General features: G+C 35.3%; 1 long non-coding RNA gene across 1 annotated transcript; it reads right to left on the bottom strand.

Moving 5' to 3' along the window:
- Window positions 1–46,146: 46,146 nt before the first annotated feature.
- On the bottom strand, window positions 46,147–60,342 carry LOC140628153 (uncharacterized). Its single transcript, XR_012026538.1, has 5 exons — window positions 60,303–60,342; window positions 49,498–49,635; window positions 48,921–49,065; window positions 48,048–48,242; window positions 46,147–46,529 (listed from the first exon to the last, which is right to left on the bottom strand). It is a non-coding gene; the product is annotated as an uncharacterized lncRNA (long non-coding RNA).
- Between the last annotated feature and the right edge of the window lie 11,747 nt (window positions 60,343–72,089).

Below are 72,089 nucleotides of genomic sequence, written 5' to 3'. Positions count from 1 at the left end.
TCAAAACTACAAGTAGCAAAAGAGAAAATAGAAAAATTATATTTCATCAAAATTAAAAGCATTTGTCTTTCAAAGAACATTTATAAATTAAAAAAAAATAACACACAGAGGGTCACCCGGGTGGCTCAGTCAGTTAAACATCTGCCTTTGGCTCAAGTCATGATTCTAGGGTTCTGAGATAGAGCCTTGCATTGGGTTCCCTTCTCAGTGGGGAGTCTGCTTCTCACTCTCCCTGCTAATGCTTTCTTTCTCATATTCTCTCTCTCTCTCTGTCTCAAATAAATAAAATTTAAAAAAAACTCACATTCTGGCAAGATTGCAGAGGAATAGGGTCCCCAAGTCACCTGTCCCCATGAACTTACCTAGATAACATTCAAATAATCCTGCAAACCTACAAATTCGACCTGAGATTTAGAGAGAGAAGAGCAGGAATGCTACAGAGAGAAGAGTTTGTGCTTCTAACAAGTATAACTCATTTGAGCCACTGTGCATTGAGCAAAATGACTAGAAAGAAGAACTCACCACAAAAAAAGAATCAGGAACAGTACTGTCTGCCACAGAGTTACAGAATTTGGATTACAATTCGATGTCAGAAAGAAAATTCAGAGCACAACTATAAAGCTACTGGTGGCTCTGGAAAAAACCTTAAAGGATTCAAGACTTCATGACTGCAGAATTTAGATCTAATCAGGCTGAAATTAAAAATCAATAGAATCAGATGCAATCCAAACTTGAGGTCCTACAATGAGGGTTAATGAGGTAGAAGAAAGAGTGAGCAACATAGAAGACACGTTGATGGCAAGGAAGGAAGCTGAGGAAAAGAGAGAAAAACAATTAAAAGACGATGAGGAAAGGTTAAGGGAAATGAATGACAGCCTCAGAAGGAAAAATCTATGTTTAACTGGGGTTCCGAGGATGTTGAGAAGGACAGAGGACCAGAAACCATATTTGAACAAATAATAGCTAGGAACTTCCCTAATTTGGGGAGGGAAACAGGCATTCAGATCCAGGAGAGATCCCTCTTCAAATGAAGAAAAACTGTTCAATACCTCGACATTTAATAGTGAAACTTGCAAATTCCAAAGATAAAAAGAAAATCCATAAAGCAGCAAGAGACAATAGATCCCTAACTTATATGGGGAGAACCATTAGATTACAGCAGACCTCTCCACAGAGACCTGGCAGGCCAGAAAGGGCTGTCAGGATATATTCAGGGTCCTAAATGAGAAGAACATGCAGCCAAGAATACTTTATCCAGCAAGGCTCTCATTCAGAATAGAAGGAGAGATAAAGAGCTTCCAAGATAGGCAGAAACTGAAAGAATATGTGGCCACCAAACCAGCTCTGCAAGAAATATTAAGGGGGACTCTGTCACAGAAACAGTACACCCAAAGAAATGATCCACAAAATCAGGGACTGAATAGGTATTATGATGACACTAAATTCAAATCTTTCAGTAGCAACTCTGAACATGAATTGTCTTAATGATCCCATCAGAAAATGCAGGGTTTCAGACTGGATAAAATAGCAAGACCCATCTATTTGCTGTTTACAAGAGACTCATAGACTCATTTTAGACCTCAGGACACCTCCAGCCTGAAAATGAAAGGTTGGAGAACCGTTTACCATTCAAATGGTCCTCAAAAGAAAGCAGAGTTAGCCATCCTCATATCAGATAAATTAAAGTTTATCCTAAAGACTGTAGTAAGAGATGAAGAGGGACACTATATCATACTTAAAGGATCTATCCAACAAGAGGACTTAACAATCTTCAATATATATGCCCCAAATGTGGGAGCTGCCAAGTATACAATTAATAACCAAAGTTAAGACATAGATAATAATACACTTATACTTGGTGACTTGAATGTAGTGCTTTGTACAATCGACAAATCTTCTAAGCACAACCTCTCCAAAGAAACAAGAGCTTTAAATGATACACTAGACCAGATGGATTTCACAAATATTTACAGGACTTTACGTCCAAACGCAACTGAATACACATTCTTCTCAAGTGCACATGGAACTTTCTCCAGAATGGACCACATACTGGGTAACAAATCAGGTCTTAGCCGATACCAAAAGATTGGGATGGTCCCCTGCATATTCTCAGACCATAATGCTTTGAAACTTGAACTCAATCACCAGAAGAGATTTGGAAGAAATTCAAACATGTGGAGGTTAAGGACCATCCTGCTAAAAGATGAGAGGGTCAACCAGGAAAATAGAGAAGAATTTAAAAGATTCATGGAAACTAATGAGAATGAAGATACAACCATTCAAAATCTTTGCGTACAGCGACATTTAATTGTGAAGCTTGCAAATTCCAAAGATAAGGAGAAGATCCTTAAAGCAGCAAGAGACAAGAAATCCCTGACTTTTATGGGGAGGAGTATTAGGGTAACAGCAGTCCTCTCCACAGAGACCTGGCAGGCCAGAAAGGGCTGGCAGGATATATTCAGGGTCCTAAATGAGAAGAACATGCAACCAAGAAGACTTTATCCAGCAAGGCTCTCATTCAAAATGGAAGGAGAGATAAAGAGCTTCCAAGACAGGCAGGAACTGAAAGAATATGTGACCTCCAAACCAGCTCTGCAAGAAATTTTAAGGGGGACTCTTAAAATTCCCCTTTAAGAAGAAATTCAGTGGAACAGTCCACAAAAACAAAGACTGAATAGATATCATGATGACACTAAACTCATCTCTCAATAGTAACTCTGAATGTGAACGGGCTTAATGACCCCATCAAAAGGCGCAGGGTTTCAGACTGGATAAAAAAGCAGGACCCATCTATTTGCTGTCTACAAGAGACTCATTTTAGACAGAAGGACACCTACAGCCTGAAAATAAAAGGTTGGAGAACCATTTACCACTCGAATGGTCCTCAAAAGAAAGCAGGGGTAGCCATCCTTATATCAGATAAACTAAAATTTACCCCAAAGACTGTAGTGAGAGATGAAGAGGGACACTATATCATACTTAAAGGATCTATTCAACAAGAGGACTTAACAATCCTCAATATATATGCTCCGAATGTGGGAGCTGCCAAATATATAAATCAATTATTAACCAAAGTGAAGAAATACTTAGATAATAATACACTTATACTTGGTGACTTCAATCTAGCTCTTTCTATACTCGATAGGTCTTCTAAGCACAACATCTCCAAAGAAACGAGAGCTTTAAATGATACACTGGACCAGATGGATTTCACAGATATCTACAGAACTTTACCTCCAAACTCAACTGAATACACATTCTTCTCAAGCGCACATGGAACTTTCTCCAGAATAGACCACATATTGGGACACAAATCGGGTCTGAACCGATACCAAAAGATTGGGATTGTCCCCTGCATATTCTCGGACCATAATGCCTTGAAATTAGAACTAAATCACAACAAGAAGTTTGGAAGGACCTCAAACACGTGGAGGTTAAGGACCATCCTGCTAAAAGATGAAAGGGTCAACAAGGAAATTAAGGAAGAATTAAAAAGATTCATGGAAACTAATGAGAATGAAGATACAACCATTCGAAATCTTTGGGATGCAGCAAAAGCAGTCCTAAGGGGGAAATACATCGCAATACAAGCTTCCATTCAGAAACTGGAAAGAACTCAAATACAAAAGCTAACCTTACACATAAAGGAGCTAGAGAAAAAACAGCAGATGGACCCTACACCCAGCAGAAGAAGAGAGTTAATTAAAATTCGAGCAGAACTCAATGAAATCGAGACCAGAAGAACTGTGGAACAGATCAACAGAACCAGGAGTTGGTTCTTTGAAAGAATTAATAAGATAGATAAACCATTGGCCAACCTTATTAAAAAGAAGAGAGAGAAGACTCAAATTCATAAAATCATGAATGAGAAAGGAGAAATCACTACCAACACCAAGGAAATACAAACGATTTTAAAAACATATTATGAACAGCTATACGCCAATAAATCAGTCCTAAGAGGGGAATACATCACAATAGAACATCCCTCAAAAATTGGAAAAAACTCAAATACACAAAGATAACAGATACAGATGCAGTGAAATGCCAAGACATCTGCACCCCGATGTTTATAGCAGCAATGTCCACAATAGCCAAACCATGGAAGGAGCCTCGGTGTCCATCGAAAGATGAATGGATAAAGATGTGGTTTATGTATACAATGGAATATTACTCAGCCATTAGAAATGACAAATACCCACCATTTGCTTCTACATGTATGGAACTGGAGGGTATTATGCTGAGTGAAATAAGTCAATTGGAGAAGGACAAACATTATATGGTCTCATTCATTTGAGGAATATAAAATATAGTGAAAGGGAAAAAAGGGGAAAGGAGAAAAAATGAGTAGGAAATATCAGAAAGGGAGACAGAACACGAAAGACTCCTAACTCTGGGAAACGAACAAGGGGTGGTGGAAAAGGAGGTGGGCGGGGGGTGGGAGTGACTGGGTGATGGGCATGGAGGGGGGCACTTGATGGGTTGAGCACTGGGTGTTATGCTATATGTTGGCAAATTGAACTCCAATAAAAAAATACACAAGCTAACTTTGCACCTAAAGGAACTGGAGAAAGAACAGCAAATAAAAAGCTACAGCAAGCAGAAGAAGAGAGTTAATAAAGATTCGAGCACAACTCAATGAAATAGAGATGAGAAGAACTGTAGAACAGATCAACAATACCAGAAGTTGGTTCTCTGAAAGAATTAATAACAGATAAACCATTAGCCAGCCTTATTAAAAAGAAAAGAGAAAAGACTCAATAAAATAAAAAATGAAAAAGGAGAGATCACAACCAATACCAAGGAAATACAAAAAAATTTAAAAACATATTATGAGCTGCTATATGCCAATAAATTAGGCAATCTAGAAGAAACGCATTTCTGGAAAACCACAAACTACCAAAACTGGAACAGGAAGAAATAGAAAACCTGAACAGGCCAATATCCCGGGAGGAAATTGAAGCAGTCCTCTAAAACCTCCCAAGACACAGAAGTCCAGGGCCAGATGGCTTCCCAAGGGAATTCTATCAAACTTTTAAAGAAGAAATACTACCTATTCTACTAAAGCTGTTCCGGAAGATAGAAAGGGACGGACTACTTCCAAACTCATTTTATGAGGCCAGCATTACCTTAATTCCAAAACCACATAAAGATCCACCAAAAAGAAGAAAGATAGACCAATATCCCTGATGAACATGGATGCAAAAATTCTCAACAAGATACTAGCCAATAGGATCCAAGAGTACATTAAGAAGATTATTCACCACGACCAAGTGGGATTTATCCGCAGGTTGCAAGGCTGGTAAACACTCATAAAGCAATCAACATGATAGATCTAATCAACAAGAAAAAAAACAAGAACCATATGATCCTCTCAATAGATGCAGAGAAAGCATTTCATAAAATACAGCATCCATTCCTGATCAAAACTCTTGAGAGTGTATGGATAGAGGGAACATTCCTCAGCATCTTAAAAGCCATCTACAAAAAGCCCACAGCAAATATGACATTCAATGGCGAAACACTGGGAGCCTTTCCCCTAAGATCAGGAACATGAAAAGGATGTCCAGTCTCACCACTGCTATTCAACATAGTAGTAGAAGTCCTAACCTCAGCAATTAGGCAACAAAGAAAAATAAAAGGAATTATAGGAGAAAAGAGAGAAAATAAGTGGGAAATATCAGTGAGGGTGACAGAACATGAGAGACAGCTAATTCTGGGAAAAGAACAATGATTAGTGGAAAGGGAGGTGGTGGGGGGATCGGGTGACTAGGTGATGGGCACTGAGGGGGGCACTTGATGGGATGAGCACTAAGTGTTATGCTGTATGTTGGCAAATCGAACTCCAGTAAAAAAATATACAATAATATATTATATTATTGTATAATAAAAATAAAAAAATAGTATAATATAGAGTATAATAAAAATAAAAAAATAAAAAAATAAATAATTAAATAATAAAAATAATAATAAATAATAAAAAAAACAACGCACAGAATGGAACATAAATGTGCTAAAGTTATATCTGATAGGGAACTTGTATTAGTATCTGTAAAGAACTTACAACTCTACGATAACAAGATGAATAGCCCATTTAAAAATGAGAAATGGATCTAAACAGACTTTTCTTCTAAGAAGATATGCATATGGTCAAGCACATGAAAAGATGTTCAGCATAATTAGTTATTAAGGACATGCAAGTCATGTCCACAGTGAAATACTACTTAACATTCATTAAAATGGCTATAATTACAAAGTTGTGATAGCTAGTGCTAGCAATTATAAGGAGAAACTGGAACCCTCATGCATTACTTCTGGGATTAGACAATAGTGCAACCACTTCCGGGGTACCTGGGAGGCTCAGGTGATTGAGCCTCCAAATCCTGATTTTGGCTCTGGTCATGATCTCAGGGTTGTGGGATCGAGCCTTGTGTTGGACTCTGCACTGAGCACAGAATCTGCTTTTCCCGCTCTCTCTGTTGTTCCCCCTGCTCACACACTCTTTCTAGCTCTTTCTAGCTCTTTCTAGCTCTAAAATAAATAAATAAAATCTTAAAAAACGAAAACAATAGTACAACCACTTCAGAAAACATTGTGGGAATTTCTTTTTTATTTATTAATTTATTTATTTATTTTGGGGGGGAATTTCTCATAATGTTAGAACAGGAATGTACTTTATAACCCCTCAAATCCTCTCCTAATTATTTGCCCCAAATAATTGAATACATGCTAACATAAAAACTTGTGCATGAATATTTATAACAGCATTATTCATAATAGTAAAAAGTGGAAACTACCTAAATGTCCAGTAATTGATGAGTAGATAAATATAATGTAGTGTATCTACACAAAAGAGTATTATTCAGCGATTAGAAGAAATGAAGTACTGATGCTGCAATATGGATAGACTTTGAAAACATCAAGGGAAGTAGAAAAAGTCAGTCAAAAAAGGCCACCTATTGTATAACTCCTTTTAAATGAGATGTTCAGGATAGGCAAACCTATAGAAACAGCAGATTAATACTTGCGGACAGGGGCAATGGGGAGTGACTATAATATGTATGGGGTTTCTTTATAAGTAATGAAAATGTTCTAAATTTAGACAGCGATGAGGTTATACAACTCTGTGAATATACTAAGAACATTGAATTATATAGTTTAAAACAGTGAACTTTTTATTATGTAAACTGTATTTCAATAAAGATATTACAAAATAATAAAGTGAATATTCAGTGTTTTTTTAATCAAACCGATTATATATAAACAGACATTAGTAAAAGTAAGGAAGGGGCTATGTATAATTCTCTTTTAAGGTTGATATCTAAGCAAATTAATGATGCAGTTTCAACCAGATCAATCCCTCAGGGCTGATAAAATTTTATGAATTACTAGTATGGTACCAAATTATACTAAGAAGAAGTTTGTTTATGAACAGGATATAATCACTGGAAAATAAATGTTATAAAGTAACAATATGTATTAAAAAAAATCACAGCATTATCCATTTATACATATATATCTTCACTTACATGCAAGCACATTCTACTCTGCAATTACAAATCAACGGATTTTACAATGCATCCATTATACCATTCAGGGGATAATTGAGGGATGTAACACATACCACATGATTACTCAGAACCATCCAAAACATTAATTAAAGCATTAGTAATATGTTTTTGAGATACAGGCTTCAAATAAAGTTATTGCAGAGATAATGTGGAAATATAGAACTCAGATCAAAATTACTGCTAAATGAATGCTTTGGTGGAACAGATAATCACCAAGGTGAAGTTATGGGAAACATTAAGAACATAATGAAAGTTGATTCATAAATAAAATGTCACTAGAGGAAAAAAATCTCATGTGGTAAACATACAAAACATGTTCTATTTTGCTACTTCTCTTAATTTGGTACCACAATACTAAATCTTCATTTTGTTACCAAGTCATAGCTCAACATCAAAAGCTCTGTTTAAAAAATGCCAATTCCTGTTATTATAAATCATTAATCTTCTTCCTTGCATTTTGCCTTAACCAGATGTACTTTCTCTACTTAATTGGAAATAATATTTAGAAACCAAGATCTGGGGACTAGGTGTGCTCATTGTAATTGGTGTCATTGCTTGTAGGCCTTCAGGGAAGCAGACTAGGAAATATATTAATTGCAGCAATAAATAAAGTCGTGAGTCCTCATGTATATGCTTAATTAGAATTAAACTAAATCAATTTTTCTTAAAATGTTTTTATTTTATGTCTTTTCTCTTTGTTTCTTTAAAAGGTCAACCCATAAACATTTATTTATTTGATTTATACTACAGTATCCACAATAGCTTCAAAATTATAGTGCCAATATTGTTACTTAGAATAAAATTAAGTGGATTTGAATTTTTTTGGCCTTTTTTTCTTTGTCATTAAAATGTTTCCTATTAAAGATGTACAGTCTCAACTGTGCACTTTCTGTACACTTTAAGTGACAAATGTCACTTGAAACAATTATTTTCATACGTACCTATTTTACCAATTTGACATGTAGTAAGGTTTGTTTATTTAGGCTTGTTTTCAATTTTAGAGTTCACTGTTTACCCTTTTCATTTTATTATTATAATTATTTAAAATATTTATTTATTAGACAGAGAGCAAACACACATGCAGGGGGAAGGGGCAGAGGGAGAAGGAGGGAGAGTCCCAAACAGACTCCATGCTGAGTGTGAAGCCAGATGTGGGGCTGAATCTCACAAGGTCATGACCTGGCTTGAAACCAGGAGTCAGATGCTTAACCAACTGTGCCACACAGATGTCCCACATTTTAATTGTGTTTTTTGAATGTATACGATATTTATATGGCTCAAAAGAAAAAAGTCAAAAAAATGTTCCTCCAGCCAAAGCATAGGAAGTATCATCTATGGCAAGTTGAAGTATAATGTTGAAGTAAGCTGAAGTAGCCTAGGCAGATAAATAAGGACCAACATTAAATCAGTTAGTGCAGACACAGCGGAAACAATCATATATGCCAAAATAGGCTGGAGGAAATTGAGATCAATCCACTCATATCATATAAATTCCAGGTGATATATTACAGACTAAGATGGGTTTCATGTTTTGTACTAGTTGTTTTGAGTTGTTTATTAACGTTTTAGAGTGAAAATGCATAAGCAAGCACATGTTGACATCATTATAGTAAAGCAAAATCTAGTCATTTTCTTTCTGTTGGTTTTGAGTGTAAATAGATCTGGGCCTATAAATGTTTGTTGCTAGAGAAATCTGAGATCCATGGGGAAATTTTTCTGGATACGTAGAAGAGACACTAGATATATTGAATATTATTTTTTTGAATAAGCAATGGAGATGAACATTGACAAATACTGAGCATATGAAATAAGAAAAAAATATCCTGTGGTTTTGGAAATATATGATAATCTAAAGAAAAGAGAATGATAATGTAAGAGGTAGGAGAGGAAAAAAGGACTTTATATTGTTAAGAAGTGGTAAAAGTACTAATTCATATCATATTCTAATAAGGGTACAAGAAAAATTATCAGAGTGAATTTTCAAAAGAAAAAAAACTATGTTACTTTGTTTTTACATTTTTTAAATTTAAATTCAATTTGCCAACATATAGTATAACACCCAATGCTCATCCCATCAAGTGCCCTCCTCAGTGCCCATCACCCAGTTACCTCATTCCCCATCCACCTCCTCTTCCGCAACTCTGTTTCCCAGAGTTAGGAGTCTGTCGTGGTTTGTCTCCCTCTCTAATTTTTTCCACTCAATTCCCCTCCTTTCCCTTATAATCCTTTTCACTATTTCTTATATTGCACGTATGAGTGAAACCCTATGATGGTTGTCCTTTTAAAAGACACACCTTAAGTATAAAAAGAGAAGTGTTGCAAGCAGGAAGGTTCAGAACAGTATACCATGCAAACACTAATCAAAACAAATATGATGAAGTTTTGCTTTATAAATATAATATAAATATAAATACCAGACAAAATAGATCTTAAGCTTAGAAGCATTATGAAATATGAAGTAGGATATTTTATAATGGTAAAAAGGTCAACCCACAAGAATGATATAGCAATTATAAATTTGTATTTACTTGATAACATACCATCAAAATATATAATGTATATATGGACAGAATTAAAATGAGAGACAACTTCATAATGATAATAGGAGATATTAACAACACATGTTTTTTTTTAAGATTTTATTTATTTATTCATGAGAGAGAGAGAGAGAGAGGCAGAGACACAGGCAGAGGGAGAAGCAGGCTCCATGCAGGGAGCCTGATGCAGGACTTGATCCCGGGACTCCAGGATCATGCCCTAAGCCAATGGCAGGCACTAAACCACTGAGCCACCCAGGGATACCCAAAAACACGTGTTTGTAATGGTAGTAAAGCATACAAAAAACAGGATGGATATTGAAGATTTGAATGACACTTTAACAAATTTGACCTAACAAATTTGTATGTATTGAAAGTGGAGATAAGCAATCAAAGAATACACATTATTTTCATTATTTTCATATTATTATTGCCATAGTTAGATAATAAAGCATGTATCAACACCTTTAAAAGATTGAAACCATATATAGTGTATATTTTCTGACCACAAGGAAATTAAACTAGAATAAAGAAGGGTAAGTATAAAAGACTCATATGTTTGCAAATTAGGAAATATATTTCACTTCTAAGTAACTCATAGCTAAAATAACACATTTCAATGGAAAATAAAATGTATGTTCTTAAATTAATGATAATAACAACAAAATATATCAAAACATGTAGGCCACAGTTAAAGCCATACTTAGATGGTCATATATATACTTAAATTCTTATATAAGAATAAAAAGAAGGATAAAAATCAAATTTTTAAGTGTCTATTTTAAGACAGCAAAAGAAGAGAAAATGAAACCCCAAAAAAGTAGAAGGAAAGAAATATAAGAGAAAAAATGGATGAAATAATCATAAATGGAATCAACACAGGTAAAGTTGGTTAACAGACTAAATATAATTAATATTCTGGCAAGAATGATCAGAAACAAAATAGAAAACATACCAATTACCAACATCTGGAAGGAAGAATAGGATGCTACTACCGATGTTGCATTAACATTTTTTAAAGAACACTAGGAAAAACTATAAGCCAATGTATTTGAATATGTGGAGAGATTGCTTGCATAGTATAACACACCAAAACTGATACAAGAATAAATGTCGAGTGAATGGGTGACGGGCACTGGGTGTTATTCTGTATGTTAGTAAATTGAACACCAATAAAAAAAAAAAAAATAAAAAAAATAAAAACTATAACCTTTAAAAAAAAAAAAAAAAAAAAAAAAAAAAAAGAATAAATGTCAATGTGAACAGTCCTATACCAATTAAGGAACTCAATCTATAATTTCAAACTTTCCCACAAAGAAAATTCTAGAACCATATGGCCTAATCAGTAATTAACCCAAACTTTCAGAAGATATAATGCCAATCTTATGGAAAACTTTCTAAAGGATAGAAAATCATTGGAAAAATCCATACTTATTTTATGATGTCTGAATAACATCAATACTAAAAACTGATGTGGACACTGGAAGAATGGAAAGTTATAGACCAAACTCTCAAACATAAATGCAAAATTCCTAAAAAAAAATTAATGAAACAAATCCTGGGGTATATGAAAGGGATAATCATTACAATCAATTTGACTTTATTTGAGAATATGAAATTGTTCAACATTTTAAAAATAATGTAATTTACTATCATAACAAAACAATGGAGAAAACATGATCCTTTCAATAGATGTGCAAAAAACATTTGGTAAAATTTATGATAAAAGTTTTAGGAAACTAGAGATATTAGAGAACTCCTTAATCTAATCAAAATATAAGAATAAAACAGTTAACAAAAATAAATGCTCAATAATTAAAAGGTCTCTCTTTAGTCTCAGAAACAATACAAAAATAACATTGTCATTTCTATTCAAATTATACTGGAGTGGTTCTAGTTCTAGGGAAGATAGAGTAAGTACACTTCTTTCTCACTGAATGAACCTATAAAACATGGGCATATGCATAACACAGTTATTTGAAAACTGTGAAAAGTTAATAGCAGCAGGCAAATAGGGGAAGATGGTCAGAATTTGAAGTACCACCAAATTAGCAGTGAATTTATTATTGTTTCTCTCTGGTTTCCTTCAACCTAACTTCACCACAGCAAGACACTTAGTAGTGAGCACTACAGCACCGACAAAGATAGCTCCAGAGCAATATTTCTTATCCAGAGCTCTAGCTCATTTGAGGTCCAGGAAAGTAAATCTCTAATACTCAGTGCATCATTCACCCATTTTCCCCCATCTATTCTTTTGTGCACCAGCAAATAGGAAATCCCATGATGACAGAAGTATTAGCTAATAATAAGAGACTGTAGGAGTCAAACTCCGAGGAAGAGTAACCTTCCTCTTCATTTTGTGGAGCAGTGGTTCTAAGAGGGAGCTCTCTGTTCTTGTGTCACCTGAACCCAGGAAGTACTGGGGTACTGGGGAAATCATGGTTAGGGAGAAGCTTTGGAAAGTGATCCAATAAAGTTTATAAAATCACATTTATCAATCAACTTTATAAAGTTTATAAAAGCATACGTGTGTGGAACTAATCCAAATTAGCATACAAAAGTCATTGAGAACCAAACCAATAATACACTACCATCTAGGTCACAGACTGTAAACCAAAGACTGATTTGAAGAGCACTATAAAGAAATACCAAACTGATATGGAAACTGTAAGCCATAGAAGGAAGTCTGGAACTTGCAGCCTGACCCTAACCAGGACTAAACAACAACAACAACAACAACAACAACAACAACAAAACCCCACAAAAATCAACATGCTGTGTAGAATCTAAATAAGATACACAATTTCATAAGCTAATAAAATGCTCAGGGTAAAAATTCAAAATCACATGTCATTAAGAATTATAAAAATTTAGAACATATGGGAAAAGCCAAGTAACAGGTACCAAAGGCCAGAATGACACTGATTTGGAATTATATGACAAAAATTCTAAAGTAACTATTATATAAAGGAAACAATTTCATTCACAATAGCATGAAAGAATAAAATATGTAGGAATAAATTTAACCAAGGGGAAAGATCTGTACACTGAAAACTACAAGACTGATGAAAAGAATTGAAGACACAAACAAGTGGAAATATACTCTGTGTTCACGGATCAGAAGAATGAATATTGCAAAAATGTTCATACTATCCAAGACCATCTACAGATTCAATGTAATACCTATCCAATGGTATTTTCACAGAATTAGAAAAAAATGATCCCCAAATTTTTATGGAATCACAAAAGATTCTGAATAGCCAAAGCAATCCTGAGAAAGAAAAAGCTGGAGGCATCAAGATGCTTCCTGATTTCCAACTAAATAGATGTAGTTATCAAAAGAGTATGAAATTGACATAAAAATAGACACACAGACCAATGGAACAGATTTTAAAAACCCAGAAATAAACCTCTGCATATATGGTCAATTAATATTTGTGAAGAAAGACAAGAATGTTCAATTAGGAAATGATAGTCTTTTCAATAAATGGTGCTGGAAAAATTGGACAGACGCATGAAAAAGAATAAAACTAGACCCCTATCTTATGCCATATATAAAAATCAACTCAAAATGGAGTAAAGACTTTAAAATAAGACCTAAAACTGTTAAGATCCTTGACATGGGTCTTGTCAATGACTTTTTGAATATGACACCAAAAGGACAAGTGACAAAGGCAAAAATCAGTAAGTTGGATTACATTGGACTAGAAAGCTTCCACATAGTAAAAGAAACAACCAACAAAATGAGAACTCATCCTACAGAATGGGAGAAACTACTTGCAAACCAACCATTTAATAACAGATTAATATCCAAAAGATATAAGAGACTCATCCAACTTATTAACAAGAACAAAAACAACAATCTGATCTTAAAAAATGTATGTAGGAAATGAATAGACATTTTTTTTCCAAAGAAGACATCCAAATGGCCAACAGACACATGAAAAAATGCCCAGCATCACTAATAATTCACTAATAATAATTAGGGAAATACAAATCAAAACCACAATGAGATAACACCTTATACAAGTTAGAATGGCTATCATAAAAAAGATGAGATAACAAGTATTGGTGAGGATTGGAAAAAAGGGAACTCTTATGACCTGTTGGGGGGAATGTAAATTGGTACGGCCACTATGGAAAAACAGTACAGACATTCATCAAAAAATTAAATATAAAAATACCATATGATACTGCAATCTCAGTTCTAGGTATTAATCCAAAGGAAACGAAAATAAAATATTGAAGAGATATCTGCACTTCCATGGTTGTTGTAGCATAATTTGCAATAGGCAGGAAATGGCAACAACCAAAGTGTTTTCAACAAATGAATGGATAAAGGACATTTTATATATATAAAATATATACTATATATTTATTATATATATTATATATAAATATATATAACATATACATATATAATAATATATATAATAAAAATAAAAATAAAATAAATATATTTATAATAATTCTTATATTATATATAATATATAATAATAATATATAATAATAATAATAATTCATGAGGAAAAAGGAAATATTGTTATTTGTGACAACATAGATGGACCCTGAGGGCATTTTGCTAAGTAAAATAAGTCAGAGAAAGACAAATATTGTATGATCTCACTTATATTTAGAATCTGTGGAAGCCAAAATCAAAGCAACAGAGAGTAAGATGGTTTCCAGAGGCTGGGATTGGGAGAAATAGGGAGATGTGGGTCAGAGAGTACAGACTTAGAGTCAGAAGATAAATTATGCAGATCTAAGGCATTGCATTGTGATTATAGCTAACAATATATTTTTTAAGGTTTTACTTATTTATTTGAGAGAGAAAGAGAGCATGAGCAGGGGGATGGGCAGAGAGAGAGGGAGGAGCAGACTCCCTGCTGTGCAGAGAACCCAACAAGGGGCTCCATCCCAGGGTCCTAGGATCATGACTTGAACCAAAGGCAGATGTTTAACTGATTGAGGCAAATAGGCAGCCCCCCTAACAATACCTTATCATGTACTTGAAAGTTGTTAAGAGATTAGATTTTAAATGTTCTAAACACACCAAAAAATGGTGTGATGGAGGTGTTAGCTAATATTACAGTGGTAATCATATTGTAATATATTAGCGTATCAAATGAACACTTTTACACCTTAAACTTGCTCAATGTCATATGTCAATTATATGTAAGTAAAGCTGGAAGAAAACAAAAAAATATAGTGAGTATTGTAAAAATCCTTAAGCAAAATATTTTGGGCCCTTTTAGAAGTGTCAAAATAGAAAGTCTCATCAAAGAAAAAGAAGATGTAATGTAGAAAAAATGAAAAATTTAGAACTGAAATGTTCATTAATAGAAATTTGTAAGAAATTCAATGGATAGACTCAATAACAGAATAGACACGACAGTGAACATGAAAATAGATCTATATAAATAACCAAACTTGAGCAATAGGAAGAAAATTGTTAAGAATTAAAATGAACAGAACCCTCAGATACTTGTAGAATAATAGCAAAATGTCTAGAATTCATGTAATCAGGACCTGTAAAGTAGAGGAGAAAGCATGTATGCTGAAAAATATTTGAAGGAATAAAACCTGGTAAATTCCCAAAGTTTAGTAAAGAATTGAACCTACAGATTTCAGAAGCTTTGTAAACTACCAAATAGGATAAACCCAAAGAAGTTCAGGCCCAGACACATCATAATCGAATGCTGAAAACTGAGGTGCCTCGGTGGTACAGTTGGTTAAGTGCCCAACTCTTGGTTGCTGCTCAGGGTCATAATCTCATGGTCATGAGATTGAGCCATGTGGGCTTTACACTGAGCAGGGAGTCTGCCTAGGACTCTTTCTCCCTCTGCCCTTCCCTGTGAGCTCACGGCGTGCATGTGTTTCCTCTCCCTAAAATAAATTAATAAATCTTTTTATTTAAGATTTATTTATTTATTCATGAGATACACAGACTGAGAGAGAGAGGCAGAGACAGGCAGAGGGAGAAGCAGGCTCCCGCAGGGAGCTCAAAGCAGGACTTGATCCCAGATCCTGGGATCCCGACCTGAACCGAAGGCAGGTGCCCAACTACTGAGCCACCTAGGTGTCCCAAATGAATAAATCTTTGAAAAATGCTGAAACTAGAGAAAATAAAGTTAAATGCTGCCAGAGAACAATGAAGTATTACTGATGAGCTACAACAATTCCAATGATTGCTGATGTTTCATAAGAAAAGATGAAGGCTGAAAGAATTTAGATAACAAAAAAAAGTGTTGTCAAGGGATCCCTGGGTGGCTCAGCAGTTGAGCATCTGCCTTTGGCTCAGGGCCTGATCCTGGAGTCCTGGGATCGAGTCCCACATTGGGCTCCCTGCATGGAGCCTGCTTTTCCCTCTGCCTATGTCTCTGCCTCTCTCTATCTCTCTGTCTCTCATGAATAAATAAATAAATAAAATCTTTTTTAAAAAAATAAAAGTGTTGTGAAGTTAGTTATACATCCAAGAGAGTATCAGGAATGGAAGTGTAATAAAGACATAAACATTGGTGCATAAAGGTACCCATAAAAGTATAACATTTCTATATTCCAATATGATGTGGTAAAATATTTATGCTAAGTAGATTGTGAAAAGATAAATATATGTTTTTTATTTTTTACTTTTATTATTTTTAGGTTTTTATTTTATTTTTTTTATTTTTTTATTTTTTTTAGGTTTTTATTTTAATTCCACTTTGTTAACATATAGTATTATATTAGATTCTGGTGTACAATACAGTGATTTAACAATTCCATACATCATCTAGTGCTCATCACAACAAATGCACTCCTTAATCCTCATCACCCACCTCCATTCTGTTAGCCATCAGTTTGTTCTCTGTAATTAAGAGTCTGTTTCTTGGTTTGTCTCTCTTTTTTTTCCCCTTTGTTCATTTGTTTTGTTTCTTAAATTCCACGTATAAGTGAAATCATAAGGTATTTGTCTTTCTCTGACTTATTTTGCTCAGCATTATACTCTCTAGCTCCATCCATCTTATTACAAGTGGCAAGAGTTCATTCCTTTTTAAGCTGAGTAATATTCTATTGTCTATATATTATCACCTCTTCTTATCCATTTAGTCAATCCATGGACACGTGGGCTGCTATCATAATTTGGCTATTATAAAAAATGCTGCTATAAACATAACATGTATTTTTTTTTGATTTAGTGTTTTTGTATTCTTTGGCCAAATATCCACTAGTGCGGTTGCTGGATTGTAGGGTAGTTCTATTTTTAATTTTTTGAGCAACCTCCGTACTCTTTTACACAGTGGCTGCATCAGTTCGCATTATGACCAACAGTGCAAGAGGGTTCCTTATTCTCTACATTCATTGTCAATACCTGTTTCTTGTTTTTGATTTTAGCCATTCTGACAGGTATGAGGTGATATTTCAGTGTAGTTTTGATTTGTATTTCCTTGATAATGAGTGACGTTGAGCATCTTGTCATGTGTCTGCTAGCCATTTGTAAGTCTCCTTTGGAAAAAAATGTTCATACCCTCTGGTCAATTTAATTGGATTATTTGTTTTTTGGGTGTTGAGATGTATCAGTGTGTTATTATAATTCCAGATACTCTTTATCAGATATATCATTTCTAAATATCTTCTCCCATTCTATAGGATGCCTTTTAGTTTTATTGGTTGTTTCCTTTGCTTGGCAGAAGCTTTTTATTTTATTATATTTTACAATTTTATTTATTTATTCATGAGAGACACACAGAGAGAAGTTAAGACATAGGCAGAGGGAGAAGAAGGCTCCCTGCAGGGAGCCTGATGTGGGACTCAATTCCAGGACCCTGGTATCATGACCTGAGCGAAAGGCAGATGCTCAACCATTGAGTGACCCAGATGCCCAGAAGCTTTTTATTTTAATGTAGTCCCAAGATTTTATTTTTGCTTTTGTTTCCCTTGCCTCAGGAGATATATTTTTAAAAAGTAGCTATGGCCAATGTCAGAGAAACCTTTGTTTCTGACTGTGTTCTCCTCTAGGATTTTGATGGATTCCTGTCTCATATTTAGGTCTCTTGTCACTTTTGAACTTATTTTTGTGTATAGTTTAAGAAAGTAGTCCAGTTTCATTCCTTTGTATGTTGCTGTCCAGTTTTCCCAAAGCTATTTGTTGAAGAGATTTTTTCCATTGAGTATTCTTTCCTTTTTGTTGAAGATTAACTGACCATTTAATTATGGATTTATTTCTGGGATTTCTGTTCTGTTCTCTTGATCTATGTGTCTATTTTTGTGCCAGGACCATACTGTTTTTGATTACTACAACTTTGTAATATAACTTGAAATCCAGAGTTACCATGTTTCAACTTTGCTTTTCTTTTTCAAGATTGCTCTGGTTATTTTGGGTCTTTTATAGTTCCATAAAAATTTTAGGATTGGTGTTCTAGTTCTGTAAAAAATGCTGTTGTTATTTTGATAGGAATTGTATTACATGTGCAGATTGCTTTGGGTGGTATAGACATTTTAACAATATTTGTTTTTCCCATCTATGAAGATGGAATGTTTTTCCATTTCTTTCTGTAGTTTTCGATTTCTTTCATCAATGTTTTAAAGTTTTCAGAGTACAGATCTTTTACCTCTTTGGTTAGGTTTATTCTTAGGTATCTTACAGATTTTGGTGCAATTATAAATGAGATTAATTTCTTGATTTCTCTTTCTGATACTTCATTATTGATATATAGAAATACAACAGATTTATGTATGTTGATTTTGTATCCTGTGACCTTACTGAATTCATTTATAAGTCTAGTAATTTTTTGGTGGATTCTTTCAGGTTTTCTATATAATGTATAAAGTCATCTGCCAATTGAAAGACATATAAATTGAAATTTATCCATTTATCTTTATATACAAAGACATATAAATTGAAATTTATCCATCATCCATTGAGGATGATGTTTACTGTGGGTTTTTCATACATGGCCTTTATTATGTTGAGGTATGTTCCCTCTGAACTTACTTTGCAGAGGGTTTTTATGATGAATGGGTGTCGTACTTTGTCAAATGCTTTTTTGCATCTATTGAAATGATTATACAGATGTTATCCTTTCTCTTATTGATGTGACATATCACATTGGTTTTGTGAATATCGAACTACCTTGGCAATCTGGGAATAAGTCCCACTTGTTCATGATGAATGATTTTTTTAAAGGTATTGTTAAATTTAGTTTCCTGGTATCCTGTTGGGAGATGTTGTATCTATGTTCATCAGGGATATTGGCCTGTAGTTCTTGTTTTTATAGTGGGATCTTTATCTGGTTTTGGTATCAGGGTAATACTGGCCTCATAGAATGGATTTAGAAGTTTTCCTGCCTTTTCTATTCTTTAGAGTAGTTTGAGAAGACAGTTATTAACTGTTCTTTAAAGGTTGGGTAGAATTCACCTGTGAAGCTGTCTGGTTCTGGACTTTTGTTTGGTGGGAGGTTTCTGATTAATGATTCAATTTCCTTGCTGATTAGTTTTTTCAAGTTTTCTACTTCTTCCTGTTTCAGTTTTGATAATTTATATGTTTTTAGGAATTTATACATTTCTTCCAGGTTGTCCAATTTGAGTTTTTCTTCATATTTTCTTATGATTTCATTGTTTTTGGTTTTGGTTGTGATTTATCCTATCTCATTTGTGATTTTATTTATTTGAGTTCTTTTTTTTTCTTGATACATCTGGCTAGAGATTTATCAATTCTATTGACCTTAAAGAAGCAGCTAATGATTTCACTGATTTTTTTAAGATTTCTTTATTATTTATTTCTGCTATAATCTTTATTATTTCCGTCCTCTGCTGGCTTTAGATTTTGTTTGTTGTTCTTTTTCTAGCTCCTTTAGATGTAAATTTAGATTGTTTACTTGAGATTTTTCTTGCTTCTTGAGGTAGGCTTGTATTGCTATATACTTCCCTCCTGGGACTGTTTTTACTGCATCCCAAAAGTTTTGGACTGTGTGTTTTCAATTTAATTTGTTTCTATATACTTTTTAATTTATTTTATTCTTCATTGTACCATTCATTGGTTAGTAGTACATTATTTAACCTCTGTTTGTGGTCTTTCTGGATTTTCTTTTATTTGATTTCTAGTTTCATAGCATTGTGATCAGAAATGATGCATAGTATGACTTTGATCTTGAATTTGTTGAGGTTTATTTTGTGGGGTAATATGTGAGAATGGAGAATGTTTCATGTGCAATTGATAAGAATATTTGTTCTACTGTTTTAGGATGGTGTATTTTTTTATTTATAAATTTATTTTTTATTGGTGTTCAATTTGCCAACATATAGAATAACACCCAGTGCTCAACCCATCAAGTGCCCCCCTCAGTGCCAGTCACCCAGTCACCCCCACCCCCCACCCACCTCCCCTTCCACCACCCCTAGTTCGTTTCCCAGAGTTAGGAGTCTCTCATGTTCTGTCTCCCTTTCTGATATCTCCCACTCATTTTTCTCCTTTCCCCTTTATTCCTTTTCACTATTTTTTATATTCTCGAAATGAATGAGACCATATAATGTTTGTTCTTCTCTGATTGACTTATTTCACTCAGCATAATACCCTCCAGTTCCATCCACGTCGAAGCAAATGGTGAGTATTTGTAGTTTCTAATGGCTGAGTAATATTCCATTGTATACATAAACCACATCTTCTTTATTCATTCATCTTTCGAGGGACACTGAGGCTCCTTCCTCTATATCTGTCAAACCCATTGTTTCTGTGATTATTTCAAAGGCATTATTTCCTCCCCGATTTTCTATTTAGATGATATGTCCATTGATGTGGTGGGGGACTGGTCTTGGCATAAACAAGTTAGGTAGTAAGTGTCCATGCTGGGCTAGATCAGCAGGTGGCCATGTGCTTATGCTGAGGGGCAGAGGGGAGTAAATGGCACCTGCTAGTTTTTTGTTGTTGTTGTTGTTCCTGGAGGGGTCTCCTCGTGAAGGTTGCCTCTCCCAAGCATGGACCAAGATGAGCAAGTAACTTCCCTTCTGTGTGCGCCAGGTGCTCTTCGGATTGCTGTTTCCATGCTGTATGTTGAAGGGCTGTTTACCCTGCCTTCTCTCCACGATGTGCCCCAATGCCCTCTAAGCTCTATGTGAGCCTGATGATCTTTAAAACTTCAGGCACTACCAACACCAAGGAAATACAAACCATTTTAAAAACATACTATGAACAGCTATACGCCAATAAATTAGGCAATATAGAAGAAATGGACGCATTCCTGGAAAGCCACTAACTACCAAAACTGGAACAGGAAGAAATAGAAAACCTTAACAGGCCAATAACCAGGGAGGAAATTGAAGCAGTCATCAAAAACCTCCCAAGACACAAGAGTCCAGGACCAGATGGCTTCCCAGGGGAATTCTATCAAACGTTTAAAGAAGAAATCATACCTATTCTCCTAAAGCTGTTTGGAAAGATAGAAAGAGATGGAGTACTTCCAAATTCGTTCTATGAGACCAGCATCACCTTAATTCCAAAACCAGACAAAGACCCCACCAAAAAGGAGAATTACAGACCAATATCCCTGATGAACATGGATGCAAAAATTCTCAACAAGATACTGTCCAATAGGATCCAACAGTACATTAAGAAAATTATTCACCATGACCAAGTAGGATTTATCCCTGGGACACAAGGCTGGTTCAACACTCGTAAAACAATCAATGTGATTCATCATATCAGCAAGAGAAAAACCAAGAACCATATGATCCTCTCATTAGATGCAGAGAAAGCATTTGACAAAATACAGCATCCATTTCTGAACAAAACCCTTGAGAGTGTAGGGATAGAGGGAACATTCCTCAACATCTTAAAAGCCATCTACGAAAAGCCCACAGCAAATATCATTCTCAATGGGGAAGCACTGGGAGCCTTTCCCCTAAGATCAGGAACAACACAGGGATGTCCACTCTCACACTGCTATTCAACATAGTACTGGAAGTCCTAGCCTCAGCAATCAGACAACAAAAAGACATTAAAGGCATTCAAATTGGCAAAGAAGAAGTCAAACTCTCCCTCTTCACCGATGACATGATACTCTACATAGAAAACCCAAAAGTCTCCACCCCAAGATTGCTAGAACTCTTACAGCAATTTGGTAGCGTGGCAGGATACAAAATCAATGCCCAGAAATCAGTGGCACTTCTATACACTCACAATGAGACTGAAGAAAGAGAAATTAAGGAGTCAATCCTATTTAAAATTGCACGCAAAAGCATAAGATACCTAGGAATAAACCTAACCAAAGAGGTAAAGGATCTATACCCTAAAAACTATAGAACACTTCTGAAAGAAATTGAGGAAGACACAAAGAGATGGAAAAATATTCCATGCTCATGGATTGGCAGAATTAATATTGTGAAAATGTCAATGTTACCCAGCGCAATATACACGTTTAATGCAATCCCTATCAAAATACCATGGAGTTTCTTCAGAGAGTTAGAACAAATTATTTTAAGATTTGTGTGGAATCAGAAAAGACCCCGAATAGTCAGGGGAATTTTAAAAAAGAAAACCATATCTGGGGGCATCACAATGCCAGATTTCAGGTTGTACTACAAAGCTGTGGTCATCAAGACAGTGTGGTACTGGCACAAAAACAGACACATAGATCAATGGAACAGAACAGAGAACCCAGAAGTGGACCCTGAACTTTATGGCCAACTAATATTCGATAAAGGAGGAAAGACTATCCATTGGAAGAAAGACAGTCTCTTCAATAAATGGTGCTGGGAAAATTGGACATCCACATGCAGAAGAACTAGACCACTCCCTTGCACCGTACACAAAGATAAACTCAAAATGGATGAAAGATCTAAATGTGAGACAAGACTCCATCAAAATCCTAGACAAGAACAAAGGCAGCACCCTTTTTGAACTCAGCCACAGTAACTTCTTGCAAGATACATCCACGATGGCAAAAGAAACAAAAGCAAAAATGAACTATTGGGACTTCATCAAGATAAGAAGCTTTTGCACAGCAAAGGATACAGTCAACAAAACTAAAAGACAACCTACAGAATGGGAGAAGATATTTGCAAATGATGTATCAGATAAAGGGCTAGTTTCCAAGATCTATAAAGAACTTATTAAACTCAACACCAAAGAACAAACAATCCAATCATGAAATGGGCAAAAGACATGAAGAGAAATCTCACAGAGGAAGACATAGACATGGCCAACATGCATATGAGAAAATGCTCTGCATCACTTGCCATCAGGGAAATACAAATCAAAACCACAATGAGATACCACCTCACACCAGTGAGAATGGGGCAAATTAACAAGGCAGGAAACCACAAATGTTGGAGAGGATGCGGAGAAAAGGGAACCCTCTTACACTGTTGGTGGGAATGTGAACTGGTGCAGCCACTCTGGAAAACTGTGTGGAGGTTCCTCAAAGAGTTAAAAATATACCTGCCCTACGACCCAGCAATTGCACTGTTGGGGATTTACCCCAAAGATACAGATGCAATGAAACGCCGGGACACCTGCACCCTGATGTTTATAGCAGCAATGTCCACAATAGCCAAACTGTGGAAGGAGCCTCGGTGTCCATCGAAAGATGAATGGATAAAGAAGCTGTGGTTTATGTATACAATGGAATATTACTCAGCCATTATAAATGACAAATACCCACCATTTGCTTCAACGTGGATGGAACTGGAGGGTATTATGCTGAGTGAAGTAAGTCAGTCGGAGAAGGACTAACATTATATGTTCTCATTCATTTGGGGAATATAAATAATAGTGAAAGGGAATATAAGGGAAGGGAGAAGAAATGTGTGGGAAATATTAGAAAGGGAAACAGAACGTAAAGACTGCTAACTCTGGGAAACGATCTAGGGGTGGTAGAAGGGGAGGAGGGCGGGGGGTGGGAGTGAATGGTTGACGGGCACTGGGGGTTATTCTGTATGTTGGTAAATTGAACACCAATAAAAAATAAATTAAAAAAAAACTTCAGGCTTTAAGCCCCTCTGGTTGTGAAAACTCATGAAACTCAGCCCCTCTTGCTTTCCAAGACAATTGCTTTGGGGATTTATTTTCCCCACATACTCCTCTGTGTGCTAGTCTGTCTCTTGTCTTTCTTCTTGATGTGGCTCCCTCCCCACTGTAGCAGCCACAATCCATCTGTTTACCCAACTGTGTCTCTGCACTTCCTACCTTCTTCAATGTAATCTCTTCCATGACTTTTTTTTTCTGGAATTTGTTCTTCTAGTCTTCAGGTCAGTTTCTGGGGTATTTAGGATGATTTGTTAGTTATCTAGCTGTATTTGTGTGGCAAGGCTAGTCTAGGGTCCTCTTCCTCTGCCAACACTTTTCATAAGTACACAAACTAGACAATTCTTAGACAAACTACTAAAAAGTCATGTAACATTATATAATCAAAATCACAATAGATAAATTAGAATGGAGTAATATAAAGGCAGTAAACAACACAAATAATAATGTCTACATCTCCAAACACTTGGAAATTAAGCAACACATAACTAAATACTACATGGGAGGAGGAGGAAACTACAGGAAAATTAGAAAATATTTTAATTAAGCAAAAATAAAAATACACCATATAAAAATTGTTATGCAGTCAAAGCTATTGTTGGAGAGAAATTTATAGAACTAAGCACTTACATTTAAAAAAGAAGAAAAGATTGGAGCATCTGACTCTTAATTTTGACTCAGGTCATGATCTCAGGGTCATGACATTGAGCCTTGCATCAGGTTCCATGCTCAGTGAGGACTGCTTGTCTCCCTCTGCCTTTAACCCCACCCCTCTCTATCTATAAAATAAATAAATATTTTGAAAATAAATACATATTAAAAAGAGGAAAATATCCAATTCAATAGTGGAAGATCCACTTTAAGAAACTACAAAAATATGGATAAAAAACACATAACAAACACAATTAAGGAGAAAATAAAAATAACAGTATTAATGCAATGGAAAGCAGAAAAATAGAGATTAAAATTAATGAAACCAAAAGCTGTTTCTTTGTGACAATCAAAAATCAGTACACTCCTAGAAAGACAAAGAGAGATAACAAAAATGACCAATATTAGAAAAGATAGAGGAGATATAATGACAGACTCTGCAGACATTAAAATGATATAAAGGAAATTCTAGAAACAATTCACCTGTATACAATAAACTAAATGAAATGGACCAATCCTTGAAAACCAGTGTTTAACTTTACCCCTCCCAAACGTTTTGCACATCCTAATCATAGTAACTTGTGAATGTTACCTTACATAGCTAAATGGGACTTCACAAATAAAGCCAAGACTCTTAATTTAAGGAGATTACTCTGAATTACTCAGTTATGCCCAATGTAATATTAAGGGTCCTTTTTTAAAAAATAAGATTTTGTTTATTTATTTGAGAGAGAGAGAGACAGAGAGAATGAGCAGGGGGAGACTCCTTGCTGAGTAGGGAGCCTGATGTGGGGCTCTATCCCAGGACCCTGGGATCATGAACTGAGCCAAAGGCAGATGCTTAACCAACTGACCCACGTAGGAGCCCCCAGAAGGGTCCTTATATGAGAGAAGGCAATGAAAAGACAGAGGCAGTGAGACATTTGAAGTTTTTATTCTCCAGGCTTTAAAGATCAGAAATAATGCAAGGATGTTCCTTCTCAGCCTTAATCGTGGAACTTTTAGTCAATGCAATAAGGCAAATATAAGAACGGAAGGCATCACATAATGGAAAGGAATAAATAAAACTGTCCCTATTTTCTGACAATGTGATGGTCCATGTAGAAAATCCTGAGTATTGTACTCAAAAACACTTTGAATTAGAGAGTTTAACAAGGTAGTAGGGTTTAAAGTCAGCACTGAAAAATTAATTGTATTTTTAAATGTTTTTTAAACATATTATTTATTTGAGAGAGAGAGAGAGAGAGAGAGAGAGAGAGAGAGAAAGAGCACAAGCAAGGAGAGACACAGAGGAAAAGGATGAAGGAGGCTCCCTTCTAAACAGGGAGACTGATGGAGGGCTCAATCCCAGGATCATGACATGAGCTGAAACCAACTAAGCCACCCGCGTGCCCTAAAAATTATATTTTAATACACAAGTTATATTGGCTTATTTTCACCAAAAGACATGCACTAGAATGTTTACAGCAACATTACTCATAACAACTAAAACTGAAAACAACCATCAGTCATCAGTATTAGAAAAGATAAATGCATTATGGTATATTCATATAGTAGAATAGTATTCAGCAATGAAAATGAATGAATTACTGCTACATGGAACAACACATAACATAATGTTGAACAAAATAAGTTAGACAAAAGAAAAGATTTTATAAATTTAATTTATAAAGTTATATACAATATATACATATACATTATATACTATAACAAGCAGACTGATAAATGGTAAAGAAATAAGAGAGTGATTATATCTGGGAAGCAGGCAGGGTATTTACTGTAAGGAGGCATGTGGTGGGCTTCGGGAGTGTTGGTACTGTTCTGTTTCTCAATTCAGGGTATGTTACCTAGGTGTGTTCACTTTGTGAATATTACTCAAGCTGTTGAATATTTATAATGCAAATGTTTTTCTGTATCTGTATCTGATATATGTGTGGTGTATGTGTAATGCATATAAACACACAGGTGGACAGATAGATATAAAAGGTAAATATATATCAATCAGATAAAGAGCATATTTTTAAACAAAAACCAGTGAGGAGATAAAGAGTAAATATTCATAATGATAAAAAGGAGAATAATAATAATACAGGGTATTAATATATACTTGCCAAATACTTAACATAGTAAAAATAAATATAAGCAAAAAATGAATGTGGTTTGAGAATAAAATTGGCATTACTATCCCACTATCCAAAAGAGATAATAAAAAAATGTGAAAAATACTGTTAAGATAGAGGTAAGATGTGGATATCTATGGTAGGTTGTATAATGGCCCCAAAAAGATATCTTCAGGTCCTAATCCCTAGTACCTGTGAATATGATCTTACTTAGAAATATGGTCTTTACAGAGAAATTAAGGATCTCAAGATGAGATAATCCTGGAGCTAAAGTGAGTCCTATATCCAATGGCAGAGTTGCTACATGAAACAGAAGACAGAACACACAGTGGGGAAAGGTCATGGAAAGACAGAGGCAAAGCAAGGAATGCCAAAGATTGTCAGTGTCCACCAGAAACTGGAAGAAGTAAGGAATGAATTGGCTCCAAGAGGCTTCAAACGGAGCATAGATTTACCAACATCTTGCTTTCAGGCTTTTAGCCTCCACAACTAGGATAAAATAAACTTCTGTTGTTCTAAGCCACCCAGTTTGTGGAGTTGCTTTGTTACAGCACCTCTAGGAAACTAATACAGATTTTGGTAGTGGGATGTGGGGTGCTGCAGTAATAAGTACTTAAAAATGGGTAGTGGCTAAAGGAATTTTGATGCACATGATAAAAAATGCCTACATTTCTTTGAAGAGATTGTTGTATTAATATGCATATTAAGGATTATTCTGGTGAGGGCTCAGAAGGAAGTGAGGAGCACTGTAAATAAAGTGTCCTCTTAAAGAATACATCTGTCATGGATCAAATGTTTGTAGAAATATGAATGTTAACAGTGATTCTGGTGAAGTCTCAAATTAAAATGAAGAACATATTGGAAACTTTAAGGAAGATGATCTTTGTTCTAAAGTGAGAGAAAACTTGACTGAATTGTGGTCTATTTTTGGGTGGAAAACAGATATTTTAACTGATGAACCTGGATATTTTTTTTAATTTTTATTTATTTATGATAGTCACACAGAGAGAGAGAGAGAGAGAGGCAGAGACACAGGCAGAGGGAGAAGCAGGCTCCATGCACCGGAAGCCTGACGTGGGATTCGATCCCCGGTCTCCAGGATCGCGCCCCCGGCCAAAGGCAGGCGCTAAACCGCTGCGCCACCCAGGGATCCCTGAACCTGGATATTTAGATGAGATTTCTAAGCAAAGTGTTTGCTTTTGTTGTTTCTTTTTTTATTTATCTTATTTTTTTTATTGGAGTTCAATTTGCCAACATTTAGCATAACACCCAGCACTCATCCCGCCAAATGCCCCCCTCAGTGCCCATCACCCAGTCACCTCAACCCTCTGCCCACCTCCCTTTCCACTACCCCTTGTTCATTTCCCAGTTAGGTGTCTCTCATGTTTTGTCACCCTCACTGATATTTTCACTCATTTTGTTGTTTCTTGTAAAATGCGAGAGGAAAAAAAATATTTTGAGAAATGAATAGTTAAGAAAAAGGAAACCAGTCTTAGTGATTTGGGAAATTCTCAGGCTACCCAGATTGCAAAAGATGCCAGTGTTGGAAGATTCATTGTTCAGAAAGTGTGCTTTAGAAAGAAGGCCAAGGGCAGCCCCGGTGGCTCAGCGGTTTAGCGCCGCCTTCGGTCCAGGGCCTGACCCTGGAGACCCGGAATCGAGTCCCACGTTGGGCTCTCTGCATGGAGCCTGCTTCTTCCTCTGCCTGTGTCTGTGCTTCTCTCTCTCTGTCTCTCATGAATAAAGTCAAAAAAAAATTTTTTTAAAGAAAGAAGGCCAAGAGAGAGGCTGGGAAATCTTTGCTAACTGAAGAGATTAGGCATATGACTCCTAGATCTAGTCATCTATCTCGGCAGAGGCCAGGAATAGAGAAGGGGTTATCCAAGAAGGATCTATGAGAAACTTCTTGTCTAATGGAGTGGACTCCTTTCACATACAGAGGAGACTGATGAGGTTTTTCAGAATGTTGTTTTAGCAGAATCATTGCTAGATTGTACTGAAGGGAATAGAGACAGAACCAAGTGAAAGAGAGCAGTAGGACTTTCAAAATCCCTCATTGAATAAGTGAGCTGATATAGCTAGTTGACAGCAAATATATTCCTTCCTCATACATGATTTAGAAGATTCAGAATATGAGATTTGGAACTTTTTGAACTGATTATATTTAATATAATGTAGACTTAAAGTTGAAGCTGTAAAGATTTGAGACTTTGGATGATGTTGGGATGGAGAGAAGGTTTTGTGTATATGGGATAGATGGGAGTTTTAGGGGACAGAAGGTAGACTTTTGTGGGTTAAATCATGGTCACCAAAAGACATGTTTCCCAGTGCCTGTGAAAGTAACCTCATATGGAAATAAGGACTTTGTAGAAGTGATAAGTTAAGAACTTCAAGATGAGATCATCTTGGATTTAGGATGGGTCCTACATACAATGACAGTGTCTGTATAAGAGATAGAAAAGATACCGGGAGACACGGTGGGAGAAGGCCATGTAAAGATAGAAGCAAACACTGGAATGATGCATCTTGGACTTCTAGCCTCCAGAACTATAAGAGAATAAGATTCTCTTGTTGTGAGCCATCTATTTTGTGATAATTTGTTATGTTGGTCCTGGGAAATAATACAATATCTAACTAGTGGTTTTATTGTGAGAATTAAATGAGATAATATACATGAAGACCTTATAGAGTGAACATACAATTAATAGTAGCTATTGTCATTAGCACTGGGAAATCTATTAATAATCCATATTATTTATTTATATAAGAAAAGCAATGTGTAATCATAGTAGATACTGAAAGCATCAGATAAAATTTAATACTTGCTGTTAATACAAGTCAATAATACATTAATAATACAAGAAACTTCCTTAAAATGATAAAGAGGAACTGTTTTCAAAGAAAAGTAGTGATATACTTGCTTATTTGCTATATAAACCCCGGAGACATTGGTAAAAAGGGAGAAAATATTGTTGCCATTAAAAAAACCATAATGCTATTTTTCTGAAATTACCTGAAATGCCTATTTTAGCAAGCCATGTTATTCTCTATATAAATAACCATACACTGGAATCATGGAATTCAAATATTAACTCAGTGATTGGGTTATGTTAATGATAGTGTTATGGAGATGCCGTGTCCTAATGCTTCTACCTGTATTGTAACAAATAGATCTGCCAAAGGTTATTGTGATTTTTTCAAGTTACTTTTCTCTAGATGGGTATTTTTTAATAACGTTATTTTAGAATTCTGACCAATGCAGTGATATTTGAAAAAATAAATACATGGAAAAGTATTGATAGAAGAAATTAATATGTTCTGACTTTTTGATAACTTCAATGAATTCTAGATTATCTAAAAGAATTATCTACAAAATCATGTCACTCTGTCTTGTGTTAATTTATATACACATACAATATCAATAAAATTCCAACAAAATTTGTTCTAAAACACAATAATACTTTTCTTGAAATTAATTTTTAAAATAAGCATGTTGGACTTAAAAAATCAGAAAATACTAGCACAACAATGGTAGTCTACTGTAGAAGATGTTAGACTGTGGTTATTATATTAATATTTTCAGTGAAAAAGACCTATCATGTCATCCTAAAAATCAACCTAACTATTTAAGAAATTTAAATATATAATAAAATCAAACACTCAAAGATACCACACAAATCAGGAACTATTTGATAATTAGTGTTAGGAGAACTGGTTGGTCTTTGGGAGAATAAAACGTTTGGTGGGGAGGGGTGTAGGGAGGGAAAGAGAGAGACTCTTAAGCTGACTCCATGCCCAACGTGGAGCTGGACCATGGGGCTCAAAATCACGAGTCAGATCCCTAACTGACTGAGCCACCCAGGCATCCTCTGGGAGAAATTTTTGATTAAAAAATCTGTTTATATACATATTTAATATAAACTTCAAATAAACTTCAGAATAATTAAGGATCACACATTATACCATGCCACAGAAAAGCTAGTAAATAATAGAACAAGATCTTTTTATTGATGTTAACTATTCACATTTTGAAGTAAAAAGAAAAGTTTAAAAGGGAAGATGGACAGGTTCAATTAAATAAAATGCAAAACATCTATTCAACAGAACATGAAAATAAAAGAGAAAACTATACACTGGTATCAGGTATGACAGATGAATTAACATCAATAATGAACAAAAAGAGAATTCTAATTCATAAGAATATAATTAAGATGCCAATGAGTAAGGGGAATGAATAGTCAGTAAAATAGAAAAGAAAGAAAACAACAAGGGGTCATAAGAAAAATGTTCAGCCTCACTAGTAAGTAAGTAAAACAATTTGAAACTAATTTTGTACCTATTAAGATAGAAAAATTGGGTCCACTTAAATGAGACAAGTCCATGATTAAATTAGTGTTCTCTAGCCTTATTGGTGGCAACATAAACTACTATAACATGTAAAGCAATTTGGCAATACATCTCAAGACCCATAAAATTTTGACCATTTATTTTACTCTTGAGAAGTGAAGCTAAGGAAATATTTGTTTGAGAATTATCTATAATAGCAAAGAACCCAGAAAATAGGTACAAAAATAGTTAAAAAGTAAATTACAATTTAGAAAGCATTAAATTATAATGATAAATGTGTAACAACATGGGAAATATGTAAGAGACATTATTAAGTAAAAAGGATATTATTTAGAGGACAATAAAGATACACATAAAAATATAAAAGTGCAGATGTGAATTTAACAAGTATTTTTTTAAAGATTTATTTATTTATTTATTTATTTATTTATTCATGAGAGACACACAGAGAGAGAGAGAGAGAAGCAGAGACACAGGCAGAGAGAGAAGCAGGCTCCATGCAGGGAGCCCGATGCGGGACTCAATCCCGGGACTCCAGGATCATGCCCTGGGCTGAAGGCAGGCACTAAACCACTGAGCCACCCAGGGATCCCCTAACAAGTATTTAACAACTTAAATTTCACACTTAGGAGTTGTGCTTAGTATTTATAGATATATTATCACTTCCGATCAAGATACAAACTATGAACAGTCCACATTTAGTTTTTTTAAATAATTACATTACAGAGAAGGATAACAGGAATGCCTGGGTAGCACAGTCGTTTAAGCATCTGACTCTTGATGTCAGCTCCGGTCATGATCTCATGGTCCTGGGGTCAAGCCCCACATCAGGTTCTGCCCTTAGTACAGAGTCTGCTTGAGATTCTCTCTCCCTCTTCCTCTCCTGCTCATTCTCTCTCTCTCTCTCTCTCTCTCAAATAAATAAATAAATAAAAATATTTTTAAAAACCCAGAAAGATAACATTCTCTAACATATCTTTCTTGATGTAAGCCACTATTAGCTGTATGCCTAGCTTTCATTATGTTTAAGTGCCTCAACACTTTGTTTACTTTGGTGTTATTAATTAAAACACCATTGTTGTGACTTGAGTGGAAAATAATTGTGTGATCATTGCCTGTTGATTTTACCAATAGCTTAACAAAGGAGTTGCAAACTATGCAACTATGATTCACTCCTGAATCAGAAATTTAGGTAAATACCTAGTAGTGCAATTTCTGGGTCATAAGGTAGTTCTATTTTTAACTTTTTGAGGAAGCTCCACATTGTTCTCCAGAGTGGCTGCACCAGTCTGCATTCCCACCAACAGTGCAAGACAGTTCCTCTGTCTGTACATCCTCACCAACAACTGTTTTTTCCTGTCTTGTTAATTTTAGCCATTCTGACAGGTATGAGGTGATGTCTCATTGTAGTTTTGTATTTCCCTGATGATCAGTGATGTTGAGTATCTTTTCATGTGTTTGTTAGCCATCTGGATGTCTTCTTTGGAAAAATATCTATTCACATCTTCTCCCATTTCTTAACTGTATTATTTGTTTTTTAGATGCTGCCTTTGATAAATTCTTTGTAGATTTTGGATACCAACCCTTTATCAGATATGTCATTTGCAAATATCATCTCCCATTCCATAGGTTGCCTTTTAGTTCTGTTGATTGCTTCATTCACTATGCAGAAATTTTTTTCTTGATGAAGTCCTAATAGTTCATTTTTGCTTTTGTTTCCCTTCCTTTTGGAGATGTGTCAAGTAAGATGTTGCTATGGCTGATTTCAAAGAGGTTACTGCCTGTGTTCTCCTTTAGGATTTTGGTGACTGCTTGTCTCACATGCAAGTCTTTCATCCATTTTCAATTTATTTTGTGTATGCTGTAATGAAATGATTCAGTTCCATTTTTTTTTTTGCAATTTGCTGTCCAGTTTTCCCAACAGCATTTGTTGAAGAGACTGTCTTTGTTCCATTGGATATTCTTTCCTGCTTTGTGGAAAATTAATTGACCAAAGAGTTGAGGGTCCATTTCTGGGTTTTCTATTCTGTTCCATTGATCTATGCGTCTGGTTTTGTGCCAGTTAAATCTCCTATATGTGAATTTCTGCCTAAGAGTCAGCTTCCTAAAGAAATTTACATAGGACACCGCTGAATAAAATCTTGGGCAATCCCTCAGCCTTTTCAGACATTCTCATTCAGAACAAGAAGTGTGATTCCAGGAATTAAGTTTTGTAGTGGATAGTACTCCAAGTTTAATTTAAATATTGCCTCCCCTGGAATGCCTGAGTGGCTCAGTGTTGAGCATCTGTCTTCTGCTCAAGGTGTGATCCCGGGGTTCAGGATCGAGTCCCACATCAGGCTTCTTGCGAGGATCCTGCTTCTCCCTCTGCCTATGTCTCTGCCTCTCTATCTGTGTCTCACATGAATAAATAAATAAAATATTTTAATTTTTTTTAAATAAATATTTCCTTCCCCATCTTGAACCAGCTTCAGACTTAGAATGCCACTGGGGGACACAAGGTCATTTGGTTGCTCTCTTTTTCTCAGTCCTGCCTTTCTCTTCATCCTCATGGTTTCTTAGCACTATAGAAAGGGGCCCCACAGGGAAAGTGGGATTAGGAGAAAAAAAGAATAGTCTTACATAGAAACAAGTGCCCACTGATGAGTGAATGGACAGAGAAAATATGATATGTATACTTTAATGGAATAATATTCAGCCATAAAATGAAGAAAATCTTGCCATTTGTGACACCATGGATGGACACTGAGGGCATAATGCTAAATGAAATAAATCAAAGGCAAATATTGTTTGATATCACTTATACGTAGTGTACTGAAAACCAAAAAAAAACAAAAAAAACAAAAAAACAAAAAACCTCAGGAGAACTCATGGATACAGAGAACAGATTGGTGGTTCCTGGAGGTGGGGGTGGAGAGATGGGAGATGAATAGGAAATGAATAAAGTAGGTCAAAGTGGTCAGATGGTAAAAACTTCCAGTTATAAGACAAGTCTTGGAGATGTACTGTACAGCATGGTGACTATACTCATGGTACTGTATCATATATTTGAAAGTTGCTAAGACAGTAGATCTTAAAAGTTCTCATCACAAAAAAAATGAAAACTATCTGTGGTGATGGATATTAACCAGTTACTATAGTAATTATTTTGTGATATATACATGTATTAAATAATTATGTTGCACACTAAAACAGTGTAATATGTCAATTATTTAATAATTATGTTAATTATTTAACTTCAGTTAAAAATCATGAAATAAATATTGAAAAAAGAGAATAGTGTTAAATAGTTGGGATGTTTGCTATCTGGCATCAGCACCCTATGTGTGCAAATATATTGCTGACTCCTCTTATAGGACATTTAAAAGATATTTTTATTATGGGTATTTTCAAACAGAGAAAAATAAACAAAATATTGAATGCACTCTTCTTGTTTTGACAATTGTCAACATTTTGCCAATATCATTTCATCTACATTCTATGACATTTACTATTTGTTTGCTTGCTTCCTTCTTTGTTTCCAATGTATTTTCAAGCAATCTCTGACTAATCACATCAATCTTGAATATTTTAGTGTTTATTGTTTTTAAAATATGCTATCTATTGGCAAAGTATGACACCATTAAACATCTAAGAAAATTAATTGTATTTTCTCAACATTATCCAATAGAGGGTCATATTCACAAATGTCCCAAAATTTTTAAAATTTTTCAAGAATAGGATCTAGACAAGATTTTGCATTTGGTTGATATGCCTCTTATTGTTTCATTTCCTCCAATCTTTTATTTTTTCATGACATCTATTTGTTAAATAAACAGGGTAATTTGTTCCATAGAGTTTCAACATTCTGGATTTGATTGAGTACAAATGAGTACTTTATAGTTTTTCTCTGTCCTTTATTTCTTTTTATAAAATAGGAGTTATATCTAAAGACAGATTAGATTTTGTTTCAGGTTGTTGGTAAGAATATATCATAGGGAATGCTATACATTTCTTGTTCTATCACCTCAGGAAGTAGGATGTGTAGTTGTCCAACTTTAGTGATGTTAAGATTGATCAATGATTGGACACCTGGGTGACTTAGTGGTTGAGCATCTGCCTTCAGCTCAGGGCATGATTCCAGGGTCCTGGGATAGAGTCCTGCATCAGGCTCCACAAGGAGCCTACTTCTCCCTCAGCCTATGTCTGCCTCTGCCTCCGTCTTTGTGTCTCTCATGAATAAATGAATAAAATCTTTAAAAAATTGATCAATGAGCCCAGGTATTATCAGCTCTTTCTATCCAATATAAAGATCCCCCATCAAATTTTACAAAATATTTTTAGCATCCATTGATGATCCATTTTCTAGACCCATTATTTTATTAGAGAGTACACATAAGACATATTTAAATTCTATGACTCCTGCATTAATTAGGATACCCCTATAAAGAGGAAATTTCTCTTATGGATAATAATAATGGAAATATAATTTATACATTAAATGAAGAAAAATCAGTTATCTTTTCTGTTTACTAATTTTCAGGATAATGAGTTGGTGTCCTAACAACCTACAAAGATGATTGCATTACTTTCCTGGGGATTCCATAATAAATTTCCACAAACTGGGTGGCTTAAAACTATAAACAAGCATTTATTTTCTCAGAGTTCTAGAGGCTAGAAATAAAAAAATCTAGGTGTTGGCAGAGACATGCTTCCTCAGAAGGTTCTAGAAAAGTGTATTTCCTTGCCTTTTCCTAGCTGTTGTTGGGTGCTGACAATTCTTAGTATTCTCTGACTTGAGCTGTGTTGCTCAAACTTCTGCATCTGTCTTTTTTTAAAGATTTTATTTATTTATTCATGAGAGATACAGAGAGAGAGAGGCAGAGACATAGGCAAAGGGAGAAGGAGTCTTCATGCAGGGAGCCCAACAAGGGACTCGATCCTGGGTCTCCAGGATCACACCCTGGGCTGAAGGCAGTGCTAAACCACTGAGCCACCTGGGCTGCCCTGCATCTGTCTTCACATTACTGTCTCCTCTCTATGTGTATATGCGTCTGAGTGTCTCTTTCCTTATAAAGACAATAGCCTTTGCATTTATAGCCCACCCTAATCAGGTATGACCTCATCTCAACTTGATTCCATCTGCAAAGACCCTATTTTCCAAGTAAGGTCATACTCACAAGTACTGGGGGTTAGGACCTCAACATATCTTTTGCGGGGGAGGACATATCTTTTGGGGTGGAGAGGACATAATTCAACCCACAACAATGACAAGTGAGGCTTTTTTTCATATATATATACATGAAAATGAAAAATCATTTCATTCCCAATTACATTTAGGATCACAAGACTTTTAAGTCCTCTAATTTTAATTTCTTTCTTCCTTACTCCTATCCTGGAGCTATCTAGGGGCTTCCAGCTACCAGTCATCTCATTAACATAAACTCAGGTATGTTTAAAAGAAACTTGTTCTATATAACAAAAGAGGATTCTATCACCTCAATCACTTAGAATATTCCAAGTGTTTTTGAAGCTCTGTGCAAAGCACTGAGGATAAAGACAATATATGTATTTCTTATTACATCACATCACATGTGCCAAAATATAAAAAACAATAAATAACTTCAGAAAAGTCTACTTTCTGGCCCTTACCTGTATTTATCTATGTATGTATACGTGTAGCCAAATCTATCTATCATCATGTTACACACTTCTTCTTAAAAGGTAGTATAATAAAAACATTACTCAGTATTTGGCCTTTTTAATTTTTTAAAGTATTCTAGAGTTCATTCCATACCATTATATAGAGAACCCCCTCATTCATTCTTACACCTGCATTGTACTCCATAGTGGGGCATGTATGAATATTTATTGGAGGTCCTTCATTAGGGTCCTATCTTGGAGGTTCCCCTGGCATAGACAATGCCTCTCCTCATGGTTTATGATCCCTTTTCAGTCTATCTGATGGAAGCTCTTCAATACTATACATTGTCCAAAGCCCAGAGAACATGCCATGTTGGAGAAAGCGTAGTTTGCTCCAGATGCATCTGTCTTTTAGTTTCATCATTTTGACTGACCTAAGCTCAGCCTCTTGGCATGTTTGCTTTTCTAAGGTGTGATTCTGAAACCAGGCCCTGCACTCTCCTGATATGAAAAGATTCAGGGCCACCTTTCTGAGTAGCTATCTTGAAGTTCCCTCTCTCATTTGGCTTAAGTGAGGGTAAACACCAATTTCTCTTCTTTCATAAAACGTTGACAATCCGCTCCAAATGTTTTCTCCTATTATCTATGTTTCTCAATCCTTAACCATTTATGTAGCATTTAAGCATGTCCTGTAAACATACATGGTCCAACACCTTGCTTTGGGAGGTGGAGATATTTCTTGCCTCTCTCTGTATTGGTCATAGTTTTTGTGGTCTCCGACAAATATCTGAGACTATAGAAGAAAGATGCTCATTTATTTTTTTCATCCAATGCTAAGAATCAGAGGCTGTGTTGGGTAGTTTGAAATGGATATACAATAATCCTTTAAAAGTAGTATATAATGATTAAGGGCACTCATTCTAGAGTAGGATTTAAATCTAAGCTCCTCTACTTATTAGTTATATGAAATTTGGCAATTTTCTTATAACCTCTGTGCCTATAGAGATTAGTACTTATAAGGTTATTATGAAGACTAACTGGATTAATATTTGTAAAGTAGTTAAAATAGTGCCTGGCATATGAGAAGGATTCTATATGGGATAAATCTAAAATACTAAATAAATGAAGAAGTGTGTTACTTTGGCCTTTGAACATTTTGGCTGTTCCAAAGACCTGAAAATTAATTACTCATTGGTTTTGGGTCTGAAAAACTGAGCTTTTGACTCCTTAATTAATTTTAATTTCCAATAGTTTTATTACACTTAGCTACTGGCTGAGCTAGTGCCCTACCTATGACACATGCCACCAAATGCTTGCCATCTCTTCAACTTGCCTTGGCATGTTATGCCATATTTTTTCAAAATTTTAATTATTTGTTACCTTTGTCTTAGATAAAGGCCATATTCAGCACCATACTCCTAATTGGGTGAAATGTTTTCAAAATAAGGTACTTGGGATTATGTCCAATTTCGATTTAAGATTAATTATTGAGATATGCAGGAAATGGAAGATATAAAGTGAACCTGAGACATAAAGTGAGGAAATAATGAGACAACCTATTATATGCTATACTTATTCTTTTTAGATTTTTAAAATCTGTATGTATGCATCTGTTATAGTTGGAATATAAAATCTAGTTTGAGTACATTTAACTGTAGATATACAATAAATATTTGCAATATCATTAAATCCAATATAACCCAAGCTCCTTTAAAGTGCCAATATCTCTCTAGAGCTAGCTACTGAGCATGTCTTTTCTACATATTCATCTTTAGATATATATTTGTTTTAGTGTTAAAATTAACTGGCTAATATTGGCACACAATGTTAGAACTTTGGCTTCAATGTATAAGTGAAGTTACATCATTCTGTTTCTGAAATGACATTCCATCTGAACATCAGATATAGGCAGTGAATGTAAATTAGCAAAACTCATCAAGAAATAACAGAATAACAGTAGCCCTCATGATCTCAAAATCCATATTCTATGAAGGCAAAAATATTAGAACACGGTATCATTGGAGTGGATCATGAAGACCAGCATGAAGCAAAGATCTTTCTGATGAGACATAACTTCTCTAAGAACATTTGCAGGTTGAATTTAGGACTGCTACACCAAATTCTCTAACTGCTGTAAATTCACAGTTAGCGCCAACCTGCCTAATCACATTCCTTGTCAAATTTTCTTTCTGTAGCTATTCCACAACTTCATGGCAGTATGAATATACTTGTATCAAATGTTCTGAAATCAGAAGAGTTTCTTATTTCTATCCACCTTCCTCAGCAGACTGTGACATTAAACAGGTAACTATATAATTTTGTAATATGATTACTTGGTTTTACCTGAAATCCTACCTGAACCCACAGCTATCTTTATTTTTAAATACAATAAAATTCTCAAAGTCTAATTGGTAGCAAAAAGAGCACATTCTAACATGTTGTGTCAGGCACTAGTAATTTCACTGATCATGTATAGCTTACACACACAAAAATGTAATTACCCATTTCTGTTAATCTCAGTAATTTACTTAAATTTGCTTCTGGACCAATTACCTGGTATACATGAAAATTGCTGTTTGACTTTATTATTTTCTTAGGTCTTTGAGCAGGCACTAAATAATTTCAGATTTCTTTCTGGTATTTTAGTTAAATTGGCTTTTCTGTCTTTGAGAAGTCATGGAACATCTTAAGTTCAAGACCTACAAAGGCTAAAAATTTTATACTACACAAAGAGGGATACAGAACAAGTAAAAAGCTAAGGGAGTTTAGTTGTAAAGATTTTTAGATGTAAGGCACAATTTCTATCACGTACAAGGAAGACTTGATAACATGAAGCTCATGGATCACTTAATTCGTGCATCCATATCATTTAGTACAGGGCTCGGCACATAGCTTAATACATATTTGTTGAATTGATGAATTACTAACAGAATGTAAAGGAGAAATGCAGTTAAAATACAAGATTGTAATATTAGAATCAACTAAATATCCACATAGTAGTTAATTTTAACTTAAGATTTTCACTCAAGATGTACCAGGTCATCTAAAAATGAAGGCAGAATGATGTAAAACAGTATTTTTCAAAGTTTTGAAAGCCTGTTGCTCATTTAAAAGACAACATTTAAACATGCTCATTTAAATTTCAGCTTGAAAATACTGAAATCCATCCCCCTATGTATATACATAGACAATCCTTGCTACTTTTGCACATTCCCAGTACCCAAGGAAATTCTGTGAAGATTTGTTTTCTATAGCATTTATGAAAACAATGTCTTTTATTCTCTAAAGATAAAACTGTATCAGTCTTTTTAAAGATTTTATTTATTTATTCATGAGAGACACAGAGAGAGAGAGGCAGGGACATAGGCAGAGGGAGAAGCAGGATCCCTGCAGGAAGCCCAATATGGGACTCGATCCTGGGACTCTGGGATCACACCCTGAGCCAAAGGCAGACGCTCAACCACTGAGCCACCCAGGCATCCCCTGTATCAGTTTTTATTTTGAAACATTACCCAAGAAGCTTACATATTATACACTTCCCCACCACATACCTTGAGAACTCTTGTAATTGGATCTCTAATCAAGCAAGGTATATAACTTCAAAAATAACGGAAATTCAATTGTAGGCAGTTAATTGTGTGTATATGGGGAAAGCTATGGACTAGAGTTAGTCCTGAGTTTAAATCCCAGCTCTATGACTTACTAGTTGTTTGATTATGTTGCTTAATCTTTTTAAATCTTTATCTACAAAACATGAATCATGTTAATTTTCTGTATAAATTACCAGGAATTTAGAGGACACTCATTAATCATTATTTCAAATTGAATAAGAGAACAGTTCCTCATCAGCTCTTATACTAGCTCAGCTCTGTAACAGATCATGTAATTTTAAACATATAAGTTCATTTCTCAATGTTTAAATTATTAAAAAAATTACATTTTTCCCTATTGCTTTGCAGGGTTGCTGTAGGAACCAGTGAAATAATTATTAAGTAATGTACTAGCTTTTCTCTCCTTTATTTGCCATTTAAATGGAAGAAGCATATCGTCTTATCTCTTGATTTATAATTACAGGTCGACTCTCTTGAGAAACAGACTTTAAGACAGCAAGGTGAATGAACTTCTATGGAGTGCTCTTGATATCAGTTCCCTTTGGAAAGGAAGAGAAAAAGCAAAAATGGGCAAGGAAAGAGAATGGTTATAATGCATTCTCAACAAAAGACTCAGATGACTCTAAAGAGAATTGTGAATGGGGGAAGCCCTCCAGAGCTGACCAAAGTTAGGACAAGAGGGCCACAACTTGATACCCCTGCATTAATCAGTCATTGGATGTGGGCTTCTCAAGAAGGATGTGGGATGCTCCCACCCATTTCATCTGAGACCATCCTAAAAGGTAATTTGTGACTATCTGATGGAAGCATTCCCAGCAGCTGGAGTAACATGATCTTCATTTCTGAAAGGGGAACTGGGTGGGGAATCACAGTGTTCACCACAGTTTATCACCTGAAGCCCCCAGGTTTTTTTTTCCTTGTCAAGCTCATAGCTTATAGTTCAATGGGGCTTTTATTGTATCTTCTAGCAGAAGCATTCTCCTTTTGGGGAGCAGGACCTCTAAACCCACAGAGACAAGAGTTTCAGGGATGGGAAACATAAATTCCCTAAGCAGGTCCCTGGGCATGATGATAATTATGGCCTATTCAACTTCCTCACATTGGCTCTATAACCTAAATATTCTTCCAATTGCAACACAGAACCATATAAAGGCATTTTTAAAAGACTTTATTTATTTAGTTATAAAGGCATTTCTGATGCAACTCCTTTGCTGTGAAATTGTTCACTTGGTCTGATGCAGTGTTATCTAGATCACATGCCAGGGGATCAAACATTCTCTAAACTCTTCTATAACAATGTTGGCTGAGACCACTCAGGCAGGAGAGGCAGATTTATACATAGAATGTGTTCATTCCAGTCCCCTTTTCCTTTACTAGGTCCATCACATCTGTAGCTAGTTTAAGTTGAAACATTACCCTGTAGGCTTAGTGTCCAGAAAGGGATGTGGGAGATGAAAGAAATGCATATTGTCTTCAAAGGGAGGGGCTTCTGCATTATCCCAATGTAAGGGCGGGAGGTACTAGACCTTCATGGGAAGGAGTGACCCTCTTCTACATGCTTGGAGAATTCAGGGAAACCCACAAATTCAAGATTTTCAGGAGCATCAATACAGATGGGAATCCAATGTGTCAATGTCTCATTCTTTCCCAGCAGGAGCCCTTATCTTGTTAAAGCTGACCTGCCTTGATTGGAACGTTAACTTCTTTGGAACTCAACTATTCACACAATCAAGTCCTAGGTCAGGTCCTCAGCTTTCTCTTCCCTTCTGCCTAGGGAGAAGAGAGTTTCTTTATATGCGACCAAGGAGGACTTCTGGCTTTTGCATATACTCCTTCATTTCCATTTAATCATGCTCAGATTTTTCTTGTATTTTTTCCCAAAGTGTCAAATGAGCTTTTCAAAACAACTGAATTTCAATCACCTTACAATTACTATCTCCTTCCCGTTTCTCAAAAATCTAACACATGAGGGGATCCCTGGGTGGCGCAGCGGTTTGGCGCCTGCCTTTGGCCCAGGGCGCGATCCTGGAGACCCGGGATCGAGTCCCGCGTCGGGCTCCCGGTGCATGGAGCCTGCTTCTCCCTCTCTCTCTGCCTCTCTCTCTCTCTCTCTCTCTCTCTCTGTGACTATCATAAATAAATAAAAATTAAAAAAATAAAAAAAATCTAACACATGACACTATATTACAATCCAATAACATGCCATTCCATTTTATTACATTTAAAAGCTTTAACAGTTATACCACGACCTTGACAGGAGTCACGTGAGCTCCACCTGTGATCAGTGATAGAGCTCTTATTATTAGCCAGAGAGCTGGTGATCCCAGTATCTGCTTTTTAAGACCTCTCTTTTCCTCAGCTATAGAAGTTTAGTTCTCCAGAAACCAGACGCTTAAAAGATTAGAATACAGTAAACTTGTAAGGGAATGCTATTGGGGTCAAAAACTGTGGAGCTGAAGGTAATGAATAAGGATTTGCTAAAGGAAAAAGTTGAATTGTAAAACAGTCTCAGTGGGAGCCCCAGATAACCCTACAGAGTGTTATGAAGATGAGATGGTCCTCCATAGCTGTTTTGAGTAGGGACAGGATGACCAAATCATAATATTAATTAGTCATTGGATGCAGGCCACATAACACATGATCTTAGAAAAGATAACTTTCTTCATCTGAGGAATTTCTCAAATATGGTTGAAAGTTGGGCACTGTCATTACCAAAGAGAGATTTTAGATAGTGCATCACAGCATTTTTGACACATTCTCATCTCTATATTTCAGTATTTTAAAGAAAACTATTAATGTCAAATTTGTTTTTTTATACACATCAGTGCCTACCAGATTTCTATTTCTAGAAAAAGAAATGTCTATCTGGGGTGAAACCCTCTATCTGTGATTCCTCAGAGGAATTTTTCCTTGTAGGCTTATCTTTGAAGCAAAACTCAGACTGAAGCTATGGGCAAAAAGAAAGCTGAGACAAGGAATTGATCCCATTTACAACTGGACCAAAAACTATAAGATATATAGGAATAAACCTAACCAAAGAGGTTTCCTATACTTAGGAATAAACCTAACCAAAAGATCTGTAATCTGAAAACTATAAAATACTGATAAAAGAAATTGAAGATGACACAAAGAAATGGAAAAAAATTCCACACTCATGGATTAGAAGAACAATATTGTTAAAATGTCTATACTACCCAAGGCAATCTACACATTTAATGCGATCCCTATCAAAATGTCACCAGCAGTATCATAGAGCAAGAATAAACAATCCTAAAATTTGTATGGAACCAAAGAAGACCTTAAATAGCCAAAGCAACCTTGAAAAAGCAAAGCAAAGCTGGAGGCATCATAATTCTGGACTTTAAGCTATATTACAAAGCTACAGTGATCAAGGCAATATGATACTGGCATAAAACCAGACATATAGATCAATGGAACACAATAGGGAACCCAGAAATGGACCCCAACTCTATGGTCAACTAATTTGCAACAAAGCAGGAAATAACATCCAATGGAAAAAGTCTCTTCAACAAATGCTATTGGGAAAAAATGCCAAATTACAAAAGAATGAAACTGAACCATTTCCTTACAGCATATACAAAGATAAATTCAAAGTGGATGAAAGACCTGCATGTGAGACAGGAAACGATTAAAATCCTAAAGGAGAACATAGGCAGTTACCTCTTTGAAATCAGCCATAGCAACTTCTTGCTTGACATACCTCCAAAGGGAAGGGAAACAAAAGCAACAATGTTAGAGTGCCCACGAGAAGTGTGCCCTGCCTGGCCTCAGTGGAAGGTGAACTTGGGCCTCACCCTCCTACGTTGGTCAGGTGGGTAGACTCAGTTCTCCTTCCTGTGGACAGAGGTGGGGAGGTAAGAGGATCCTGTGACATGTTTGTAAATAAAGCTCAGTACTCTTCTGAAAACAAAACAAAACAAAACAAAACAAAAAGAGCAGTACACCACAACATCCCTCACAAGTGGGCAAGAAAACAAAAACTTTTCAAAAGTTTACAGAGTCCAGCTTATTCAAGATACTGATTGTATGAATATCTACCCATCTATCTATCCATCCAGACATACATATATTATCTGTACAGTGGGTTAAATAATAACCAGACCTTCCTTTCTGTTAGGATGTTGAGGGGATACATTACAATATTATTTATGAAAGTATTTGTGAATGATAAATCTCCATAGGGAGCATCATGGCATTGTGGAATGTTTAAAAGTGTGGAAAAACTCTATTAGCATCCTGTCGCTGTTCTATGTGAGAGTCTCAGTTCTCCATATAGAGGATGAGAAAGCCAAAATAGACTGCGGTTCTCTAAGACAATAGTCATCGCAGTTTAATACAGATCAGAATTTTTAGGGAAATCTGTTAAAATATAGAGGCCTTATTTGGCAACTCTGGAGATGGAGTCTTATCTGCATTTTTAGCATGTATCTCAAGAGATTTTGAGAAACACTGCTTTAAGAGCCTTTCCAGCTTTGAGGTCATATTGTCTTATTTTTAGTTATTTACTTGAATCAACATTTTATATTCAGTGTTCTGGAAAACACCAATATTGTTGATAGTTAATAGAGATTTCCTAGAATGTACTTTAGAAAATTCGGACTCAGATTTTTCATGAATTCAGATTAGCTTCAGCTTTGCAGTAATAGTGCACACTAATGATCATTTTTAATTGATTTTTAAAACTGTCTACTACTTCCCCTTTCCTTTACAATACATATTTCATCATTAGTTTTTTTTTTCTGCCAGTGTTGAAGAACATAGACTGATCAGCATAGTGGGATCTCCTAACACTCAGCACAGCAGAAATAACCTAAAACATTTTCATAAAACATTAACATATTGAAATTAAAACTCTTGTAAGATACCATAGTAATTGTGATATTAGAAATGAAGTTTCATAAGTATGTATACAATGTACTTGAAATATGAGCATTATATTTGATAAAAAGAATGCTATTTCTCAAAATAAATACAAGAAAGAACAATGGGATATTTCTTGAAACACTCTGCTGTCTGTGGGAACGATACTGAGACTTGGAAGAACAGGATAAAAGCATTTACAAATCAAAATAATGTCCATAACATCAGGTTGATTTGTTACTCTTATTGGAAAAAATCTTGCACAATATCTTGAATATTTCTATTGAAAAATGGGTAGCATATGCTTTCTATCTTAAAGTTATGGATGATTGCTCTAAAAAGAAGGTATGCAGCACTGAAACTGACTACCTGCACATAAAAATTGAATTAATAAGATATATATTACTATTTTTAAGTGTCTGATTTTAAAAAGTGTTAGTGGCAGCTCAAGTGCACTTTTGATTCAGTTATGTTTTCCATCAAGAGTTTTAACCATTATTTATATAAGCTACTCTAAACATTCCTGTTTCAGAAGTCTTAATGGCACTCAGAGGGGCATCTTCCAAGTCTAAACTTCAAGAAACTCTATGTTTCTCCCCTTTCTCTTCCTTTCACCCTCTTTTGCCCACTGTAGCAAAATTCTAAAGAACCCTATCACTTATGGCCAGTCAATTGCACAATTCTATAGCTAAATCTGAAAACCAGGAAACAATTCATTACCAGTAAACCTGCTAATAATTGTCTACTATCTGTTTTATACATATATATATTTAATTTTTATTGAATTGTTCAAAGAAGTGCATATATCATAATTCAATTATCAAAAAGTTGATACATCTATGTAACTACTCTCCAGATCAGGAAATAGAGCATTAGCAGCATACCAGTCACTCTTATCTACTTCCCAAACACTACCTCTGCCCTATTCCCCCAAAATGACCACTGTCATTACTTCTAACACCATAGATTAGTTTTTTTCTGAGCTGTTATATGACTTAAATCATACAGTACAAACTGTTGTGGTGTGTTTTTCACTCAACATTAAATTTGAAGTATTTGTCCATGTTGTTGCACATAATTATTACTTATTCAGTTTCATTGTTCGGTAGTAAACCATTGTGTGGATATATATCAATTTATTTATCCAGTCTTCTATTGATAGATGATTGGTTTAATCTCACATGGATAAAAACCTGAAATCAATAACAAAAAGAAATTGGGAAAACTCATAAATGCAAGGAAATTTAAAAACATTTTTAAACAGCTATTGAGCCAAAGAAGAAATCAAAAGGGAAATTAGAAAATATCTTGAGACAAAAATGAAAACAGAAAGCTAAAAAACTTATGGGATATAGCAAAATCAGTACTTAGAAGGAAGTTTATGCTGATAAATGTCTATATTAAATAAGGAAGAAAGACTTCAAGTAAACAGTCTAGTTGCATGTCAAGGAACAGAACAAAAAGAACAAGTTAAGCCTAAAATCAGCAGAAGAAGGGAAATAATAAAGATAGGGCAGAAGTAAATAAGTGAAATAAGAAATCTTGACAAAACTAAGAGTTGGTTTCTTTAAAAGATAAACAAAATTGACAAACATATAATTAGACTTAAAAAAGTATCAAATCAGAAATGAAACAGAAGGTATCACAACTGATCCCATAGAAATAAAAGCAATCATAAGGGATGATCATAAGAGATGATTATGAGCAATTGTATACCAACATATTTGACAATGCAGAAGAAACGGATAAAGTCTTAGAAACATACAACCTATCAAGACTGAATCTGAACCAGTAACAAATAAGGAATTGAATTAGTAATTTAAAAAAACCTCCTAATAGAGAAAGAGCCCAGGAACAGATGATTTCACAGGCAAATTTTACCAAAAGTTTAAAGAAGAATTAACAATAACCCTTCTTAAACTCTTCAAAAAATAAAGACAGAACTCTCAAATTTATTTTATGAGGCCAGCTTCACCCTGTTAACAAAGCCAAAGACAAGGCAAGAAAAGAAAACTACAGGGCAATATTCCTGAAGAACAAGGATGCAAAATACCTTAACAAGATATTAACAAACTAAAGTCAATGGCACATTAAAAGGATTATGTACTTGGGATGCCTGAGTGGCTCAGGGGTTAAGCAGCAGCCTTTGGCTCGGAGTGTGATCCCAGGGTCCAGGATCGAGTTTTGCAACAGGCTCCCTGTGAGGAGCCTGCTTCTCCCTCTGCCTATGTCTGCTTCTTTCTATCTCTAATGAATAAATAAATAAAACCTTTAAAAAAAATTAAAGGGTTATATACCACGATTAAATGGGATTTATCCCTGGGATGCAAAGATGGTTTAACATATACAAATGTTTATTTGACCTTGTTTAACATATACAAATGTTTATTTGACCTTTATTTGACCTTTATTCATAAAGGTCAAAAATCATATGATCATCTAAATACATGCATAAAAAGCACTTGAGAAAATTCAACACTTTCATGATAACTCTCGACAAATTAGGTATGGAAAGATCTTAATAAAATAGAGGCCACATAGGAAAACCCCACAGCTAACATCATTCTCAACAATGAAAAATGGAAAGTTTTCCTCTAAGATATGAAACAAAGCAAGGATGCCCACCTATACCACTTCTATTCAACATAGTGGCCATTAATGATAAAAAATACTTTTTTCTTTTTCCTGACATCTAAGCTGAGCATACTCACATTTCAAAATGGAACACAGGGATGTCAAAGTGGCTCAGTCAGTTGAGCATATGGCTCTTGATTTTGACATAGGTCATGATCTCAGGGTTGGGGGATCGAGCCCCACTTCAGGCTTCACACTCAGTGGGGAGTCTGCTTGAGATTCTCTTTCTCCCTCCACTCCTCCTCTCAGCTATCTCTTTCAAATAAATAATTCTTTTAAAAAATAAAAAGCAACACAAAGTATCACAATAAATAACTCCTCAGTTGCACCACCATTTTTTCTCATTTGTGATAGCACTATAATACTGTTACTATGTAAAAATGGCTTTTTAAAATATTTACATTGGAAATTATATCTATTTGATGTAAATGTACTAGAAATTAGCCCAACATAGAAACATCCAGTGAATTTTTTACTTCTTCCACAGCATTTAGGAAGAGTACATAGTGTTGGTGAGCAATATTCTAATTGTTTTAACTTATTAGTGGAAAGATTATGATTTGTAAGTAATAAGAATTTTAAAAACTGAGAATGCAAGAACAGGATTTAGTATAGCAATAAAACTCATAACAAAGTTAAATTGACATGTGTTTGATGGTATGCAAGATTATTAATAGACTTATGGTAATTATTCAAAAAATACTGTGGAATGGGACAGTAATTGGCATTACTTTCCCCTGACCAAATCACTTGTACTAGGGTCTGAGGATTTTGTTGGACAGCTCTAATTATTTGAAAGTACTTTGTCATATTGAGTCTTAAAGTTTTCATTGTAACTTTTATCTAATCATCTATATCTGCTTTGTACAGTAACACAGACTCCAAGTCACTTAACTTCCCACATGGCAGTTATCAAATATTTAAAGATAGCTATCTTTGCCTTATCTCACTCTCATATTTTTCCTGTTCCAGGCTGAGCAATTCGGTTTCTTCCGATTGTTCATCATAGGGCATGTTTTTCAAGCTACTAGGAATCTTCTTTGCATTCTTCTGGATATTTTGTAGTCTTTTTTCCCCCAAAGAGGTTGCATTACCCTAGATGATGTATAGAAATTAGAAATTTTGATGTGATTATTTCATTTTATATTATGTTTTTTTTTGCATTCTCAGCTTGAATTACATAATTTTCCAAACAAGCTTTTTTTGAGGCTTGATTCACACATAGCAAAACATATACACATTAAGAATACTTTTCTATGAGTTTTGACAAATTTATAAATTTATAAACCTGTGCAACCACCACCATGTCTGTCACCCCCAGGAGTTTCCCTATACCCCTTCCTATTCAGTCTCCCTCCTGACCTAGGTTCAGGCAATCCTTGAGTTGATTTGTGTCACTAGTTTTTCCCTATTCTGTAACTTCATATAAATGGAATCACATATTATGTATTCTCTAATATATGGATTTTTACAAGCATCATATCAGTCTGCTCAGGCTGCCATCATAAAATACCACCAACTGGATACCTTGAATAATAGAAATTTATTTTCTCATGGTTCTAGAGAAGTCCACAATCAAGGTGTCAGCAGAGTCATTTTCCAGTGAGAGCTCTATTCCTGGCATTCAGACAGCCACCTTCTTGCTGTATTCTCACATGGCCTTTCCTTAGTGCATTATGCAGAGAGAGAGTGAGAGCATGAGAACATGAGTGAGAGGATGAATGAGAGAATGAGAGGGGGCAAGAGAACTTTCTGGTGTCACTTCTTATAAGGACACTACTATCGGATTAAAGTCTTACATTTATTACTTTATATAATTTTAACTACTTCCTTAGAGTCTTTATCTCCAGATAAAGCCACATTGGAGGTTAGGATCTCAACATATGAATCCTAGAGGGACACAAACATTCAGTCCATCAAAAAGCATAATGCTTTATAGATTCATCTGTGTTTTTGTGTGTTTCAGTCATGTATTCCTTTGTTGCCTCTGAGTAATATTCAATTTATGCAAATACTGAAATTGGCTTATTCATTCATCTGTTGATGGATATTTGGGTTATTTCAAGATTTGGTGATATTATCAATTAACGCTGCTAGGAACAGTGCAGTACAAATCTTTGAACATAGTTTGTTTTTATTTCTTTGAAGCTAAGAGCTAGTAACAGAATTGCTGGGTCTTATAGCAATTGGAAGTGGATGTTTCATAAGCTGCCCAAGTGGAAGTGCCATTTTACATTCCTGTCAGGAGTATTGGAAGGAGTATGTGTACCCTGGTGTTTATAGCAGCACTATCAACAATAGACAAAATATGGAAAGAGGCCAAATGTCCATCAACCAATTAATGGATAAAGTTGTGATATATACACACAATGGAATGTTACTCAGCCATAAAAAATTAAATCTTGCCATTTGCAATGACATGGATGGAACTAGAATGTACTATGCTAAGCAAAATAAGTCAGAAAAAGACAAATATCATATGATTTCACTCATATGTGGAATTTAAGAAACAAAACAGATGAACATAGGGGAGGGGGGAAACAGAGGGAAACAAACCATAAAATGATAATGATAAGAATGATAAGAACAAACTGAGGGTTGATGGAGGTGGTGGGAGATGGGCTAGATGGGTAATGGGTTTTTTTTTTTGTTTTTTTTTTTTGGTAATGGGTTTTAAGGAAGGCACTTGTTATGATAAGCACTGGGTATTGAATGTAAGTGATGAACCATTGAATTCTACTCCTAAAACCAATATTGCACTGTACATTAACTAACTAGAATTCAAATTAGAAGTTGAAAAGAAAAATAAATAAAAAAGTAAAAATAATTTTTTTTTAAAATATCAAAACATGAAACACAGAAAGGAGTAGGAGAGCTGAAGCTGCTCTACATCATCATGAATACTGGATTTTGTCAGCCTTTTACTTTAGACGTTTTAGTGAGTTTGTAATGATAGTACATTGTAATTTCAATTTGCTTTTCTCTGATGACTAATGATATTGAACTTTAAAATTGTATATCTGTAGGATGCTTATCTTTTATTGTGCAGTGTCTATTCAAATCATTTGCCTTTTAAAAAAATATTTTATTTAAATTCAATTTGCCAAATATAGTATAACACCCAGTGTTCATCTCATCATGTGCCCCCCTTATTTGCCTATTTTTAATGGGAGTTGTCTTTCATCTATTTGTCATATTATATGAGTTATTTATATACTCTTGATATAAATTCTTTATCTGATATATGCATTGTGAATATTCTTTATGTTCTAACCTACTTTTTTCTTTTCCTAATTGTGTCTTTCTAGAAGCAGAAATTTTAAATTTAGTTGAAATAAAATTTACTGTTTTTCCTTTATAATTTTTGGCATTTGTACCATATCTCATAAATCTCTGCCTGATTTAAATTCACAAAAATTTTCTCCTCAATCCTCCAAATATTTTTTATAAATTTCTGTATACATTTAGGTTTATGATCTATTTAAGATTTCTTTTGGATTATATAAGGTAATGATCAAGGTTCACTTTTTCCCCCATATAGATATCCAGTTGTTTTAACACTGGATATCTGGTTTTTAAAAAGCTTTCCCCATCAAATTATCTTGACATTTTTGTTGAAAACCAATTGATCATAAATAAGAAGTTCTATTTCTGGACTATTTCTTCTGTATATCTGTATCTGCAGCAATATGTTACTCTTTTGATTGTTGTAGGAAAATAGTAAGAGAGAAGTAGAATAATTCATTATATTCACAATTGTTTTGGCTATTCTTTTTTCCTTTCCATTTCCATTTCTATTTTTCTTTCCATGTCCTTTCCATTTCTATATAAATTTTAGAATCAACGTCAATTTCCATGAAAAGTACTGGTGAAATATTGATTAGAATTGCATCAAATCTACATGTCAACTTTGGGAGAATTGATGTCTTAACACTGAGTCTTCCAATTCATGAGCATGGTATATCTGTAAATTTATTTAAGTATTCTTAATTTATCCCAGCAGTATCTCATAGTTTTCACTGTAACAATTATATTGATCTTGCACATCTTTCATTAAGTTGTAAGGATTCGTTGGGGTTTTTTCCTTAATTATGTTTTTATGGAGAACTTCGTTGATTGATTTTCAAATGTTAATCAAACTTGCATCTCTGGGATAAATCCACAAGATGTATTGTCTAATATCTTTTATGTATTTTATTTGCTAACATTTTGTTAATGATATTTTAGTCTGTTCTCATGAGGAATGCTGGTCTGTAATTTTCTTATAATGTTATCTGGCCTTGCCATAAAGGCAATATTGAACTGCTAGAGTGAGTTGAGAAGTGTTATTTTATCTTATATTTTCTGAGAAAAATGTGATCTTTGTATTATTTCTTCTTTAATTATTTGAAAGAATAGCTCTGAAGCAAACTAAACATTGAATTTTGTTAGGGAGATTATTATAAATTATGAATTCAGTGTCTTTGATAAATATGTTATTCATATTTTCTAATTATTGTGTTAATTTAGTGATTTAGTTATTTCAAGAAGTGTGTTTATTTCACCTAAGTTTTCAAATTTATTGTCTTTAATTTTTATAATATAGTCTTTTATTCTTTTAAATTGTATAGGATAATCATTTCTTATTTCTCATATTTCTAGTTTGAATCTTAATTAGCTGGAAGGTTATTAGTTTATGCTTTCAAGGAATCAGCTTTTGATTTCATTAATTTTTCTCTAGTGTTTGTTTTCTATTTTACTAGTTACCATTCTTAAATTTATTTCTCTCCTTCTCCTTAGGTTTAGCTTGTTGTTTTATTTATTTTTCTTTCTGAGATAGTAGTTTATATCACTGATTTTAGACTGTTAAAATTATATAAGCATTTAAAGCTATGTGTTTCTTACTAACTATTGTATTATCTGCATTCTATAAATTTTGATATGTTGTGTTTTCATTTTCTTTCAAGGCAAAACTTTTTCTAATTACCATTATGAATTCCTTTTTGACCCATGGTTTATTTCAAAATGTGTTGTCTAATTTATAAATATTTTATAAACTTCCAGATAACTTCCTGGTATTAGTTCCTAATTTAATGTTTCTTTGATCAGCAAACATATACTATATAACGTGTATTTAAAATTATTGAGATGTAATGATCTGGCACACGGTCTGCCTTGATTAATGTTCTGTATATATTTTAAAGTAATGTTTATTCTCTTGTTGGATGCAGTATCTTATTTTTTGCTTTATAAATGTTTATATAAACTGAAAAAATAGGAGAAGAGGGGCAAGATGGCGGAAAAGTAGGGTCCCCAAGTCACCTGTCCCCACCAAATTACCTAGATAACCTTCAAATCATCCTGAAATCTACAAATTCGGCCTGAGATTTAAAGAGAGAAGAGCTGAAACGCTACAGTGAGAAGAGTTCGTGCTTCTATCAAGGTAGGAAGATGGGGAAAAAGAAATAAAGAAACAAAAGGCATCCAAGGGGCAGGGGCCCCTCGAGGCCCCGGGCTAAGGCAGGGCGAGTGCCCCCAGGACAGGAGAGCCCCGACCCGGAGAAGCAGGAGCTGCACCAACCTTCCCGGGCGGAAAGGGGCTCGCAGGGAGTTGGAGCAGGACCCCAGGAGGGCGGGGATGCCCTCGGGCTCCCGGGGACACTAACAGACACCTGCGCCCCGGGGAGACTGCGCCGAGCTCCCTAAGGGCTGCAGCGCGCACGGCGGGACCCGGAGCAGCTCGGAGGGGCTCGGGCGGCGGCTCCGCGGAGGGGGCTGCGGGGCGGGAGCACGAATCCAACAGCGCAGACCGGGAGCCCAGGGCGCCGGGACACAGCCCAGGATCCGGCCTCCCCCCGGGACAGGCAGAGGCCGGGAGGGCCCAGGACAGCGAGGACGCTCCTGCCCGGAGCTGAGCAGATCAGCGGCCCCGCCCGGAGCCTCCAGGCCCTGCAGACAGAGAGCTTCGGGGCTACTGCGGGGGCTGAATCCAGGGCCCAGAGCTGGCCCCGCCGCTGCAGTTGTTCCTCCTGCGGCCTCACGGGGTAAACAACCCCCACTGAGCCCTGCACCAGGCAGGGGGCTGAGCAGCTCCCCCAAGTGCTAACACCTGAAAATCAGCACAGCAGGCCCCTCCCCCAGAAGACCAGCAAGACGGACCAGTTCCAGGGGAAGTCAAGGGACTTAAAGTATACAGAATCAGAAGATACTCCCCGGTGGTTTTCTTTTTTTCTTTTTGATTTCTGATTGCTTCCCCCACCCTTTTTTATTCACCTTTCGTTCTTTTTCTTTCTCTTTTTCTTCTCTTTTTTCCTTTTTTTCTTCCTTTTTTCTTTTTTCTTTTTCTCTTTTCTTTCCGTCTCTCTCTCTCTTTTTCTCCTGTTCCCAGTACAACAGGTTTTTGGCCACTCTGCACTGAGCAAAATGACTAGAAGGAAAACCTCACCTCAAAAGAATGATTCAGAAACACTCCTCTCTCCCACAGAGTTACAAAATCTGGATTAAAATTCAATCTCAGAAAGCCAATTCAGAAGCACTATTATACAGCTACTGGTGGCTCTAGAAAAAAGCATAAAGGACTCAAGAGACTTCATGACTGCAGAATTTAGATCCAATCAGGCAGAAATTAAAAATCAATTGAATGAGATGCAATCCAAACTAGAAGTCCTAACGACGAGGGTTAACGAGGTGGAAGAAGGAGTGAGTGACATAGAAGACAAGTTGATGGCAAAGAGGGAAACTGAGGAAAAAAGAGACAGACAATTAAAAGACCATGAAGACAGATTAAGGGAAATAAACGACGGCCTGAGGAAGAAAAGCCTACGTTTAATTGGGGTTCCAGAGGGCGCCGAAAGGGACAGAGGGCCAGAATATGTATTTGAACAAATCATAGCTGAAAACTTTCCTAATCTGGGAAGGGAAACAGGCATTCAGATCCAGGAAATAGAGAGATCCCCCCCTAAAATCAATAAAAACCGTTTAACACCTCGACATGTAATAGTGAAGCTTGCCAATTCCAAAGATAAAGAGAAGATCCTTAAAGCAGCAAGAGACAAGAAACCCCTGACTTTTATGGGGAGGAGTATTAGGGTAACAACAGACCTCTCCACAGAGACCTGGCAGGCCAGAAAGGGCTGGCAGGATATATTCAGGGTCTTAAATGAGAAGAACATGCAACCAAGAATACTTTATCCAGCAAGGCTCTCATTCAAAATGGAAGGAGAGATAAAGACTTTCCAAGACAGGCAGGAACTGAAAGAATATGTGACCTCCAAACCAGCTCTGCAAAAAATTTTAAGGGGGACTCTTAAAATTCCCCTTGAAGAAGAAGTTCAGTGGAACAATCCACAAAAACAAGGACTGAATAGATATCATGATGACACTAAACTCATATCTGTCAATAGTAACTCTGAACGTGAATGGGCTTAATGACCCCATCAAAAGGCGCAGGGTTCAGACTGGATAAAAAAGCAGGACCCATCTATGTGCTGTCTACAAGAGGCTCATTTTAGACAGAAGGACACCTACAGCCTGAAAATAAAAGGTTGGAGAACCATTTACCACTCAAATGGTCCTCAAAAAAAACCAGGGGTAGCCATCCTTATATCAGATAAACTAAAATTTACCCCGAAGATTATAGTGAGAGATGAAGAGGGACACTATCTCATACTTAAATGATCTATCCAACAAGAGGACTTAACAATCCTCAATATATATGCCCCGAATGTGGGAGCTGCCAAATATTTAAACCAATTAATAACTAAAGTGAAGAAATACTTAGATAATAATACACTTATACTTGGTGACTTCAATCTAGTTCTTTCTACCCTCGATAGGTCTTCTAAGCACAACATCTCCAAAGAAATGAGAGCTTTAAATGATACACTGTACCAGATGGATTTCCCAGATATCTACAGAACTTTACATCCAAACTCAACTGAATACACATTCTTCTCAAGTGCACATGGAACTTTCTTCAGAATAGACCACATACTGGGTCACAAATCGGGTCTGAACCGATACCAAAAGATTGGGATAGTCCCCTGCATATTCTTAGACCATAATGCCTTGAAATTAGAACTAAATCACAACAAGAAGTTTGGAAGGACCTCAAACACGTGGAGGTTAAGGACCATCCTGCTAAAAGATGAAAGGGTCAACAAGGAAATTAAGGAAGAATTAAAAAGATTCATGGAAACTAATGAGAATGAAGATACAACCATTCGAAATCTTTGGGATGCAGCAAAAGCAGTCCTAAGGGGGAAATACATCGCAATACAAGCTTCCATTCAAAAACTGGAAAGAACTCAAATACAAAAGCTAACCTTACACATAAAGGAGCTAGAGAAAAAACAGCAGATGGACCCTACACCCAGCAGAAGAAGAGAGTTAATTAAAATTCGAGCAGAACTCAATGAAATCGAGACCAGAAGAACTGTGGAACAGATCAACAGAACCAGGAGTTTGTTCTTTGAAAGAATTAATAAGATAGATAAACCATTGGCCAACCTTATTAAAAAGAAGAGAGAGAAGACTCAAATTCATAAAATCATGAATGAGAAAGGAGAAATCACTACCAACACCAAGGAAATACAAACGATTTTAAAAACATATTATGAACAGCTCTACGCCAATAAATTAGGCAATCTAGAAGAAATGGACGCATTCCTGGGAAGCCACAAACTACCAAAACTGGAACAGGAAGAAATAGAAAACTTGAACAGGCCAATAACCAGGGAGGAAATTGAAGCAGTCATCAAAAACCTCCCAAGACACAAGAGTCCAGGGCCGGATGGCTTCCCAGGGGAATTCTATCAAACGTTTAACGAAGAATTCATACCTATTCTCCTAAAGCTGTTTGGAAAGATAGAAAGAGATGGAGTACTTCCAAATTCGTTCTATGAGGCCAGCATCACCTTAATTCCAAAACCAGACAAAGACCCCACCAAAAAGGAGAATTACGGACCAATATCCCTGATGAACATGGATGCAAAAATTCTCAACAAGATACTAGCCAATAGGATCGAACAGCACATTAAGAAAATTATTCACGATGACCAAGTAGGATTTATCCCCAGGACACAAGGCTGGTTCAACGCTCATAAAACAATCAATGTGATTCATCAGATCACCAAGAGAAAAACCAAGATGCAGAGAAAGCATTTGACAAAATACAACATCCATTCCTGATCAAAACTCTTCAGAGTGTAGGGATAGAGGGAACATTCCTCAGCATCTTAAAAGCCATCTACGAAAAGCCCACAGCAAATATCATTCTCAATGGGGAAGCACTGGGAGCCTTTCCCCTAAGATCGGGAACAAGACAGGGATGTCCACTCTCACCACTGCTATTCAACATAGTACTGGAAGTCCTAGCCTCAGCAATCAGACAACAAAAAGACACTAAAGGCATTCAAATTGGCAAAGAAGAAGTCAAACTCTCCCTCTTCACAGATGACATGATACTCTACATAGAAAACTCAAAAGCCTCCACCCCAAGATTGCTAGAACTCATACAGCAATTTGGTAGCGTGGCAGGATACAAAATCAATGCCCAAAAATCAATGGCATTTCTATACACTCACAATGAGACTGAAGAAAGAGAAATTAAGGAGTCAATCCCATTTACAATTGCACCCAAGAGCATAAGATATCTAGGAATAAACCTAACCAAAGAGGTAAAGGATCTATACCCTAAAAACTATAGAACACTTCTGAAAGAAATTGAGAAAGAGACAAAGAGATGGAAAAATATTCCATGCTCATGGATTGGCAGAATTAATATTGTGAAAATGTCAATGTTACCCAGCGCAATATACACATTTAATGCAATCCCTATCAAAATACCATGGAGTTTCTTCAGATTGTTAGAATAGATTAAGATTTGTGTGGAATCAGAAAAGACCCCGAATAGCCAGGGGAATTTTAAAAAAGAAAACCATATCTGGGGGCATCACAATGCCAGATTTCAGGTTGTACTACAAAGCTGTGGTCATCAAGACAGTGTGGTACTGGCACAAAAACAGACACATAGATCAATAGAACAGGATACAGAATCCAGAAGTGGACCCTGAACTTTATGGTCAACTAATATTCGATAAAGGAGGAAAGACTATCCATTGGAAGAAAGACAGTCTCTTCAGTAAATCGTTCTGGGAAAATTGAACATCCAGATGCAGAAGAATGAAACTAGACCACTCCCTTGCACCAGACACAAAGATAAACTCAAAATGGATGAAAGATCTAAATGTGAGACAAGACTCCATCAAAATCCTAGACAAGAACAAAGGCAGCACCCTTTTTGAACTCGGCCACAGTAACTTCTTGCAAGATACATCCACGATGGCAAAAGAAACAAAAGCAAAAATGAACTATTGGGACTTCATCAAGATAAGAAGCTTTTGCACAGCAAAGGATACAGTCAACAAAACTAAAAGACAACCTACAGAATGGGAGAAGATATTTGCAAATGACATATCAGAATAAGGGCTAGTTTTCAAGATCTATAAAGAACTTCTTAAACTCAACACCAAAGAAACAAACAGTCCAATCATGAAATGGGCAAAAGACATGAAGAGAAATCTCACAGAGGAAGACATAGACATGGCCAACATGCACATGAGAAAATGCTCTACAACACTTGCCATCAGGGAAATACAAATCAAAACCACAATGAGATACCCCCTCACACCAGTGAGAATGGGGAAAATTAACAAGGCAGGAAACAACAATTGTTGGAGAGGATGCAGAGAAAAGGGAACCCTCTTACACTGTTGGTGGGAATGTGAACTGGTGCAGCCACTCTGGAAAACTGTGTGGAGGTTCCTCAAAGAGTTAAAAATAGACCTGCCCTACGACCCAGCAATTGCACTGTTGGGGATTTACCCCAAAGATTCAGATGCAATGAAACGCCGGGACACCTGCACCCCGATGTTTATAGCAGCAATGTCCACAGTAGCCAAACTGTGGAAGGAGCCTCGGTGTCCATCGAAAGATGAATGGATAAAGGAGATGTGGTTTATGTATACAATGGAATATTACTCAGCCATTAGAAACGACAAATACCCACCATTTGTTTCGACGTGGATGGAACTGGAGGGTATTATGCTGAGTGAAGTAAGTCAATCGGAGAAGGACAAACCATGTATGTTCTAATTCATTTGGGGAATATAAATAATAGTGAAAGGGAATATAAGGGAAGGGAGAAGAAATGTGTGGGAAATATCAGAAAGGGAGACAGAACATAAAGACTCCTAACTCTGGGAAACGAACTAGGGGTGGTGGAAGGGGAGGAGGGCGGGCGGTGGGGGTGAGTGGGTGACGGGCACTGAGGGGGACACTTGACGGGATGAGCACTGGGTGTTATTCTGTAAGTTGGCAAATTGAACAGCAATAAAAAATTAATTTATTAAAAAAATAAACTGAAAAAAACAATGTTAGGTTATAATATTTATCAGATGCATAGTAATTTTTCCACAGTAGAAAAAAATATCTAAGGTAGAAGTCAACTTGCACTATATAGTCAGCATCATAATATAGGGATTGTGGTGATAGCGATGATTTATTACTTATAATGTAGGGAAATAGTGACTAAAGGAACATTAGTACTTATAACCCCTCTTCTGCATCCAGAAACAACTACAAATAAATGATTTAATAAATAAATAAGTGAGGATGAAGTGACAACTTTTCTTGGAGAATTCCAAATCACATATATAGATGTTCCCCACTTATATAAATCACATATATAGATGCTTCTATATATAGGCCAAAATGGTGGTCATATTTAGAAGATACGTCAGATTATACCTGTTGTTAGGTGTGTGGAATTCTATTTAACAGTGCTGTGTACATAGTGGACAAGTTAGTTCTTATGTGAAATATCTTGTCTTTCTAGGTATTTAGAAATGCCTTGATGTATTTTAAACTAGAAGTAGAGTAACAGTTCTTGTAAATAGCTTTTAAAAACTGATGGGAAATATTATCTATGGAAATGGAATTGCTAAACCTCCTCTCTGAACAGTATACTTGTTCAGTGATTTGAGGGAGGTGGAAGGGAATAAATTGCAAAAGATTCTTTGGTAGTGTGTGCTAGAAAATTTCAGCTTATCTATTGTGCTATATGTTATGTGCATTTAACTTGACTGTATATATATTGGACAAATAGGTCCTAATTTTACAACATCTAGTCTCTAGATATTAAAGAGGTTGCCAATGTATGACAAAGGTAGAGTTAGTAAACTAACACATTTTGTACACTTTGTGTTAAAACTCATCAAAAGGGTATCTTCTGAAAAGGACTTTTAGAGATTATATTGTAGTCACATCTAAGTGACACGTGCCTGTCTACTCACCCTCTAGGTTGGCAGTAGAGAGAAGTTGTGAGAAATCAAGGGTTCTAGACTGGAATGTTCCTATGCAGAAGACACTATCAGATATAACCCATTGTTACATGTGTGTAGTTTATTCAACACTACTATGTATATAGTGGACCAACTTAAGTCCTTATTTAAAACATCTAGACTTTCTAGATGTTTAGAAGTGCACAAAGTATGTTAAAAGTAGAGGTAGTAAAATGACACTTTTTGTAGATAATCCTTTTGTTAATATTCATATAAAATATTGTCTTTTGAAAATGGTATGATCAAAGTGAGCAAACCACCTCTCAGAGCAATAGACATCATATGATATTTGTGCTGGTTCAGGGAGGAAGGAGAAGAAAGCGCAGAGGGCTTCACACCGGTATGTTTATAGTCAGGCAGGATTAACCAAATTCCTGTATGTCTGCATTTTGTTTTACTTAGCTATGTATATAGTGTATATAAAAGACCAATGAGTCCTAATTCACAACATCTAGTCTTTCTAGATGTTAAAGAGGTTGCCAGTGTATGACAAAAGTAGTAAACAAATACATTATGTACACTTTGTATTTAAATTCGTAGGAAAGACTATTCTGAAAACTAGAAGAAGTGAAATTGTTAAAATCCTCTCTAAGCATTACAGATGCTTATACTTTTCACTAGGTTAATATAGATGAGAGAAGGAAGGTTTCTAGACCAGAATATTCTTTCAGTGCTACTATGTATGTAATGGGCAAATTTTAAATAAATCCTTAGTTGAAACATCTAGTCTTCTGGATATTTGAAAGTGAACAACATGTTAGAAGTAGAGAGTTAAAGTTAACAACACCCTTTAAGTATTGTTAATTTACAAGAATGGTTGTTGTCTTTTGGGAATGGAACTGTTAAACCTGATGTCTTGAAGAGAATGCTGACTGTTCACTGAGGGACGGTGACAGGGGCAGGGAAGAAGTGAGGATAGAAGGGTTCTGTGCCCTTGAATCTTTGGACTAAAATTCTGTATGTACATTTTAGTTAATATTGCTGCGTGTCAAAGGGCAAACCCTAATTCCCAAAGTATATTAAAAGTAGAGGTAGTAAAATAATCCATTTATAAATGTTCTTTTGTTAGTTTTTAGGAAGGATTGTTCTGGGAGTGTCTGTTAATCCACCTCTTAGAGCTAGATGTAGTCCTATACTTAGTCGTTAATATGGTGGAGGGAGCAGAGGAGGGGTAAAGGGAAGGGCTTTTTGCTAGTATCTCCACATCTAGAAGACAGTTTTAGGTTATAACCATAGGTCTATGTATGTTTTTATGAAGTACTTGTGTCTGTTGTGGACAAGGTTCATTATTTTGTAACATCTAATCTTTTTGGATGTCCTGAGGTGACAATGCATGATAAAATGTACAGCTAGTGAATTAACCAATTTATAAGTTTCTTTTTGTTATCATTGATAGGAAAGAAGCATCTTGGACCTGGGGTTGTTAAACTGTCTCTGAGAAATGTCAGAACTTATTAGGTTGGCAGCAGAGGGGAAGAAGGAAGTATAGAGGGAGAGTTGTATGCAGATGTTTTCATATTTACATTTTAATGATAACTGTTAATGTGCGCTCGTCTCTTTGGAATACATTAAGTGATTCAATGGAAACATACCTCCTTGCTAATATTTGAATAGTATAGATTGGATGATGAATTCTGTTAGAAGCATTATATGGGGCAGCCTGAGTGGCTCAGTGGCTTAGCACCACCTTCAGCCCAGGGCCTGATCCTGGAGACCCGGGACTGAGTCCCATGTCAGGCTCCCTGCATGGAGCCTGCTTCTCCCTCTGCCTGTGTCTCTGCCTCTCTCTCTCTCTCTCTCTCTCTCTCTCTGTTTCTCATGAATAAATAAAATCTTTTTTAGAAATAGAAATATGTTGTGTACTCTGTTACTTTATGTCTCAGTTTTAATTGAACATTAAAGGAATGTAGTATTTTAATTGTAACTCTGCCAGTATCTTTATCTAGAGGCCTGTTGCCATTTTTGTCTTTATATTTTTGTCTCCAAGAAAGGCAGGATTACATTTTTTTCTTTCAGATGGAGTTGGTGCAATGTATTTTTGGTTACCAAAATACTCATAGTTTGGGGACTTTGACATGGTAAATGTTCATGGTGTGTAAAAAAAAAGATGATACGTAACTGTATGATCTTAATTACATTAAAATGATTACTTGTGCAGATACACACATGGGACCTAGAAGTCAAACTGTAAACTGCTCATGATTATGGATGACTTTGTTCTTTGCTTCTTGTGTTTTCAGTTTCCTTTTATGTACATGTTAACTTTTAAAAAATAAATGTTTAAAAAAACTAAAAAAAAGAATTTTCTTCAGATATTTTGTTCATATTTCCATTGGATTTTTTCATTTTATTGACTTTTGAGAACTCATTATAAATTCTGGATACTAGTATTTTATCAGATTTATAATTTGAAAAAGATTTTGTTATCCTGTTGCTTGTCTTTTCATTCTTCTAACAGCTTTTGGTGTCATATCTAAGAAATGTTTGCCTAAGCCAAGGTCACAAAGATTTTATTTTAGTTTTCTCCTAGAAGTCCATTTTAAGTATTTTGAACTTATTGGAATTTTATAAAAGTGTTATGTATCTGTGAGGTAAGTGTGACCTGTGCATTCCATTTTGTGACCTTTAGTCTATAGTATAATCTGGAAGTCATCAATGGAAAGAAAAAAAAACAACAAGCAAACCTTTTGTAGCGCACATGATGACATAAAGACAAGTATTTTAAAATAATATACATTTTTACTTTAAAAATACACATTAAAATATTTTACCTTCAAAATGATAAAATATGTACTCTCCTATCACTGATTTATCCATTGGGAAAGAAACAAGCAAAAAGTAGTAATTTTTTGTGTGTTTGTTTTGTTTTTGGGGATCTACATGTGAGTGAAACCATTACTGGTGGTTGACTCAAGGGTGGGGGGTATGGGAATGAACAAAATATATGAAGTGGATTAAGAGGTACAAACTTTCAGTTATAAAATAAATAAGTCACAGGGATTAAAAGTATTGAATAAGGAATATAGTCAATAATATAATAATGTTGTATGGTGACAGATGGTGACTACATTTATTATTATGAACATTACTTACTGTATAGAATTGTTGATTCACTATGCTATTCACCTGAAACTAACATAATGTATCTCAACTACAATTTAAAAAGTCAGTATATGTAAACTAAGCTAATTGATGATTAGAAAGAAAAATTTATTTCAAATACAGTTTTCCACTTTAGTTATTTTGCAGTACTGTTCAAGTGTTAGGTTTAAGTTATCATTTTATATGGATTATTTTATTTTGTTTATCCTACAAAAAATTGGCAAATGCAATTCTGTATATCCAATTTATATCTGTAACAATATTCTCTAACAAAACATATAGATCTAAAAATCACTGAAGCCATCGGTCACACAGAAGCAGTAGAAATCATAAAGTTTCTGATATTAGTTATATAGATACATGTTAAACAGGGGAGAAAAGATTGTAACTAAAATTAGGCAATAATTCCATTGTTCACATTCTTTACTATGGAGTTAATGAGCAGCTCGAGGAGCCATGAAAAGCAAGAAGCGAATGATGTTCAATGATCCAACAAGTCATTAAGTGCCTAAAGAGGAACCACAATGTCAGGTATCATTGCCCTTATGAATGTTTACTGCTACATGAATAACATTTGAAGTTTATTTTTGCATACATTTTCAAGTTAAAATAACTCATTCTGTTGGAAAAAATAAAAAGTATTTCTGGAGCTCTGATCTGTCTGTTGACATTTTTGTTTCTTACTTATAATCAACCAGTTTCCCTAGGATTAAAGGGTCATCTTCATAATTTAATTTTAGGTGACACAGCAAAATCAGTAATGAATCTGAGCTGGTAGAAATTCTACTTTCAAATATTAAAGGACTAAAATTTAATTTTAAATATGTTCCAGAGATCTGAAAGATATATTTCATTTGAGAGGACAAATAATAAGTTTAAAATGTAGACATCTCAAACTAAAGAGTAATGAATCAGACAGAGATAGCCATCTAGTCATAATATATAAGTTCCTCCCATGCTCACTCCTAAATTTTCAGATATCTTTGAAAGAAATGAAAGAGACAATTCTGCTTTAGTTTAGGCTGGATTTGGATGTGAATCAAAAAAGATGGCTCAATGTGTCTTGTATATGACATGATGATAAATATTATAGTTTATTTTGTCCAAGGATGGGAAGTTATGATCTAACTTAGAATTTATAACCTGCTATATACATTAGATATCACCATTTGTACATGAATATTGAAAAATAGCTAAATCAAGCAATAGATAATGCGCATTATATAAACTGTACGCTTACTGGTTTCCTAAAAATTAGATAGACTATTGATGTCATATTAATTGGCATGGAATGTATTCACTTTATATAGTTCCTCTTTACTCCTACCTTATTTCCCTTTACTATTAAGATTCCATCTGTTTAACAAAAACATCTATAATTTATTAATATTTATTTGAAAAATGCAAGACAGATTTGGAGACAGATGGAAGCAGAACTGTTCAAAGAAAGCCATCAGCAGAATACATAGTGGATGAGTATTAGCCAACAAGCCAGAACCATTCAAATTATTCAAATCAAGGCAGCAAATAAAAGGGATGAAAGTTTTCATTCTTTTACCGAAACTACCTGTAAATAATTTAGAAATATTGGATTAAAATTTTAATATTCAACATTATTTTAAAAATGGAAATTAAAAGATAAAAGTAGATTGAGATAATTCATTTTATCAACGCATTGCTGATTCAGTAAAATATTTAGATTTGTTATAAGCCAAAATAGAGGTATTTCAGAGAGTAAAATATAAAGTTGTGAAAAGTTAAAATATTTAAATATTTGGGTGACAATCTAAAGACAATTATAGGTGGACAGAAGATAACTTTAATATTTATTGTGTGTTGAGCCCTATTGTTTACTGGCACATTTACACAATTTCTATTCCTATAGATTTTATTATTCTAGGACTGTTTTGTTCTTTTCTTCAGGACTCTTTTTTCTTAATGTGAAGAAAGTGAGGCTCAGTAATGCTAAACAAATCGCTTAAGTTCAGTAAGCATATAGAATCAAAATTTGGTTCTAGATCTGTGTTGTCTTTGTTGTTTCCACTATGCCATATTATCCTTGTACAGATGGAATACTAGTGAGATACCCCTTTAGTTATCCCAGAAGTCTATTACTCAGAAACTTAGAGTATTTTCTGTTGACAATCAGAAAGAAAACACTTAATGCATCTGAGAAATCAATATGTCCATGCAATAACATATTTTTTTCTTCACATGAAAATTCCTTTGATTGGGATTTTGTTCACAGTCCCTCATCTATTACTTTACACACTATTGTAAGAAGCTTAGTAATGCTTTCCTAGTCCATAGAATGTTAAATATCTTATGTTAAAAAGTGTAGTGGAAATGCCGCAGAGAGACATTGGTATTAGCAAGAAGTATCAGATAATAGTAAGGAAGGAAACAGGAAAATGACACATAAGGATTTTAAAACCCCAACATTTAATAGAAGGGGCAACCATCCTTACTTATCACAATAGCTTCTAAATGCATCACCTTATTAAAGCATTGCATAAAACTTGTCAGTTCCTGATATCATGAAGGAAAAGATGAGGATAATAATAGCTAACATTTATTGAACACTTATTATATGCCAAGTACTTTTCTGTCTTTTTTATTTATCAACGCATTTTGGCTTCACAATACTTTTTAATTATATATGCAGTCCTTTTATTGTCATTTATACAGATGAGAAAAAATGAACTTTAGAGGGGTTAAGTAAATTATTCAAGATCATACGGATAGTAAATAATCAGAATAAAGATTCAAACTCAGTTTGGTTGCTTCCACAACACATGCTCTTTATCCAGTAAGAGCAGTGTGACATACTGTCACTTGTGTTTGGCATTTTCTTTTTTTAAAAAAGGGGAAGGAATGCCTGGGTGGCTCACCAGTTGAGCATCTGCCTTCTGGTTCCGGGAATCGAGTCCTGCATCAGGCTTCCCCTGGAAAGCCTGCTTCTCCCTCTGCCTGTGTCTCTGCCTCTGTCTCTGTGTCTCTCATGAATAAATAAATAAATAAATAAATAAATAAATAATCTTTTAAAAATAATAAAATAATTAAAAAGGGGGATAGAATACACTTTTAAAAGCTTTCATTTTATAAATACCTTAAAATTAAATATTTGGAGTTTAAAGGGGTACAGATTTATTTGGAGATGATATCTTATTTTCAAGCATTTATTACATTTCTACAGTGTTTCAAGCATTGTACTATATAATATGGGATAAACTGAAGAAGGATAAGATCCTGTCAGATCCCTTGGCAAACTCATAAGTTTAGAATAAGCATGTAGAGAAAGATTTTATGCCATTTCATAAAGTTCATCAATAATTGCACCACAGATGAGAGTATGCTTGCCTCAGACTGGGAGTGAGGGAAGCTTGAGGTCATAGAAGACTTCTCTGAAGTAGGCTTCAAAAAGGGCACTGAGTTTCTGCAGTACAAGAGAAGGCAGGTGTGTGTGTATTGTGTCCCTTTTACTCTCTTTAATCCTGAGCCCTCATCACCACTGCTAAAGTTTCACTTTTCACTTGTCACAGGTCAGGGGGAAGGATGGGGGGAAATGTAAGAATGGAAGGGTTCTGATAAACGGAGAGGTGGAGGCGAAGGAAGTGAAGGGTTGCTGTAGAAGTGTATTCTTATGTAGGAATTGGATATTGAGATTAAACTGATTAAAAGGAGAATGAGAATGCTTAATACTTGTTTGGTTACTTTGACATAAAAATAGTTTTGTTTTTGTTTGTTTAATTTTAGTATTCAGTGGTTTCTGAAAAAGTGACCATTCTTCAGTCTTAGTTTAAATTATTTCAGGCAATATTCATTCACTGATGACTACTCTGTCAAATCATTGGGCATTTCATGAAGCAACGTGGTCACATGAAGTATGGGGACTAGCATTAACAGTACTAGTGGACACTGGCATTGAATTAGGCTTTGTGTCTATCATGCTATTTAGGGCTCTTTGGGTTCTAGGAAGAGAAAAATCAACCTGGTGCAAACCAAGACTGGGGAGGGTAAAATTACTACCTAGGAAGGTTCCATGATAACTGAGTTAAAGACACCTCACCAGGTGACAGGAAGACTAGGAGTTAAGTTAGCTCCAGGGATCATGTTCTTCCCATTTCCATCTCTATATTTTTGAGGGTGTCTCATCTCTCTGAGTCAGATTCAGTTCTCTTTGCCTATCTGTGTCAGTGTCTCTGTGTCCTCTGTCTGTGTTCATCTCTCTGGGTCTGTACTTCTTTTGTCTCTATTTCTTTTTGTGTGTCTGTAATTTTCTGTCTATGTAGTCATTCTCATTATATTTTTATGTGAGATGTGTTTTCTCTCTCTCTTTAGGTCTCTATTATAAACTTCATCCTGTGTACCTCTCCGTTTGTCTTTCTGTTGCTTTTTGCTCTGCATCTTTCTCTTATTTATCTCTCTCCTTTAGTCGCTCTCTCTGTCAATTTCAGTCTGTTATCTCTTTCTGTTTCTCTGCATCAATTGTCTCTGAATGTGTCTGTTTCTCTGTTATCTCTCTGTATATCTCTGAGGGATCACTGAGACTATTTTTCTCCAAATGTCTCCTTGCCTATCTCTCTATATGGGTATTTCCCTAAATCTCTGTCTGTGTGATTGCATCTCTCTCTGTCTCTGTCTCTTACTCTATATATGTATATACAAATATATTTGTATATGCACACAATACATATCTCTCTGTGTATCTCTGTCACTATGTCTCCCCTAGTTTGTTTGTAAAATGCCCCCACAATTGTTACTTCTTTTACTAAAAGAAATACAAAAAAGGCCAACTTTCTATAGCTAACTGCTTATTTCTGTTAATTCAAATTTCTCAAACAAGATATCCTGATAAACTCATTTCTTCCTGAGGCAGTCCCACCAGGCATCCACTATTAGCCATCTTATGTATAAACCATGTTCACTCTTGGTTCAGTAAAAGAATGGTCATGGGGCATGGCCATGTGGCACAACAACTGATTAGCAAAGCACTGTGGAAAGAGTAGATTCCCTCTGAAGGAATCATAGGGCAGGTTCTCCAAAATGCATCTAGTATCCCATCAAGTTGGAACCATTACTTTTATTTTATTGATGAAGAAAGTGATTCTCAACAGGTTAATAAGTTGTCAAGAATCACAAAAATAACAAGTATGGAGCAGGAATTGAAACACAGTCTGTCTGAATCCAATGGCCAAGTTCTTTCCATTAGATTGTGCCTCTAAAAACAAGTCATAAAAGATTCTTAGTTTTTAACCCAGAAACCCCACTGATAAGAAGTTATACTTTTTTAAAAAGATTTATTTATTCATGAGAGACAGAGAGAGAGAGGCAGAGACATAGGCAGAGGGAGAAGCAGGCTCCTTGCAGGGAGCCCAATGTGGGACTCTATCCTGGATTCTGAGATCAGGCCCTGAGCTGAAGGCAGGTGCTCAACTTCTGAGCCACCCAAGTATCTCAGAAATTATGCTTAATAAATAATTTATCTGAAGCTAAAAGTTATTCATTGCATTATGTATACAACCTAAATAACTCCACATGCTCCAGGCTTTTTGGATCACCTTACCTTTAATATCCAAATAAATGTATTTGAATCCTCATCCCACATTCTCTCTTGGAGGCAGTGGGAGGCTGATCACTTCAAGGTGATAAATACAGCAAGATAGCAAGAGAAAAGTATCAGACTACACATTCCTCTATATGTCAGACTTGTGTTTGTACACAATCCTGGCTAACAATAAGAGAGGAAGATTTGAATCAGTTATAGTCTAAACTAAGCTTTGAATAACCACACATGACTGTAAGTTGTGTAATCTACTCAAGGTGTCATTAAAGGACAAGACAGGGAGATGGAAAACAGTTCAGGTGCAGGTGGAGATTGGAGAAAAAGCACAAAATGGTTTCACGTTTATACCGCAAGTAGAAACTATTGTATAAATTGGTTACATTGGACTATAAACAATATGCCATTTCATCATCTTTTAATAACCTAGCATAGAACTAGTTATATAACAAGAGCCACAAATACCTGCTACTTTTATATGACCTAATTCAGAAAGAAGAAATAAAAACTTTTAGTCACCTGAAAATTACAAAATGACAAGATTGGTAAAGGGGATGCACTAAACTCATCCTGGCATGTTGTTTAGGATGACTCTAATCAAGAGCAGGACAGAATGATGGAGAGGACAGCAGGCAAAGATGAGCAGAGAAATTTATTCTTGACCTTTCTGACCTAATATTAACATCAACATGAGATTAGGAAGATAGGATCAGACCTAGAAAAAAGTCTCAAGAGTTCATCATATCCAGTCCCCTGCCTGCAGGCAAGTGAGAATCTTCAATATCCAGAACAACATACTGAAGGTTAAAAGAAAGAAAGAAAAAGAAAAAAAGAAAGAAAGAAGAAAGAAAGAAGAAAGATCTGCTTAAGAATTGTCTACTGCTTACAACATGTACTCGGTAAGCATTTTTCCTACATTGTTTGGCAGACAACAATTTTTTGTACACATAATGCTACCAATATTTTGCTTTTCCTATAGCTAAATTAATGTTTCTAAGACAAGTTTTCTTCATATTGATATATTAAAATACCAGGACTTTGATTAATGGATCAAAAAGTACATATGGAAGAAGTGCCATGAGCTACAACTAATACCCTATGCTAGTTGTGTGGCGCTTTTTCACATAAATGTATCACTTTTTCAAAGGCTAGGCTAACTGAATCATATCTCACAAATGGCCTGTTTTAATGCTACAGCATTTGGCAAAGTTACATTAAAGAAAAAATGACTAATCTATTCAGATATATTGTACTTATCAAGAACATTATGTATACTGGAAGATTGAGTATTGTAGTCAAGAAAATTCATGTACTTCAAGTGAAAACTAAACTCAAATTTTATTTATTTTTTTAATATGTTTTTATTCACTTAAATTCAATTTGCCAACATATAGTATAACACCCAATGCTCATCTCATCAAGTGCCCCCCCTCAGTGCCCAACACCCAGCTACCCCATCCCCTCACACACCTCCCCTTTCACAACCTTTTGTTTGTTTCCCAGAGTTAAGAGTCTCTCATGGTTTATCTCCCTCTCTAATTTTTCCCACTCAGTTCCCCTCTTTTCCCTTATAATCCCTTTCATTATTTCTTATATTCCACGTATGAGTGAAACCATATGATTGTCCTACACAAATTTTTTTTAAAAAAATTTAAAAATGCATTAAGCAATGTAAGACTATTTGTATTCCTTCTCTTCCATAAAATAACTACCAGAGAGGAATTCGTTTTTAAATCTTAGTTAGGAGGTAGGCATTGGTCGGATGTATTTGATATATAGACAATATTTTTTTACATAACATATTTTTGTAGTTTTCTCTGAAAACAAATTTTACATTGAAAGTTTTCTGAAAACAGATTTTAAAATTTTATTCACAGCCATACACCTTGAGCTCATTTAGAATATAAGTATTTGGAAATTCGCAAACCAAAGGTAAAAATGAACTGAAGATATTGCTATTTTGAAACTCTCCTTATATCCTCCAACCCTTATACCCTGTCCATGAGTCTTGGAGGTCTTTAGATCTAGGACAGAATACTGTGGCAAACCTGCTTCTACTTGGGAGAACTAAGAATACTGAAAAATAAATTTGGGAGTAGTTGGGTACTCAGCAAAGCATGGAGACTAAAAATATCTCTATGTAATTGAGGATGATCAATTAAGTACTACCTTATTCAGGTTTTCTTTGGGAAGAGCCGGTCTTTCTTTTTATTTTCTCTTTTTGTTTCCAGACTTTAACAGGTAGCTTTCTCAGCCATATTATGAATGATTGATTTGGGTCAATCACTCCTCTTTCAATTTCAATCCATACAATTGGATGGGGCTGATTTCATGTCCCGATCTCAAAGTGGGACATGACCTAGTATCTGACCTATCTTTTAATTTTATACTCTCCTTCTTTTAATTATCCTTCCTTATCTCATATATTAGAGGTCAGCTAGGTATGCCTGAGTGGCCAGTTCCAGGTAGAAGTCTATTTAGGAATAGCCCATCAGTTCGGTGTTTGTTTTTACTTTTAAGGGTGGCAAAAAACGTGACACAGACTGCAAGGTGTATAAAACCTAAAATATTTATTATCTAGCCCTTTCAGAAAGTTTGCAGACCTCTGCCATTGATTATAAACACTATTCTCTTAACATTTATTTTAATGGTTTTAATTATTTTTGTATGTAAATCTATAAAGCCCTTGTAATTTATTTTGAGGTACAGTTAGGAATGAATCTTTTTTTTTAAATGGAGAACCAATTTACATAATACAATTCATTGAATGGTCTATGCTTCCTTTTGATTTCTAATACCACCTCTCTCATATGTTCATATACTTTCTCTCATATAAGTTTGAATCCATTCCCAGTCCTTCATTCTGTTTGCCCACCCCATTCCAATATCATATTTTTAATTATTGTAGATTTATCACAAATCTTGATATACGGAAGAGCCAGTCTTTCATCTATATTGTTCCTTTTCTGAAATGTTATTAATATTTTAGATCTTTACTCTTTCATACTATTCAGTTTAGAAGTAGTTAAGTCTAGTTCCATGAAAAGCCATGTTAGGATACTGAGTAGAACTGC

The sequence above is a fragment of the Canis lupus genome, chromosome X (genome assembly GCF_048164855.1).
Source record: "Canis lupus baileyi chromosome X, mCanLup2.hap1, whole genome shotgun sequence".
In the NCBI taxonomy this organism is placed as follows: Eukaryota; Metazoa; Chordata; class Mammalia; order Carnivora; family Canidae; genus Canis; species Canis lupus.
Note: the sequence above shows the minus strand (reverse complement) of the source record. Positions and strands in the feature narration are given on the sequence as shown.